This window comes from Bubalus kerabau, chromosome X (genome assembly GCF_029407905.1).
Source record: "Bubalus kerabau isolate K-KA32 ecotype Philippines breed swamp buffalo chromosome X, PCC_UOA_SB_1v2, whole genome shotgun sequence".
In the NCBI taxonomy this organism is placed as follows: domain Eukaryota; kingdom Metazoa; phylum Chordata; class Mammalia; order Artiodactyla; family Bovidae; genus Bubalus; species Bubalus kerabau.
In genome coordinates this window covers 117,005,785-117,077,873 of record NC_073647.1, presented here as the reverse complement: position 1 = coordinate 117,077,873, position 72,089 = coordinate 117,005,785, and positions in this window count along the sequence as shown.

Here is a 72,089-nt window from a genome sequence, read left to right as displayed (position 1 = left end):
TAACTGCCATTTGGTTTCCAATATATTCTAATACATAATATTTTCATTATTATTACATTTGAGAAATTCTACGATTTTTTAAACTGTATTTATTTATTTTAATTGGAGGCTAATTGCTTTACAATATTGTAGTGGTTTTTGCCAAACATCGACATGAATCAGCCACAGGCGCACATGTGTTCCCCATCCTGATTTATACTTCTCCTTTTACAAAAGAGTGCTTTATAGAGTTTGAAAATTCTCAAGTAAAAGGGCTTTTTTGTTATCTGATTTTGTTTTGCACTGTGAAAATTTTGTAATATTATTTCTACTTTATGAAGCATACTAAGAGTTTTGTGACATAATTTATGGTTTATTTTTATGAATTTTCATGTGTGTTTGAAAAAGAAGCATATTCTCTAGTATTTGAGTATAAAGTTAAAAATAAGTCAACATGACCTACCTTACTGATGTTTTCTGGTATTCTACATCATAACTGAATGTTTGTACACTTCACTTGTCTTGGCTGAAATTGATGTGTTAAATTTGTCTATCATTATTATATTGTTGTCTATTTCTCCTTGCATACTTTGTCTGGTATCAGCATTGCAACCCCTGTTTTCTGGCTTGTTTGTATATTTTTGTCATCTTTTATATTATTTTAGTTTTAATCTTTATGAATCACTTTGTTTTATTATGTGTGTATAGGCAAGACAAACAAAATATTTTTTGAGAGCCAATTTGAAAATTCTTTTTTTTAATATAAATTTATTTATTTTAATTGAAGGCTAATTACTTTACAATATTATATTGGTTTTGCCATACATCAACATGAATCCGCCACGGTGGAAAGTTGATTTCAGCTCAATTAAATATGATCTCAACTCTACTATTTTATATTCTTGTGGTATTACCTTATATTTACCATGTTTATCTTTGTGATTTGTTTCTTTTTGTTATTTTTTAAAGTTCTTTTGATATTTAGAAAATTTGTATTTTTTCTATTGGTTTTCATTATACTATTTTCTTTGATATTGCCGTTAGTCTTATTTTCCTTACTTAGACTTTACTATTTATTTTGTCAGGTTTGAATGATGTCCATTGACTACCACTTATGCTGCTGCTGCTGCTAAGTCACTTCAGTCGTGTCCGACTCTGTGCGACCCCATGGACTGCAGCCTACCAGGCTTCTCCGTCCATGGGATTCTCCAGGCAAGAACACTGGAGTGGGTTGCCATTTCCTTCTCCAATGCATGAAAGTGGAAAGTGAAAGTGAAGTCGCTCAGTCGTGTCTGACTCTCAGCGACCCCATGGACTGCAGCCTACCAGGCTCCTCCATCCATGGGATTTTCCAGGCAACAGTACTGGAGTGGGGTGCCATTGCCTTCTCCCACCACTTATGACATATATATATATATATATATATATATATATATATAGTCAGTCATTTTATCCTACTTCACCAGCTCTCTCTTGCTTCTTTACTCATTTAGCTGTGTTATTCCTATTTTGTCCAAATATGGGGTGAGTATATTTGGACTTGCAGAAGGGAAACAAGAATTTAGATTATAGGGACTTCCCTGGCAGTCCACTGATTAAGAATTTGCCTCCCAATGTAGGGGACATGAGTTCGATCCCTGGTTGGGGAACCAAGAACCCACATGCTACAAGGCAACTAAGTTTGAATGCCACAATGAAGACCCAGTGCAGCCAAAATATAAGAAGAATTTATATTATAAAATATTTCTCAGATGTTCCCAATGGAATGTTCAAACTTTAAAGAACTTGAAATATTGAATTTGGTGAGAACATAGAGTAACCAGAGATCTTATACATTGCTGATGTAAAATTATACACCCACTTTGAAAGCTGTCTGAAAGTTTCTACTAAACCTAAAAACATCCTGTATCTGTTAAGTGGATGATTTCACAACTGAGTATATACCCAAGAGACACTGGTGATTGTGTTCACCAAAAGACATGTTCAAGAAAGTTCCATGAAGGGTTATTCATAACAGGTAAACACTGGAAACAACTTAAACATCAAAAGTAGAATTAATAGTTACTTGCATATTCATATAATAACTACTACACAGCAATGAAAAAGATTAAACCTCTGTCACAAGCACAAACCTAGATCTCACAGTAAAATTATTAAACAAAAGAAGTTAGTCACAAAATAGTACATGCTGCATCAGTTCTCAGTTCAGTCACTCAGTCGTGTCTGACTCTTTGCGACCCCATGGACTGCAGCACACCAGACTTCCCTGTCCATCACCAACTCCCAGAGCTTGCTCAAACTCATGTCCATAGAGGCAGTGATACCATCCAACCATCTCATCCTCTGTCGTACCCTTCTCCTCCTGCCTTCAATCTTTCCCAACATCAGGGTCTTTTCTAATGAGCCAGTTCTTCACATCAGGTGGCCAAAGTATTGGAGCTTCAGCTTCAGCATCAGTCCTTCCAATGAATATTCAGGGTTGATTTCCTTTGCTATTGACTTGTTTGATCTCCTTGCAGTCCAAGGGATTCTCAAAAATCTCCTCCAACACCACCATTCAAAATCATCAATTCTTCGGTGCTCAGCTTTCTTTATGGTCCAACTCACATCCGTATATGACTACTGAAAGGACTATAGCTTTGACTAGATGGACCTTTGTCAACAAAGTAATGTCTCTGTTTTTTAACATGCTGTCTAGGTTTGTCATAGCTTTTCTTTCAAGGATCAAGTGTCTTTCAATTTCATGACTGCAGTCACCATCTGCAGTGATTTTGAAGCCCAAGAAAATAAAGTCTGTCACTGTTTCCATTGTTTCCCCATCTATTTGGCATGAAGTGATGGGACAGGATGCCATGATCTTAGTTTTTTTAATGTTGAGTTTTAAGCCTCTCCTCTTTTCACTTTCTGCTGCATAATTCCACTTATTAGAACTTCAGCAACAGTCAAAATAATCAACAATGATGGCAGTCAGAATAATAGTCACTTTTATGGGCTATTAGCTGGGAAAGGGCTTGAGAGAGCTTTCTGGGCAGTTACGTGCATGCGTGCTAAGTCGCTTCAGTTGTGTCTGACTCTTTGCGACCCTGTGAACCATAACCTGCCAGGTTCCTCTGTCTACGGGATTCTCCAGGCAAATATATGGTAGTGGGCTGCCATGCCCTCCTCCAGTGGATCTTCCTAACCCAGGGATCAAACCAGCACACCTCTGGTACCTCCCTCATTGGCAGGCAGGTTCTTTACCACTAGCACCACCTGGAAAGCCCTTCTGGGCGGTTGAGAATGTTCTGTATCTTAATATGGGGTGGTGGCTATATAGGTGTATACATATAAAATTTAATTGCGCATTTAAGATTATGAACTTTACCAGATGTAGTTATACTTTAATATACACACACACACACACACACACACAAACTTCTTCCCTGGAAGAAAATCACAAAGAGGACAGGAGGTTCATGAGCACAGTTCTGGAGGGGAAAGGAGATGTTGCAAGGTAGCCAGGGAGGAGAGGGGAGCACCAAGGGTTCATTTTGCTTGGGATCACTCTTGCCCAAACCAGAAGTATGTGTAATCCCAGGTGTTGCCTGGGCTTTGCCCACTATGACTGTCAGGCATGGTAGCAAATGTGTTGTTTCTTTACAGGTCACCCAGGGCTGTCACAAGAGTGTGATGATCAGGCTGCTGCTACACTTTTTCAGTTGTCCCTAGCACTGCCTAGAAGACAACACCTGTAACAGACAACCTACATTATACTTTCGGGTGAATTATGAGGATTAGAGCACTTTTACTTCTGGCAGGCCAGTCCTTCTACCTAGATGACGATCTAAGTTCACTGACCAACTTATGGAATTTATAACCCTTTAAAGTGGTCATTTGATCTCCTCTCTCTTTACTGCCATCACCTACACACACACTGGAAAGCACCTTGCAGTGCTTTCAAGTGCTTTCTGTGTGCTTTTCAAGCCAATTGAAATTCACTGCCAAGCCTGGTTGCAACTTTACTTAAATATCTCAGGATTTGGGATTTGCTAGATGAATTGAGACTATACGAGAAAGGTCCATATAGTCAAAGCTACAGCTTTTCCAGTAGTCACATATGGATGTAAGAGTTGGACCGTAAAGAAAGCTGAATGCCAAAGAATTAATGCTTTTGAACTGTGGTGTTGGAGAAGACTCTTAAGAGTTCCTGGACTGCAAGGAGATCAAACTAATCAATCCCAAAGGAAAGCAACCCTGAATATTCATTGGAGGGACTGATGCTGAAGCTGCAGTTCCAATACTTTGACCACCTGAGGGTGGCCAATACTTTGGCCACTGACTCACTGGAAAAGACTGATGCTGGGAAAGATTGAAGGCAGGAGGAGAAGGGGACAACAGAAGATTAGATGGTTGGATGGCATTACTGACTCAATGGACATGAGTTTTAGCAAGCTCTGGGGGTTGGTGATGGACAGGGAAGCCTGGCCTGCTGCAGTCCATGGGATCACAAAGAGTCAGACATGACTGAGTGACTGAACTGAACTGAACTGAGATGAGCTGAGGAGGAAGAGGTCACATATTCGGTGAAATAACTGCATTCTACTTCATTTAAGGGAAGGTAATGAAAGGCCCCTATGATGTAGATAGTTGACTTTTTGGTGGTGATATAAGTTTGATTTCATCCCTCAAAAGTCTGATGCTGTAGTAGCTCAAATAAGTATTCACTGTCTTAAGTCTTGTGCTGAACTTCTCAAAAGAAGACCAGTTTTCTTTCCTCTTCTGGTTTTGCAGCTCCTTTTGACAGTCCTTTGCTATTTCTCCTCCTTTGCATCACTGGGGCCACCACCAATACCCCAATACCATCCTGGTATTCACTCCCACCTTTTTCAATCATTTATTAATTTTCCAAATATTTGTTGAAGTTTCTGGGATGTATATGGGTACACACATGTGTGTAAGCACTATGTGTAAGAAGATAAGAAAGACTTTGTATCTATTGTAAGTTGTGGTCCCCCCAAAAGGAGGCTCTGAGATGAAGATTAGCATACAGGAATTTTATTAGGGGCTAATTTTGGGATTGTGTTAGTTGCTCAAGTTGTGTCCAACTCTTTGCGACCCCATGGACTGTAGCCCGCCAAACTCCTCTGTCCATGAAATTCTTCAGGCAAGAACACTACAGTGGGTAGCCATTCCCTTTCCCAGGGGATCTTCCCAACCTGGGAAGCTAACCTGGGTCTCCTGTATTGCAGGCAGATTCTTTACCGTCTGAGCCACCAGGGAAGCAATTTAGGGATTAGCGCCTGCTAAAGATAAGAAGGAAGCCAGATTGGGTAGCAGGCAATGTTAGGCTCTGACATGGTAACAAGAAAGGTTTCAGACAAAGGCTCAGAAGCTGGAATGGCCCTATAGAGTCATCCCCAGTTGGGGTGAGGGGGCTGAACCTCTATACCCTCAAATCAACCAGCCATCAGATGCAAGTGTTCCCCAGAAGGGAGGTGTAATCTTGGGTGAAGCATCTCTCTTCAGCCAGTGGCAATCCTGGGGAAGAGGACTGATGCCTGAGGGCTGTCGGCCAGCAGCACTCACAGCAGCTGGGAGAATAAGTACTTCAGTCCTGAAGGGGGTATCTGGGTAGCACGTCATAGTATTCACAACAGTCCTTTTCCTAAAGTACCCAATGTCTGGGCCAGGGTGGTGGTGGTGGTGATATAGACTCAGAAATGGATAATGTCTTTATTGTTGCTCCATTAGATCTGGCCAGTGTCTACCAAGCAGTTCTTTCTCACAACACTTCTGGAACAAAATGTGTGGAGTTTTGCCCCACATCAAAAACCAGTTGTAAAGTTTAAAAATAAAATAAAATTTAAAAAAAAAAAAAGAAAAAGAAAAAGAAAAAAAAAAAAACAGTTCTCCAACTCAGCACCCAAACTGTGCCTGTGTTGTACATATTAAGTCATTTCAGTCATGTCTGACTCTTGGCAACCCCATGGACTGTAGCCCACCAGGTTCCTCTGTCCATGGGGATTTTCCAGGCAAGAATACTGGAGTGGGTTGCCATTTCCTCCTCCAAGGGATCTTCCCAACCCCAGGATCAAACCCATGTTCTTACATCTCGTGCATTGGTGGGTGGGTTCTTTACCACTAGCGCCACCTGGGAAGCCCATACTGAGGATCCTCCAATTCAATTCAATTCAATTCAATTCAATTTCTATGCCAACACCAACTCCTCAGTGTCAGATTCTGCAGATTGAAGGGCACAGAGAAATAGTAGCTATCCCCATGCCAGGAAGAGGGCTCTCATGAGAAAATGACCATGCTGGCCCCATGGTCTTGCTCTTCCAGCCTCCAGAACTGAAAAAGATTTAAAAAATGTATTATTTAATCACCCAGTGTATGGGCTTTTGCTTTGACTGCCTGAGCAGACCAAGTCATGTCCATAGGTAATATGTAATTTAATTCAAAGAAGGAGCTCTGTTTCATCCCTGTGAATGAGTCACCCATCCCAAGTGGTTGGTTTTGTAGCTTTACTTCATCAGACCTGAGGTTAAACTGTTGATGAAATGATAATCAACATTACAATGTAAGCCTACATTTTAAAAATAAGATGTTTTTGACAGTATCTTGAATGACCTTTCCCTCCCTATTTATGGTTCCAGAAATGAAGCTGATATTAAGCTGCAACAGGCCCAGTATTTTGCTACATTTTATAGCAATTCCCCAGATTGCCTGGGTGCCCCAGAACTCTCTTTTCCTATAAGGCTTCCCTGGGACCAGGAGAGTCATTTTCTCTGCCCACGTTCATCCTTCATTTCCTTTAAACACAAAATGACTTCAAATGACTGAGTTTAAATCATTTCACTTTGCTCTAAAACACAAAACACAGAAAGTTTATTTCTTAGTTCCTCGGGCAAAGTGAGTTCTTTCTGTTTCTTGACTTTATATTAACTGGCAGTGCTACTCTCGCATATGAATATTAAGTTCAGTTCAGTTCAGTCCCTCAGTCGTGTCCGATTTTTTGCAACCCCATGAATCTCAGCACGCCAGGCCTCCCTGTCCATCACCAACTCCCGGAGTTTACCCAAACTCATGTCCATCGAGTCAGTGATGCCATCCAGCCATCTCATCCTCTGTTGTACCTTTCACTTCCTGCCCCCAATCCCTCCCAGCATCAGGGTCTTTTCCAATGAGCCAACTCTTTGCATAAGGTGGCCAAAGTACTGGAGTTTCAGCTTCAGCATCAGTCCTTCCAGTGAACACCCAGGACTGATCTCCTTTAGGATGGACTGGTTGGATCTCCTTGCAGTCCAAGGGACTCTCAAGAGTCTTCTCCAACACCACAGTTCAAAAGCATCAATTCTTCAGCACTCAGCTTTCTTCACAGTTCAACTCTCACATCCATACATGGCCACTGGAAAAACCATAGCCTTGACTAGACGGACCTTTGTTGGCAAAGTAATGTCTCTGCTTTTGAATATGCTATCTAGGTTGGTCATAACTTTCCTTTCAAGGAGTAAGCATCTTTTGATTTCATGGCTGCAGTCACCATCTGCAGTGATTTTGGAGCCCAAAAAAATAAAGTCTGACACTGTTTCCACTGTTTCCCCATCTATTCCCCATGAAGTGGTGGGACCAGATGCCATGATCTTCGTTTTCTGAATGTTGAGCTTTAAGCCAACTTTTTCACTCTCCTCTTTCACTTTCATCAAGAGGCTTTTTAGTTCCTCTTCACTTTCTGCCATAAGGGTGGTGTCATCTGCATATCTGAGGTTATTGAGATTTCTCCTGGCAATCTTGATTCCAGCTTGTGCTTCTTCCAGCCCAGCGTTTCTCATGATGTACTCTGCATATAAGTTAAATAAGCAGGGTGACAATACACAGCCTTGACCTACTCCTTTTCCTATTTAGAACCAGTCTGTTGTTCCATGTCCAGTTCTAACCGTTGCTTCCTGACCTGCATATAGGTTTCTCAAGAGGCAGATCAGGTGGTCTGGTATTCCCATCTCTTTCAGAATATTCCATAGTTTATTGTGATCCACACGGTCAAAGGCTTTGGCATAGTCAATAAAGCAGAAATAGATAAGGATGGACAAAAGGAACGGAGAGCCCTGGAAACCTAAAGGAAGCGCTCTCAGTGGACATCTTTAACTCTTAATCTTAGCAAACTTACTATCTTCTAAAACTGGGTGTTGCAATTGTGGATTTGGACCATTTCTCATCAGTTGGACTTTGCATTCCTAACGCCTTCCCTGGCCCCTTCTGGCTCGATTTCCTCCAACCTCATCATCTTCACAACTGAGCTAACCATGTGACACCCTACTAATGGTCCCTGTGTACCCATACTCTACCCCTCCTGCCTGAACATGCATGCCACACAATCATACTCACACATCAGTAAGGAAATGCCTTCATCCTTTCTCTCTTCTAAATGTAGCAAAGAAGGGCTTGACTCCCTTGCTAGAAACAGTTTGAAAGTATCTCCAACTCTTTACCCTCAGCTTCCCTCCCCACTAAGGACTTCCCTGGTGGCTCAGATGGTAAAGTGTCTTGCTTACAATGCGGGAGACCTGGGTTTGATCCCTGAGTCAGGAAGATCCTCTGGAGAAGGAAATGGCAACCCACTCCAGTACTCTTGCCTGGAAAATCCCATGGACAGAGGAGCATGGTGGGCTACAGTTCACGGGGTCGCAAAGAGTCAGACACAACTGAGCGACTTCACTTCACTTCACTTCCCTCCCCACTATCAGAATGGTTCATGAGTTGTGAAAATCATTTTCATAGAATTGCTTGTATTTTAATTATGTATGTGTCATAAATAAATGTAATAATAGAATTACATACTGTTAGAAAAAAATATCTTTTATAAAAACTAAAGTGTGCCCCAGTTGCCTAAAAGATTGCCTGGCATATAAAAGGTGCTCAAAGAGTATTAATTGAATGAATGAACTCATCATTTTTATCGCTGAGATCCACTGATATATCAAATTTCTTAATCTGGCAAGTTAGCATAGAACCATCGCTTGAACTCACAGAATTATTTGTAATGTTCAGTGAAGAGTCTAAAATCATTGGGAGAGAAACATAAAAGGTTTTTTTTTTTTGCCATTTCATTTTTTTTTTCAGAATTAATGAGGTATAATTGACAGAATCATAATATTCAAAATATACAACTAAAGTGAAGATTTGGTAAACATACACACTGTGAAAGGATTCCCTCCACTGAGTTATTTAACATATTCACAACCTCACATATTCCTTCTCTCTCTCTCTTTTTTTTTTTTTTTGGTGAGAACACTTCAGTTCAGTTCAGTTGCTCAGTCGTGTCCGACTCTTTGCGACCCCATGAATTGCAGCACGCCAGGCCTCCCTATCCATCACCATCTCCCGGAGTTCACTCAAACTCACATCCATCGAGTTGGTGATGCCATCCAGCCATCTCATTTTCTGTCGTCCCGTTTTCCTCCTGCCCCCAATCCCTCCCAGCATCAGTCTTTTCCAATGAGTCAACTCTTTGCATGAGGTGCCCAAAACTCAAGTTCTATTATTTTGGCAACTTTTAATCATAAAATACAATATTAGCTAATCATTATGGTATACATTAGATTCACAGACATTATTCATCTCATAGCTAAAAGTTTGTACCCTTTTACTAGCCTCTCCCTATTTCCCCCATGTCACCTTTCTGTCTGATTTATTTCAGTTAGCATAATAATGCCTCCAAGTTTAAACATATTGTTGCAAATTATCTTATTTCCTTCTTTTTCAAGGTTGAATAATAATCCATTATGTGTATATACATATGTATATACATATACACACATATATATGATCATATTTTCTTTATCCAGTCATCCATCAGTGGACACTTAACCTGTTTCCATATCTTGGCTACTGTCAATAATGCTGCAATGGACACAGAACTACACCTATCTCTTTGAGATAATGATTTCATTTCCTTTGGATATATATACCCCAAATTAGAATTACTGGATCACATGGCAGTTCTATTTTTAATTTCTTGAGGACCTTTCTTGAGAATTTCCATAGTGACTGCACCAATTTATACTTCCACCAATAGCGTAAAAGAGTTCTCTTTTCTCCATATCTTCACCAACACCTTTTAAACTGTATGCCAATTAAATGAACAACCTGAAAGAAATGAACAAATTCTTAGAAAAGTAAAATCTGCCAAGACTGAACCAGGAAGAAATAGAAAATATGAACAGGCACAAGCACTCAGATTGAAGCTATGATTTTAAAAATTCCAACAAACAGAAGTCCAGAACCTGATGGCTTCACCAGCAAATTCTATCAAACATTTAGAGAAGAGCTAACACCTATCCTTCTGATACCCTTCCAAAAAATTTCAGAGGAAGGAATACTTCCAAACGCATTTTATGAGACTACCATCACGCTGATCCAAACCAGACAAAGATACAAAGAAAAAAAGAAAGAAAGAAAATTACAGACCAATATCACTGATGAACATAGATGCAAAAATCAACAAAATACTTGCAATCTGGATCCAGCAATGCATTTAAAGGATCATACACCATGAACAAGTGGAATTTATCCCAAGGATGAAAGGATCATCCAATATCTCCAAATCAATCAGTGTGATACACCACATCAACAAATGGAAGAATAAAAATCATATTACCATCTCAATAGATGTAGAAAAATCTTTTGACAAAATTCAGCCCCTATTTATGATAAAAACTCCCCAGAAAGTGGATTTAGAGGGAACATACCTCAACATAATAAAGGCCATGCATGACAAACCTGGGGCTTCCTCAGTGGCTCAGTGATAAAGAATTTGCCTACAATGAAGGAGATGCAGGAGACGCAGGTTTGATCATCAGGTCAGGAAAATCCCCTGAAGGAGGGCATGACAACCCACTCCAGGATTCTTGTCTGGAGAATCCCATGGACAGAGGAATGCAGTGGGCTACAGTCCATAGGGTTGCAGAGAGTTGGACATGACTGAAGCAACTTAGCACAAATGCATGCATGACAAACCTACAGCTCACATCATACTCAATGGTGACGAGCTGAAAGCATTTTGCCTAAGATCTGGAACAAGACAAGGATGTCCACTCTCACCACTTTTGTTAAGCATAGTTTTGGGTTGCTACAGCAATCAGAGAATATTAAAAGAGAAAAATAAAGCAAAGAACCTGTGATGTAGAAGCAAGAGATAGTGAATGGGAAAAATAAACATAGACAGATCTGAGTAGTATGAATGAGCTAATAGAGAGAGGGGCTGGCTATACTAGGACAAATATTTATAAAACTTCTTTACTAGGTCCTAGAAACCATGGAGGACAGAGGAAAGTTGTTATTTAATTCCAATATTTTCTTATACCTAACAATAATGACAAAAATTAAGAATTTAACAAAACAAGTGGAGGGGATGTGGATCAAAAGGAACTTTCATACATAGCTGGCATGAGTATGAATTGATAAAACTTCTATGGAAAATAATCCAACATAATCTTACAAAATTGAACACATGCATATCTTACAGTTTAGCAACCACTCGTAAGTACATATAGCTGAGAGAAACCCTAATAATTATGTTACAGGATATGTGCGAGTTTCTCCATAGCTGCAATGCTTGTAATGGTAAAAAACCAACAACCCCACCCCAACTCAGAACAACCCAATTGTCCACTGACAGAAAAATGAATAAAATAGATTGTGGTAATATTCACAGAAAAGCTTTCATGCATCAGTAAAAATTAATGAGCTAAATTATGGCAGATACTGATCAGCTCATCACTGCACCTATTTCCTCTTATTCCTGGGAATACAACTAGCCTCTATTTTCCAGCCTCCCATGTATCCTCCCATGTGTTTACATGTGATCATATGTGTCATTTGGAATCCTCTAGGAAGCCACCACAAAGATGGAATTAGTAGTGTAAGAATTTCATTGACAGTGAGTCCTATGAATAACAAAGGGCAGACAGAAGAAGAGTAGACCGGATACCCTTCAAACCATGATGCAGGTCTCACCCATGTGAAAGGAGAGGGGAAGGAAGAATGAGTGGCTAAGGAAAATTTCAGACTGCAGTGTGGCTCTGATTAAGTTTTGGTTAGTCCAATGTGAAAGCCCAACACAAATCTTGCCAACAGATACATTCTGCATTGGGTAAAAATATTCAGGGCTTTGTAAATTTGCCGTGCTCAGTCACTGGTTGGAAACTGCCTGCCTGGCCTCACTTTGAATGTTGTGATAGATCTTACAGCTGTTGCAGCTGGAGGCTGTCAGCTCACTGAATTCCTTCAAACATCTTCTATGTTGAAGGGAGATCTGAGAAGCACACCTCCATGGGTGTAGCATGTGACTGAGTTTTCATAAATGGAATATGAGAAGTGATGTGTGCCACCTCAGAAACATCCTCCATGGATCCTCCATGTTTTTCCTCTCTCTTTAGCTTGAGGGAAGATAAATATGGCAATTTAGGAAACCATATGTTGAAGACAGCAGAGGATAGGATGGAGGAATTCTAAGTTCCTGATTCATCAATTGGATGAGAGCCATACACTATTAAAATTGTGTATTTTAGACTTTATGCAGGAAAATGAGTTGCAATACTTAGATTTGAGAGTTTGTCTATTATGACAGCTAATTATATCCTAAATCATGCTTTTAGTGACTCATTAAATCATAGATGATTCTTGGAAAACTAATTTTGAAACAGAAAAGGAGATCCCAGAAGACAAAATACAGTAAACTACAATTTTATAGACTCAAAACAAGCAGCTTTAATAATATATTGCTTAAGAATTATATTTTCAAAGCCATAAAGAATTTTTAAAGTAATGATAGTGGTTAATTCTGGGGAGAGTCAGAGACTGGGAGAAATATATTAGTAAATGAGAAATGTGTAGAGTAAGATTAATCACAACTTCTCAGGTAATAAATCTATGGTCCTCTATAATCCATTTTTGCATGGAAACACTTATTAAAGGCAAAGACTTCCTGTTAGATGGAGAATCACTGCTATGTTTTCTTAGGGACTATCAAGTGTTCTTATCAAAGATCTCTTATTCCTTAGAGTAATAGTTGACATTTTGAAATAAAGATTCTTCTCTAAGAGGTATCAAGAAATCATACAAAATTCTGTAAACCAATTATCCTTCAATACAAAAAATAAATTAAAAAAGAAAAAATCATGAAATTGAGAGGTAACAAGCCAAAAATTCAAAATATTTTTGTATGCTCAAATATCAGAAACAGAATATCAAATTACATTTGAAAATGTGTTTGAGTTAGGAACTGTATTTAGCTGCAAGTACACAAACTGCAAATTAGTGGCTTAAACACAAAAAAATTTAATATCTCACAGTAAAGAAGTCTGAAGTTTGGAAGGCCAGAGATGGAAGTCTACAGTGTCCTCTGGAAACCACAGTTTCTTCTTTCTGCTCCTAGGATACGATTTTCATCTTTAAAGATCAAGATGGCTGCTGGATAGTCACTAACTTCCATTTCAAGTAGCAGTAAGTACAAAAGGCAACCAAACTCCTAGCAGTCAGCTTTCTTTAAGCAGCCTTCCAAAAAGACCCAACTAATAGTCATGCTTTCTCTTTACCAAGGGAGATGAGAATAAAGTCTCTATTTTGAATGGTCATCTGGCCAAATGAAAATCAGAGTTCCACTAAAGAAAGAAGGGGGAAATGTCAACTAGAAACAAAAGGCACCTTGCGTAAAATTGACTGTACACAAAACCCATGACCCAGAAGTTCTACTACTATACACAAGCTTGCGAGCACACTCAGTCACTTTAGTCATATCTGACTCTTTGTGACCCTATGGACTATACCCCACCAGGCTCCTCTCTCCATGGAATTCTCCAGGCAAGAATACCGGAGTGGGTTGCCATGTTCTCCTCCAGGGAAACTCCCCCATCTGGGGATCGAACCTGCATCTCCTGTGTCTCCTGCATTGCAGGTGGATTCTTTAATGCAGAGCCACTGGGGAAGCCCATAAAAGCTTAGAGCAATTCTTACAAATAGACACCAGAAAGCATGTACAAGAACTTTCATAACAGCAATGTTAATAATGACAACAAACTAGAAATAAATGTATTAACAATATAATAGATAAATTGTGCAATAAATCCGTATTGCAGTGAAGATCAATAATGTATCTCAAAGAACTGATAGAAATAAGACCCAGTGGGATAGAGCACTGGTTCCACTGATATAAAGTTCAAAAACTGGCAAATCTAAGTAATGTTCAAATATATCCAACATAAGGTAATTTTATAGAATGAGTGTTTGTGTCCCCCAAAATTCATATGTTAAAACTCCTCAAAGTGATGGTATTAGGAAGTGGGGCCTTTGAGAGATGAGGTCATAAAGGTGGAGCCTCCATTAATGAATTGGATAAATAACGAGTCACAATAGAGTTTCCTTCCCTTGCTCTGCTTTCCACTATTGAGGATACAAGAAATTAGTAGTCTACCAGCCAGAAGAGTGTGGAAAATTCTTAAAGAGATGGGAATACCAGACCACCTGACCTGCCTCCTGAGAAATCTGTATGCAGGTCAAGAAGTAACAATTAGAACCTGACATGGAACAATGAACTGGTTCAAAATTGGAAAAAGAGTATGTCAAGGCTGTATATCATCACCCTGCTTATTTAACTTATATGCACACTACATCATGCAAAAGGTTAGGCTGGATGAAGCACAAGCGGAAATCAAGATTGCTGGGACAAACATCAATAACCTCAGATATGCAGATAGCACCACCCTTATGGCAGAAAGTGAAGAAGAACTAAAGAGCCTCTTGATGAAAGTGAAAGAGGAGAGTGAAAAAGTTGGCTTAAAACTTCAGAAAACTAAGATCATGGCATCCAGTCCCATCACTTCATGGCAAATAGATGGGGAAACAATGGAAACAGTGAGAGACTTTATTTTGGGGGTCTCCAAAATCACTGCAGATGGTGACTGCAGCCATGAAATTAAAAGACATTTGCTCCTTGGAAGAAAAACTATTACCAACCTAGACAGCATATTAAAAAGCAGAGACATTACTTTGCCAACAAAAGGTCCATCTAGTCAAAGCTATGATTTTTCCAGTAGTCATGTATGAATGTGAGAGTTGGACTATAATAACAGCTGAGTGCTGAAGAACTGATGCTTTTGAACTGTGATGTTGGAGAAGACTCCTGAGAGTCCCTTGGGCTGCGAGGAGATCAAACCAGTCAATCTTAAAGGAAATCAGTCCTGAATATTCATTGGAAGGACTGATGTTGAAGCTGAAACTCCAGTGCTTTGGCCACTTGATGCAAAGAACTGACTGATTGGAAAAGACCCTGATGCTGGGAAAGATTGAAGGCAGGAAGAGAAGGGGATGACAGAGGATGAGGTGGTTGAATGGCATCACCAACTCGATGGACATGAGTTTGAGCAAGCTCTGGGAGTTGGCGATAGACAGGGAAGCCTGGTGTGCTGCAGTCCATGGGGTCACAAGAGTTGGACATGACTGAGTGACTGAACTGAACTGAGCCAGAAAAGGGCTCTCGCCAGAATCCAACTGTGTTGGAACCCCGATCTCTGACTTACAGCCTCTGGAGCTGTGAGAAACAAATTTCTATTCTTTATAAGCCACCCAGTATGGTATTTTGTTACATCAACCTGAAATGACTAAAGCAAGGGTATGGTATTATTCAGGGTTCCCTGGTGGCTCAGATGGTAAAGAATCTACCTGCAATGTGGGAGACCCAGGTTCGATCCCTGGGTCGGGAAGATCCCCTGGAGAAGGGAATGAATACCCACTCCAGTATCCTTGCCTGGAGGATCCCATGGACAAAGGAGCCTGGCAGGCTATAGTCCATGGAGTCTCAATGAGTTGGACATGACTGAGAGATTAGCACTTTCACTTTCTCCAGAGAAACAGAATTAATAGGATATGTCACTATGTACAAGAGGGGATTTATTATAGAAATTGGTTTACAATGTTATTAAGGTTGTGAAGATCCACAAGCTGATGGTATGACTTAGTCTAAGTCCAAACACATTATGGTCTAAGTCCCATGTGAAGCCCAAATGTCTGAGAACCAGAAGTGCCTGTGTGTGAGGACAGGAGAAGATGGATGTATCAGCTCAATCAGAGAATGGTTCACCTTTCCTCTACCTCTTTGTTCTATTCTGGCCTTCTGTTCATTGGAAAATGCCCACTCACACTGGGAAAGGTAATCTGCTTTGCTTTGCTCAGTTCATCAACTCAAATGCTATTCTCTTCCAGAAACACCCTCATAGACTCACTTAGAAATTATGTTTTGTCAGCTATCTGTACATCCCTCAGCCCATTCAGGTTGACACATAAAATTGACTCTCACATTCCCACCTCTTGTCAATTTAACATCTATCTGCATCTCCTTAAACTATACTTGAAAAAGGGAAGCCCTGGTGGCTTAGACAGTAAAGAATCCACCTGCAATGCAGGAGACTGGGGTTCAATCCCTGGGTTGGGGAGATCCCCTGGAGAAGGGAATGGCTACCCACTCCAGCATTCTTGACTGGGAAATCCCTTGGACAGAGAAGCCTGGTGGGCTACAGTCCATGGGGTCACAAAAGAGTCAGACATAATTCAGCAAATAAACAACAACAATATGTATATATACACACAACATAGTCATAACAATATAAGGAGAAAATAGTCATGACAATTACAGTCCCTGTTTCTGTCACTGATCACATGGTCATAGCTGGTATTTTTAACTGCCTTCTTCCATTACTTATTACATATTTCCTTTTCCTTCCTCAGGCACCTCAACTGGTTGTGGTTCTTGATCTGATGGGATGACCCGAACCTTCATTCCTGAAAGGTCTGGGCCATTAGCAGTCCTACCTTGATCATGTTGTTATAATTTTCTATTGATTTAATCACAGGGTGCAATAATACTAAGAAATGCCCTAAGAAATCTTCTGTATTCCAGATATATTCTTTCTTACCTCCACTGTGGAATAGTAGTCAAATTTTCCCTGAGTAACTAATTAGGATTAATCTGTGCCTATTGACTCAAAGGACTGAAGACTCCAAGTGGCCCATCTGTATGGGCTGCTAAAATACCAAGTTGGGTGGTTTATAAACAACAGGAATTTACTTCACGGTGTTAAGAGGCTGGAAATTCAAATCATGGCATTGGAAGATTTTGTGTCTGGTGAACGCCTGCATCCAGATTTATAGACAAAACCTCTTCACTGTGTTCTTACATGGTGGAAGAGGGCAATTAGGCCACTTTTAAAAGGGCACTAATCCATTTTCCAGAGGGCCTGCCTCTAATCATCTCCCAGAGATCCCACCTCTTAATACCATGACCTTGGGGATTAAGTTTAAATATATGAATCTTGGAGGGACACAAACATTCAGACCATGGCAGATATGATTGACACAAAGGTCAGTGTTATGAGCTGAAATATGTCTCCTCAAAATTCATATGTTGAAACCCTAAGCCTCAGTATGTTAGAATATGACTGCATTTTGCGATAGGGTCATGAAAGAGGTAATTATATTAAAATAGGGTCATTACGTGGGACCTAATCCTTATAAGAAGGTCTTATGAGAAGAGGGGATTAGGACACAAACAGAGAGAGCCATCAGATATGTGTACAAGGAGAGATGACCATATGAACACACGGTGAGAAGGTGATAATCTACAAACCAAAGAGACAGGTCTATTAAAAAAAAAAAAAAAACCTGCTGCCACCTTGACCTTGAAATTCTAGTTAACAGAGCTATGAAAGAATAAATTTCTCTTGCTTAAGAAACCCAGTCATTGGTATTTTGTTATGGCAGCTGAAACTGACTAATACAGTCAGGATTGTAGATATAGCTGAGGGTGAGGCAAAAGGATGAAATCAAGGAGGGCCATAGATAATCTTCTGGGGTAATGATAATGTTCCATATTTTAATGTGGATGATAGTATGTGGGAGTTTTAGTATTATTATTACTATTTTAACTTTAAATATATTTATATGTTATCTTATATATGTCATCATTTAAATATTGGGAAAAAGAAAGAGAAGAGAAAAGATGTGAAGATAGGCATTTAGATACAGGGAAATAATCATAATTAGAAGTATTTGAACAAAGGTCTGTATTATGCAAATAAGAGATAGATATAGTTTAGATTCTGGACCACATCATTAAAACTAAACTTGAGGGCTCCAGTTCCTCTAAAGTTTAAAATGTATTTTATTCAAGGAGAAAGTTGAGTGTTTAAAGTGTCAGTTTAATTGGCTAGTGAAAATGAATTATCTATCATTTGTTAGCAGTTTATTATACTTACTGCTGCTACTATATTATTGAATAATAATCATCTTGGAAAGATAAATTTGGAATAGGTAGAGACAAAGATAATTATACTAGGTATAGATTATTGGCATACATGTACAGTACAGAAAAACTACTTTAAAAGCAAACTGTTATTTTAGTCAAACTAGTATCTGCTCATGACTGCAATATTATGATTTTTGAGCCACGTGACATAGTCTACCAGAAGGTAGACTAGACCAGAAGTCAGAAGGATATGTTCTAATTCTGATCTTAAACTCTCTGAGACTTAATTCCTTCATCTGTTCACATAGGGAATAGATAACTTGCTTGCCTACCTGATGATTCAATGTGAAACTCATAGTAAGTAAGAGCTGGAAGGCAAGTCAAACATTTCATAGTTCACCTTATTCATTTTCAATATGATGAATCTGAAACTTAGAGAGAGACCAAGATAATAATTGGAATATTAGGTCTAGAGCTCAAGTCTCTTGAGGTAATCACCCAGAAATCAGAAGGAAAAAAAAATGGAAATTACAAGTCAAAGAGAAAAAAGCTGAGCATAGTCTGGAATTTCAATAGCTAAATAATAAGACTTATGGGAAGATTGTAAAGAGAAAGTGCAGAGGAGGAAATTGTCTATGAAATAATTCAACAAAATGGATCAGAACTGAAGGAAACACATTTCAATATTAAAAGGGCACACCAAGTGTCGACCACAATAGGTGGAAATATACCTTGGTACAGATTCATTGTTGTGAAATTTAAGAAGGTTGGGAAAGGAAACATGATTCTTCAAGCTTCCAAGGGTGAGGGGAACAAATACTATCAGAGAATCATGAAAAATAATTAATATTAATAACAGATGTCCCATTAGTAGCATCAAAATCTAGATGTTTCATTAGCAATACCTGCTTCATTAGCAACACTGAAATCTAGAAGAAAATAATTTCAAAATGTTGAAAGAAAATAATTTCCAACCTAATATCCTATGTTTGGCCAAACTATCAATGAAATGTAGAGATACAATAAAGCCATAGGTAGGGGTAAAGTATAAAGAAAAGCAAAGTCATAACATGGTTACCTCTAGGGATGGGAAAGAAGATGCAATCAATCTATCAATAGGAAGAACAGAGGGTTTCTAAAGTTGTAATGATCATTTCTTAATCTGGGTAATCTCTTTATTTTATTTTCTATGCTCAGTTGCTCAGTCATGTCTGACTCTTTGCGGTCCCATGGACTGTAGCCCACTGGTCTCCTCTGCCCATGGAATTTTCCAGGCAAGAATACTGGAGTGAGCTGCCATTTCCTACTCCAGGGGATTTTCCCAACCCAGGAATCGAACCTGCATCTCCTGAGTCTCCTGCATTGGCAGGTGAGTTCTTTACCACGAGTGCCACCTGGGAAGCCCAGTTTATTCTCCAAGAAGATTAATAGTTTCATTATTCTTTCTTAATAAGAAAAAAAAGAATACATATGAAACACAAAAGTGAAGAATAAATACCAAAATGAAACTTGAAAAATGATTATCAATGGAGTTTGCATGGCAGTAAGGTTAATGTGACTCAATGAGGAGAGATGTTTCTCATGTGTAACTTTTTATATAATCTTAAATCAACTGAATATATTGTCAAAATTTTACAATTAAAAATTTTTAAAAGAAACAATGTCTTGTAAGGGTTAGGAGAAGATGTGAACAGCTAATCAAAGCTTCATTTTCATTAAAACATGTCTCTAAAATGGGAAAATAATATAAATAAACATTTCATTGAAGGGTCAATAAACATTTGGAAAAAAAACCAGCCTCACTAGTAATTAGAGAAATACTGACTAAAATAAATATTTTTGTTTTATACCTATTATTGATTCTACATTACCTAGTTTTGTCTAGGTTGCAGAGAAATGAGGACGCTCATATACTCATGATAGAATGCAAATTGGTGCAATTTGGCAATATCTAGAAAGCAGATAATATGCAAATCCTTTAATCTAAATATGTTTTGGGGATTATATCATAAAGAAATGCACACATTTGCACAGGGAGGCATACAGAAATATTTATGTCAACATTCACTTTCAATAGTAAAAGAATTGGAAACAACATTAATGTCCATCAGTGGAGGAGGGGATAAATAAACGGTAGTGTATTCACCATAGAATATTATACATCAGTAAGATGACTGAATTTGGGTTAATCCATGTACATCACTTGGATAAATTTAAAAAGCAATACTGACTGGAGAAAAAGCAATGTGAAGAATATATGCAAATCATGAATAAGCAATGTGAAATTACCTAGATATTTTTAAAGGGATGTAGATTAAAGTGTTTACCTCACTCATCCCAGCAAACAACTTTAAATACATTAAAGAGATTTTTGTTTCACAAAGTATCTTGAGATTTTTCTCTTTGTAGTTTCAACATTTAATGCTTTTCTTTGCTAGTACCATTCCCAGACCTGCGCAAGAGGGACATCTGCCCTAGGGATCATGCTTTAGAGGACCCAATGCCACAAATACACAAACATAAAATTGTGTGAAAGAACATAAGGGAACCTGTTGCACTCAGCTCTGGTGCTTAGGGCTAATATCACACAATCCACAACTCACTGTGCAAAATGTCCACCTGTACACCAGATGCCATTTGCATCCAACAAAAATGAAGTTCTAAAAACTAAGGGCAAACACAGATCAAGGCTGTGAAGATCTCTGTTATATGCCACTGGCAACTTGGAATAGATACTTCTTTTGAGTTCTAAGAGAATTTTGATGGCAGAAGAACTAAAGTAAGAGAAAAGGCTAATTTTTCAAATCTTTGCAGACATCAACAGCACAGGAAATTTTTGCATATTGAAATATTTCTCAGTAATGCTGAGACAACGAGGAGATAGCATTTTCTTGCTTTTCTTCGTGCTCCCATTCTAATTTGGAAATAATTACAAGTTAGCATGGTGTTTGCAACATGGCATCTGAAGGAAATTTTGCAATACTAAACTATTCATATTACTCTTAAATTTGATTACATATAGGTCTACAAATAACAGGAGTAAAGTGATGCCAGATCTGGCAACTAAATGAACATTGAATACCAAAATTGCTATTAATTTTAATTTTCATAAAAATATTTAGTAAGATTTCATTATATTTTTCAAAATTAAAATACTTTTAAGCTCCATTTTAATTTTTTTCCTAAAAATTTGTTATTTATTAATTATACTTTTGTTCTTGGCTTTTAATCTTACTAGATAATTTGGATTTTGATCAGCAGCATAAAGAGTATAAATAAATTTCACAAATTATGTGAAAATATTGACTATAATAATATTATTAAGAACTTCACTGAGATGAAAGCAAGAAAGGTTTTCATGATACAAACATGTAATAATTAATAAACTACATTTGCCTTATTTTATTACTTACCTAAACATCACTAACACATCAACAGAACAACCAGACATGAAAAATAATAATTAATTTTGGTAGCTTAACTTTTAAATATATAAGCTTTTTAAATTTTTAATTGGAGGATTTTTGCTTTATAATATTGTGTTGGTTTCTGCCATGCATCAACATGAATCAGCCATAGGTTTACACATGTCCCCTCTCTCTTGAGCCTCCCTCCCACCTCCCACCTCATTCCACCCCTCTAGGTTGTCACAGTTATATTTGCCAACATAAGAGGATAGTAAGTTTGAATGTATTTTAGGTTGACCAGTTTGTTAGCTTGATTTGTAACTTTTAACTATTTAGATATATGGTAAATGGAGCTCCATGATCCTCAGAGAAACAAATGAAGCCTCAGTTCACAAAAACTAGTCTACTTAGAACAGTCTATCATGGTTTCTAGGTCTTGTACTTATGAAAACTTTGTAGCAAGGAACACTCCTCTTCAGAGGGCCAATCAGGTATTGATTGCTATGCCTTATTCTTCTACCTTCTTGCTCACTCCCCAATTTTTACTCAGAGAATTGAGTATCTAATTCACATTCCCTAATATCTTTTCATGGCTGAGTTTGAGACCCCAACCAGCACTATTTGCATTTGTAAAGATATCCACAATCATAGAGCAAGTTTAAAATTAAAATTCTCTAAGTTTGGGTTATCAGACATCATCAACTGGAGAAGAGATGGGTGGCACTAGTGGTAAAGGACCCATGTGCCATTGCAGGAGATGTAAGAGACACTGGTTTGATCCCTGGGTCAGGAAGATCTCCTGGAGAAGGGCATGGCAACCAACTCCAGTATTCTTGCCTGGAGGATCCCTTGGCCAGAGAAGCCTGGAGGGCTATGGTCAATAGGGTCGCAAAGAGTTGAACATGACTGAAGCATGCATGCCTGCCTGATTTTTTAAACCTCTTTAAAATAGTACAAGTTGTGGATTTTGTTGCCATTACCAAAGGAGAAGAAGCAGGAAGCATACTTTTTTAATGGTGTATTTATTTCTTTTACCAAAAGAGATCCAAAAGGATTCCTAATCCTAAAGCCATTTTTGGTAAGCCTTTGAAGTGTATATTTACCTCTCTTCCATTTTCCAAGAGTCTCTGGGCTTTAGAGAAATGGCTGTTCTAAAGTTTCTTTAAAGTACTGGTTCAAATTTTCAACCACCAAACACCACTTATTTATTACTTCCTTCCCCCATGGACTTCATGTTTTGAAAGTCAGTGCCTAGAGAACAAACTGCATCTATTAAGTCACAATTTCCTTTTCTGTTATTAATTGATCAGAAACATCTATGATCACCAAACACAGCTTATGAACATCATTAAGTAACTGCGATCCACTCTGAAATGATGTGATTAGAACAGGAGTAAGGTAAGACATCTTTTTAATTATTCCAGACATCTTTATTGAAATGAATGCTATTTCAGTTAGGGCTTTAAAAAATATTGAAAATAGCCTGCAGATCTGACTGGCTTTTACTGATTATTACTTTCCTTTACTTCTTGAAAACCTTTAATTGTTGACATAAAAATGATTAAAATGCTGACCCAAGGCTGGATTTCTGGTATGTTCAAGTGAGAACATGAGTAAATCCTCTCCCCAAGTAGCTACAAAGCTATGCAATTCTTTATACTATAATGCTATACAAAATTGACAAAACAACTATTTCCCTGCTCTGTAAATTAACCAAAGACATAGTAATCTGAGTGGCATTTGTGCTTGAAAAACTCCTGAACTTCAGGTAAGCACCATAGGAGTCTTTGGTGATCTTGTTTCTGTCTGCTTCTATAGACATTCCCTTAGGCCAGTGGTAGCTCCTTCCCAGTTCAGTAAATGCAGGAATTCTGCCAGCTTCTCTGCTGCAGTTGAAGGGAATTCACTCAGTCTGGAATGTTGGGTGATGTCTACGCCGTGGATGGTGTCAAGGGAAGCGATGATGATCTCTGAGGCCCAACTCAGGGCTAAGACTAGAATAAGGCAAGTGAGACACTCACCTTGGGCACAAAATTTAAGGAAGCACCAAAAAATGCATTAATCATGATAAATGACATTTTAATGCAATATTTTTAAAAATGAAAATTAATGCAAAAATCCATGATGAACAAAATATCAAAATTTTAAGTAAGAACAAGCCCAGTCCTGGCAATGGAACTACTGTAGTTGCAGATGGGGCAAGCATATTTCTGGCTGAGATAGCTATCAGAGAAAAATGTATATTGGCTTTATTTGTATAAGTACTTAAAGATATAAAATTTCCTCTGATAAATGATGCTTTAGCTGTGCTATTCTATATACTTTTATGTATGCCTGAAATTTTTTATTATAGACTTTTAAAATATTTAATTCTCCACAGGAAAGTAAACAAAAGCACATTTTTCAGGACTTTGATTACAATATTAAATCAGAGAAGATTCAAAGTAGTCACAGAGGTCAAAGTTCCCTACTGTTTAAGTACCACTTATAAACCAGCTGACAGTTTAAGTAAAATTATATGAAACAGTTTTAGGAAAAACAGTAATTTGTAGAAGAAAAACATCCTTTCTTTAAAATTATTTCTGTTTTTTCACCCACATGTCTATTTGACTATTTACCTTTACACACTGAAATTTTGATGACTTTCTGACATTGGTTTAATATTAATTATGAAAATTTTTGAGTGTGGAATTTGGTGGTTTTTTAGTTTGTTCTCAAATTCTGTCTCATAACCACAATGCTAGAATCATTATTGCTTTTAGAACTGCTAGTTGTGAGCCACTAAGATGACTTTGTAATCCACTCATGAGACACAATCCATAACTTGAAAAGCACAGCCTTAAGGAACCTGAAAAGATATTAGACTCCTGAAATGATGAAGTAAATAATCTAATTGGAAAGATAAATATTGAGTTCGGGATGCACATTACAAAAGACATGTGGTTTAAGGTAAGTGAACATTCCAGGTTAGTGTCATAAGACATCAGAGAAGGACAAAAATCACTATAAATAAATGGTCAGAAATAGTCTAATGGTATAGAAGAATAAAGGAATTTGGGTTACATATACATGAGCAAAAAGAGATGGAGATTAACATTTCTGGTAAAGCTATGAAGGGTAACTGCATGACCAGATACATGGAGAAATATAAATATGTATATATGGATAATGTTGTAAACCTCTTTGGTTTGGAGTCATACAAAATATAATGGAGTACTAATCTTTATTTATTTATTTTAGCTATGCCTCATGGCATGTGGAATCTTAGTTCCCCAACCAGGGATCAAACTCATGCCCCCTGCATTAGAAGCACATAGTCTTAACCTCTGGACCACCAGGGAAGTCCCAGACTGACCTTTTAATCACCTCATATTTGGACCCATTATTCCTAGATTTGTTCAAATTCCTCCAGTATGCTTGAATGAGGATTTTATTTAGTTCCCAAACTCAAACACAAATGATAACCTTCTACTTACTTTTCTGGAATATATTTATGAAGAAAAGAAAAGATCATCTTTACATATAAGAAAGGCATTGGGACGTTTATGTTATTGACTTCCTGGGAAGTTCAGATACACTCTGCAGTCCCATATCCTTAACAGAAAGTTTAAAGGTGACTGTACATTTTTGCACACATAGTTCATCAACTGACTTGATTCACAGTGGTACTTATTAATAACCATTATCCTAGAAGGATGGCTCTGTGTCCCCAGTAGAAACACTAGAGGCCTCAAGATTTCTTTCTAATAATAATATCATGGTTGAAATTTCTATGATTAGAAATGTATCATGAATCTTAGAACAATGCTCATTTACCCTCATGGGCCTCCTGAAAGGAGACAATATCATTCTATCGTAAATAAAGCAAATTAAACCTTCTGTATTCCAAGGAAGTATTAACAAAGGTAATCGATGTTTTAAAAATCTGCTCTTTTTTCTTCCTTAATTGAATTAAATACTACTGCCTATGCAAATTTAGATCTTAGGAAGGATTTCAGGGACCCTAGAGTATTTTCTCTCTGGTTAAGTACATCTTCTATACATCCTTTAAACCTAAAAGAGGTTTGTCATCTTTTGCAACATATGGAAATGACAGAATGTTAGAGAAAACATACATAATACATGGGCTGAGCAACTATGCATATTTTAAAACAAATTCTCTACATAAAACTATGAAAATAAAATCCTTTCCTCCTATAGTATTTCACAAATGAAGTGACTAAAATATTCTAATAATGGAGGCAGATAAAAATTTTAATGTTGGAAAGAAATGATTAATCAAAGCTAACACTCTTACCTTGGGGATTTAAACAAAAATAATGAAAGAAAAAATAATCAATGCAAATAAAATATTGTGTGGAAGTACATCCATGAAGAAAAAGGTAATTTTTTCCTTCCTTGAATAAAATATGTTTTCTCAGGTTATATTCTCTTTCTAATTTACCATTGATCAGGTATTTCGTCTCACTTGCTGCTTCAGAGTAGAATATGCCAGATTTACTCTTATGTTTATTGTGAAAAATATCAGAAGAAAAGTATTAGGACATAGAAAAATCACACCCATTTATTTGTCAATAGTAATTTACTAACCACTAACCATCAAGGATCAAACAGCCTAGAGAAAGAGACCAATGAGGCATCAGGCCCACACAATCCCATGTACTATATGGCTATCAGAGTTTAAATTCAATTATTCTCCAACAAGTGAGCAAGATATCTATCTAGTATACAAGGAAAACCATCACTTAAAAAGATACTGGCACACCAATGTTCATTGAGGCACTATTTATAATAGCCAGGACATAGATGCAATCTAAATGTCCATCAGTGGCGGAATGGCTAAAGAAGATGCAGTACATATACACAATGGAATATTACTCAGCCATAATAAAGAACAAAATAATGCCATTTTCAACAACATGGATGGACCTAGAGACTATCATACTGAGTGAAGTAAGTCAGACACAGAGAGACAAGTGTTATATTATGTTACTTATATATATGTAATCTAAAAAAAAAGAGTACCAGTAAACTTATTTACAAAACACAAGTAGAGTCACAGATGTAGAAAACAAACTTATGATTACCAGGGGATAAAGCAGGGAGGGATAAATTGGGAGACTGGAACTGACATATGCATACAAACTACTCTGTATAAAATGGACAACTAAAAACCTACTGTGTAGCACAGGGAACTCTACTCAATACTCTGTGATGATCTACATGAGAAAAGAATCTAAAAAAGAGTAGATATATGTATATGTATAACTGATTCACCGTGCTGTATGGCAGAAAGTAACACAACATTGTAAATTAGCTATACTCCAATTAAAAAATCATGAAGAATTCATGTATTACATATGCATGCGTGCTCAGTCACTCAGTCATGCCCGACTCTGTGACCCCATGGACTGTAGTCCATCAGGCTCCTCTGTCCATGGGATTTTCCAGGCAAGATTACCAGAATGGTTTGCCATTTACTGCTCCAGAGGATCTTCCTGACTGAAGGATTGAACCAGAGTCTCTTGTGCTTCCTGCATTGGCAGGCAGATTCTTTACCACTGCACCACCTGGGAAGCCCTGTATTACATATATGGAGTCTCTAATTCACAAACATAGTGTATCTCTCTATTATTTGTTGTTTTTTTTTTCATTTCTCTCAGAAGAGTTTTCTAGATATCATAATACAAATGTTGAACATACTTTATTAAAATTATTCCTAAGTATTTATTTTTGATGTTATTATAAATTCATTGTAAAATGTCATTTTGTGATTGTCCATTCTTAGTATATAATTTGATTTTTGGAAATTGACATTGTATTCTTTGATCTTATTAAACTCACTAATTCTAGTGTGTTATTTTGTAGATTATTTGGCATTTTATTGTAGACGAGCGTGTCACATAAGAACAAAAAGAATTTTTTTCTTTCTTTCCAACCTGTGTGTATTTCATTTCTTTTTTCCTGTTCCTGTTTTATTACACTGGCTAGATTCTCCAGCACAATGTTGAATAATTACAGTGAAAGCAGATATTCTTGCCTCATTTCCAATCATTAAATGAAACTATTCAGTCAATCACCACTAGTTATTATGTTAGTTTTTTTTTTTTTTTGCAAATGCCCCCTTCTTTCCTGATTTTAGTCATTTGTGTAGTCTTTTCTTTACCTCAGTACATCTGTCTAAATGTTTATTGTGCTGAAATTTTCCAAAAAATAAAACCAAAAACTTTTGGTTTTGATGATTTCTCTATTGTCTTTTTTATTTAATGTTTTATTACTAAGGAATCAGTTCAGTTCAGTTCAGTCTCTCAGTCGTGTCCGACTCTTTGCAACCCCATGAATCGCAGCACGCCAGGCCTCCCTGTCCATCACCAACTCCCGGAGTTCACTCAGACTCACGTCCATCGAGTCAGTGATGCCATCCAGCCATCTCATCCTCTGTCATCCCCTTCTCCTCCTGCCCCCCATCCCTCCCAGCATCAGGGTCTTTTCCAATGAGTCAACTCTTCGCATGAGGTGGCCAAAGTACTGGAATTTCAGCTTCAGCATCATTCCCTCCAAAGAAATCCCAGGGCTGATCTCCTTCAGAATGGACTGGTTGGATCTCCTTGCAGTCCAAAGGACTCTCAAGAGTCTTCTCCAACACCACAGTTCAAAAGCATCAATTCTTCAGCATTCAGCCTTCTTCACAGTCCAACTCTCACATCCATTCATGACCACTTGAAAAACCATAGCCTTGACTAGATGAACCTTTGTTGGCAAAGTAATGTCTCTGCTTTTGAATATGCTATCTAGGTTGGTCATAACTTTCCTTCCAAGGAGTAAGCATCTTTTAATTTCATGGCTGCAGTCACCATCTGCAGTGATTTTGGAGCCCCCCAAAATAAAGTCTGACACTGTTTCCACTGTTTCCCCATCTATTTCCAATGAAGTGATGGGACCAGATGCCATGATTTTGGTTTTCTTTTGTTTTGTTTTTAATTTTTATTGAAATATAGTTGATTTACAGTGTTGTATTTGTTTCAGGTATACAGCAAAATAATTCCATTATACATATATATCTATACAGTTTCCTTTATAGGTTATTACAAGATATTGAGTATGGTTCCTTGTGCTATACAGTAAGTCCTTGTTGATTATCTATTTTATATATAGTAGTATGTGTATTTTGAACCCAAACTCCCAATTTATCCCCCCTTCGTTTTTTTTTTTTATTTTATTTTATTTTTAAACTTTACATAACTGTATTAGTTTTGCCAAATATCAAAATGAATCCGCCACAGGTATACATGTGTTCCCCATCCTGAACCCTCCTCCCTCCTCCCTCCCCATTCCATCCCTCTGGGTCATCCCAGTGCACCAGCCCCAAGCATCCAGTATCTCTCGTTTCATACATGATATTTTACATGTTTCAATGCCATTCTCCCAAATCTTCCCACCCTCTCCCTCTCTCACAGAGTCCATAAGACTATTCTATACATAAGTGTCTCTTTTGCTGTCTCGTACACTGGGTTATTGTTACCATCTTTCTAAATTCCATATATATGCGTTAGTATACTGTATTGGTGTTTTTCTTTCTGGCTTACTTCACTCTGTATAATAGGCTCCAGTTTCATCCACCTCATTAGAACTGATTCAAATGTATTCTTTTTAATGGCTGAATAATACTCCATTGTGTATATGTACCATAGCTTTCTTATCCATTCATCTGCTGATGGACATCTAGGTTGCTTCCATGTCCTGGCTATTATAAACAGTGCTGCGATGAACATTGGGGTACTCGTGTCTCTTTCCCTTCTGGTTTCCTCAGTGTGTATGCCCAGCAGTGGGATTGCTGTATCATAAGGCAGGTTTTCTGAATGTTGAGCTTTAAGCCAACTTTTTCACTCTCCACTTTCACTTTCATCAAGAGGCTTTTTAGTTCCTCTTCACTTTCTGCCATAAGGGTGGTGTCATCTGCATATCTGAGGTTATTGATATTTCTCCTGGAAATCTTGATTCCAGCTTGTGCTTCTTCCAGTCCATATGAAATATTGTATGTTACAGTTGAACAATATAGTGATTAACAATTTGTAAAGGTTATAATCTCTATTGTCTTTTTGTTTTCTATTTTATTAATTTCTACTCTTATAGTTATTTCCTTCCTTTTGCTTGCTTAACTTGCTCTTGCTTTTCTAGTTTCTTAAGATAGACAATTACATGGCCTTAGCCACAAACCGCAAATTTTGATATGTTGTTTTAAATTCTTTTAATTAAAATCTTCATTTATCTATGCATGTCATCCACCTTTTGCACTAGATATTTCAACTTATTAATGAAAGTTATTTAAAATTTCTTATAAATTCCAATATTGATATAATCTCTAGTTCTGATTTCTTTTACTGTTTTATTTCCTGTTCATAAGTCAATTTTGAATACCTTTCCTACTTTTTGTTTGAATACTAGACATTGTGTGGAGACTGAGGTAAATGATACTTATAACTAGAAATGAGCACACCTCTCTCCTAGCCTCTTTTCACAGGCTGCTACTGTGGAGGAGTTTGAATAAATCTAGTTAGAAATTAAACTGTGTTTAGATTTTTATCATGGTTATATCCAGTGCACTGCAGAATTTGAATTCCTCCAGGAGAGAACTATGATTATTTTTACTTAATGTGGGGTCTTGGATACAAAGATATTTCACCCTGCTCATCTGCTTCACTCTCACCTTTCAAAAGGCCCTGCACACATGTATCACTTGGGTTCTCTCTCCATGGTCTTGCCCCTTCTCCAGAGGGGCCATTACTTGTTATTTGATGTGAAGCTCATCATGGGAGCTAGGGGAGGGGACAATTCTTATTTTTCCTCATCCAGCCTCAGTGTTGGGCTGTGTATACCTGGAAAATTGGAGTGAGAATTTTTCAGCATTCCTGTTCTTGCTGCCTTTATGTGTGTGTGTCAAGCTGCTTCAGTCGCGTCTGACTCTTTGTGACCCTATGGACTGTAGCCCACCAGGGTTCTCTGTCCATGAGATTCTCCAGGCAAGAATACTGGAGTGGGTTGCCATGCCCTCCTCCAGGGGATCTTCCCTGACCTAGGGATGGAACCTGCATCTCCTGCATTGGTAGGTGGTTTTTTACCACAAGTGACCCCTGGAAAGCCCATCGTATACACTGTCTTCAAATATCCCCCCAAAAGTCTCTCTGAATGAGGAATAATCATCAAAGTTAAAACATGGAATGGAAACATCACTAAAATATCCATGTCTTGGGAAGTAAAATATATTGATAGGAGTTATATCTTTTCACCATGCAGAAAGCAAAAATCTGAGCAAATAGGACTTCAGTTCAGTTCAGTTCAGTCACTCAGTCATGTCCGACTCTTTACGACCCAATGGACTGCAACATGCCAGGTTTCCCTGTCCATCACCAACTCCTGGAGTTTACTCAAACTCATGTCCATCAAGTCAGTGATGCCATCCAATCGTCTTATCCTCTGTGATCCCCTTCTCCTCCAGCCTTCAATCTTTCCCAGCATCTTTTCCCAGGTCTTTTCCAAGGAGTCAGTTCTTCGCATCAGGTGGCCAAACTACTGAAGTTTCAGCTTCAGCATCAGTCCTTCCAATGAATATTCAGGACTGATTTCCTTTAGGATGGACTGGTTGGATCTGCTTGCAGTCCAAGGGACTCTCAAGAGTCTTCTCTAACACCACAGTTCAAAAGCATCAATTCTTAAGTGCTCAGCTTTCTCTTTTTTTTAATATAAATTTATTTATTTTAATTGGAGGCTAATTACTTTACAATATCGTATTGGTTTTGCCATACATTGACATGAATCCACCATAGGTCTTCATATGTTCCCCATCCTGAATCCCCCTCCCACCTCCCTCCCCATCCCATCCCTCTCAGGTAATCCCAGTGCACCAGCCCCGAGCACCCTGTATCATGCATCAAACCTGGACTGGCGATTCATTTCACATATGATAATATACATGTTTCAGTGCCATTCTCCCAAATCATTCCACCCTACCCCTCTCCCACAGAGTCCTAAAGACTGTTCTATACATCTGTGTATATATATGGAATTTAGAAATATGGTATCAATAACCCTGTATGCAAGACAGCAAAAGAGACGCAGATGTATAGAACAGTCAGCTTTCTTTATAATCCAACTCTCACATTAATACATGACTACTGGAAAAACCATAGTTTTGACTAGATGGAACTTGATGGCAAAGTAGTATCTCTGCTTTTTAATATGCTGCCTAGGTTGGTCATAACTTTTCTTCCAAGGAGCAAGTGTCTTTTAATTTCATGGCTGCAGTCACCATCTGCAGTGATTTTGGACTTAGGAGTATTAAATTTGTAAATGGTCAGAAAAGGTCAAATGGAAGCTCTTTGAGTAGTCCTTAATGCAGTGGTGATCCATGAAAGAATAGAATGTACTTTAAAAGAGAGTGATGGAATGGGGCATTTTTCATCCTTTCTCTGCTCCTCTTTGCTCCCTAAACTCCATAACTCCCCCAAGCACAAACACAACTTGAATAAACAGAGGAGGAGGGAATCACAAGTTCATTGAAGTCTTGCCCTCAGAACATTCTTATGGGCACCATGGAGCAAATCAGATTCTACTTTCAGAATCTATGCTCCCTGTGAACAGAATATTGTGCTTGAACCAATGAATGCATCACATAGGGGGCTTCTGCTCTATTCTAAGCTGTTGGATATTTATTCTTTTCTGACATCAATTTTCCTTACCAAACAGATGATTCTTTATATCCATTAAAAGTTGTCTATAAAATAGCCCTGTCTCAGCAGTTGAACTATTTGTCTAATGGTGCAATTGAGGAGGTAGCAACATCAAGAATAGCTCCAAGGTGTTATTGAGGGAGCAGTGAAAATAAAGATTTTGATTAAAAAGTTTTGATAAATTAGACCAAGCTTTTTACTGAAAAACACTAAAAATAAAGCAAAACAAAAAACTAGGCAAAATATAAACAAGTAAACAAACAATCAGACAACAAACAAAGAAGCAGCACACTAAGCATTGAAAAAAATCCTAACAAGATACGAAGAAGTTACTGAGCCAATACAAGAAAAGGACTAGAGATCTGAGAGCTAAGCCTGAACTGTGAGCCAACAATTCCACTCTTACATATGTATGTATATGTATGTACCTATATGTGTGCTTATTATGTATATCAGGACACATGTACAAGAAATGTAACAGGTGAGCAGTTCTTGATTGAAGAAAACTTAAAACAGCTCTGAAGTGAAAGTTGCTCAGTCATGTCTGACTCTTTGTGACCTCATGGACTATACAGTCCATGGAATTCTCCAGGCCCAAATACTGGAGTGAGTAGCCTTTCCCTTTTCCAGGGGATCTTCCCAACCCAGGGATCGAACCCAGGTCTCCTGCATTGCAGGTGGATTCTTTACCAGCTGAGCTACCAGGGAAGCCAAAACAGCTCTACTGTCCATCAACACAAGAATGGGTAAATAAACTGTAGTTCAGTTATGTGATGAAAGAAGGCACCACAATTGCAATGGTAGCTACAGCTAAATGCAATGCTGTGCTGGTTAATGCTGCACAACGGGCTTGCTGGGGAAAAAAAGAAAAAGAAAGCTCTGATTTGTTGCATTTTCTAATTTTTGTGGTGCAAATGCTCTTACCTCAGCTAAATTCACATTACCAATGTAATGTCATTGGGCATGGGACTGAGGAGAGACGCATACAGTCAGCTCCCTTGAGCTGCTAGGCATCAGCTCAAGTACACCACTGGCTAAATGCAACTATGTGAATGAACACATTTTAACATGAAGGATAAAACCAAGAAGGAAAAAGAAATACTACATGCAGTATAAATCTACTAATATAAAAGTAAAAAATAGGCAAAACTAAAGAATATTAAAGAAGGGAATGGTGACTCACTCCAGTATTCTTGCTGGGAAATCCCATGGACAGAGGAACCTGGCAGGCTACAGCCCATGGGGTTGCAAAAGAGTCAGACATAACAGCGACTAAACAACAACCACACACTCATAGCCACTCCAAATAAAAGTCCAGCACACAGAAAGTATCTTAAATCTCTTCTCTATCCTACACTTTTATGCTTACCTTTGGTTTTTTAAGGGAAGTTTTAGATTTACTGAAAAGTTAAGTGGAAAGTACAGAGGGTTTCTATATAATCCATAACACAAAGTTTCCCTGTTATTAACATCTTGCATTATCTTGATATATCTGGTGTAGCTGATGAGCCAATATTGATACATTATTAACTGTAGTTCACAGTTTGCATCTAGGCTCACTCTTTGTGTTATACATTCTGTGGGTTTGAGAAATGTAAAATGATGAAACAGGTATCCACCATTACAATATCAGAACAGCTTCACTCCTGAAATTATCCTGTTCTCCAGCTACTCATCCCTCCCTCTCTCCCTCCCACCCCTGAACCCCTAGCAACCACTGACCTTTTTAATGTCTCATAATTTTGCCTTTGCCAAAATGTTTTTATCATGGGAATCATACAGCATGTAGCCTTTTCAGATTGGCATATTTCACTTAATAATGCATTTAAATTTCCTCCATGTCTTAATGTGCATGATAGCTCATTTCCTTTTATCACTGAATAATATTCCATTGTATGGATGTACCACAGTTTGTTTATCCATTAACCTGTTGAGGCTTGTGTTGGTTGCTTCCAAGTTTTAGCAATTAAAAATAAAACTGCTTTAAATTAAAAAAAAAAAGATATATCTATTTTTTTTTCTATGTGTGTATCGGTAGTTCATTTCTTTTTATTGTTGAGTAGTATTCTGTGGTATAGATGGACAAAAATTTGTTTACCAGTCCACCTGCTGATGGATGTTTGAGTTGTCTCCAGGTTTTGACTACTACAAATAAGAAAGCTTCCACGAACGTTCATGTACAAATAGTATATAGATAGATAGATAGATGTGTGTGTGTGTGTGTGTGTGTGTGTGTGTGGATGATAAAACTCTAAAGGGAAGGAATAAAGAAACTCTAAAAGAGACAGGCTATTAGTTCACCTGTGTGCAAGGCTGGGGGGGGGGTATGGAAGAATAGATCATGATTTGGAAGCAGCACACAGGAAGCTTCTGCCAGATTTCTATTTCTTGACCAGTGGAGTGTTTACACAGTGTTTGTTTTACAGCAAGTTGTTCAGTCATATTTTTAGGTTTTATGCAATTTCTCTGTTATATTGTACAGTATTTTTAAGTGATGAAAGGCATTCTTTTTCAAAGGGGTGCTATAAAGATTCAAGGAGCTTTTCTAAACACTATCAGGAGGGCTAAGGACTGACTGTCATAATTTAAGTCACTTAAGGGATCCTCTCAACTACATTTCCTCAGATTCCCACAAGGTAAATGAAAACTGCCAAAGTTAATAACAAATTTCTTAGAAAAAAAAAGAAACAGAAAACAAGAGTTAAAATACCACATTTGTTTCCAGAGTTAGATGTTATAACCTAGACACAGTTTTACTTTGATTTTATCTCAACTCTAGGGGAGAAAACATCTATCATCATTCAAAACATATTTTTAGTCTTTTTTCATAAGTAAAAGGAAAATTTTCTAATGATAGCAAAAAAAGAAAAACAATTCAAATAATACAAAACATTCTAAAAATGAAAATTGAAATGTATCCCCTCCAGCCTTACCACATCACTATCTACTCAACTACTTTGTATTAAGTTTTTTAAGGAACTTAATACTGGGCTTCTCTGGTGGCTCAGATGGTAAAGAAGCTACCTATAGTGCCGGTGACCTGGGGTTGATCCCTGGGTTGGGAAGTTCCCATAGAGAAGAAAATAGGAACCCACTCCAGTATTCTTCCTGGAGAATTCCATGGACAGAGGAGCCTGGTGGGCTACAGTCCATGGGGTCTGAAAGAGTCGGACATGACTGAGAAACTAACACTTAATACTACCTCAAAAGATTTTACTGGTGGCACAGTGGAAAAGAATCCACCTGCAATGCAACAGATGCAGGAGATGTGGGTTTGATCTCTGGAGGAGATACAGGAGATGTTGGGAAGATTCCCTGGAGGAGGGCATGGCACTACACTCCAGTATTCTTGCCTGGAGAATCCCCATGGACAGAGGAGCCGGGTGGGCTACAGTCCATGGGGTCACAAAGAGTTGGACACGACCAAGGGTGCATGTGTGCGCATGGTCACGCACTCACACACACACACACACACACAATAATAACTCAAATGATTTTACTGGTGTTCCTGTTTATCTTTCTAACTAGATGTAAGGGGCATGAGGGCTGGGGTTAAGCCAGTTCATTTACCACTGTATGGTGAGTGTTAGAATAGATTACTGGTAGATTACACTTGATCTTGAATAAACTCTTCTGGAAAGAAAACAGGAATGAATGAAAAACCCATCATGAAAAGAGATCATTCCATATCAGTACATACACATTGACTTCATTCTCTAATGCTGTGAAATATTCCAACATGCGTTCGGTCATTAAGGTTATTTCCAGATTTTTTTCTTTTAGAACTGAAGCTGCGGTGAATGTGTTTAGAATATCTCTGAGATTTTATGTAAAGCAAATCTGGTGCTAGGGTGCTGGAATTGTTGAATCAAAGGATACATGCATCTTCAATATCGATAAGCATTGTTAAATTGCCCCACAAGAAGTTACACAAATGTAAGCTCCATGAGCAAATGATTAAGAATGAATATGTCCCAACATTTCAAAAGGTTGAGAAAAATCCAAAGTTGGCAAACTGACAAATGAAAAAATTGTTTTGTTTTCTTGTTCTTTAAGTTTTATGAATGAGATTAAATATCTTTCCACATGTTGGTCATTTGTATTTCTTTCACCATCATATGCTTCTTTATATTCTTTGCTCATTTCTCAATAGAACAATTCATAATTTTCTTATTGTTAGGACTTATTTGTTAATGAAGTAGATCCCTTAGCAAATATATATGTACTACAACTCTTCCCCAGTTTTTATTTGCCTTTATTTTATTCAATTTTAAGAATTTTTTGTGACAGGGAATTCCCTGGTGGTCTAGTGATTAGGACTCTGTACTCTCACTGCGGAAGACCCAAGGGGATTCAATCCCTGGTTAGGGAATTAAGATTACACAAGCTGCATGGCATGGCAAAAAAAAGAAGAAATTTATTGTGACAAAACAATCTGAAATGCTACTAAAGATTCATACAGAAAGATAATCTTGAAATAGATTAAAAATCAACCAATGATTGAGTGGTATATTTCTGGCATATCTGCACAGATAACTCTATGAAGCCACTGAAACATTTACATTACTGAAGATTCAATGACAATTACTTGCCTTTATTTTTATTTGATTTTTTAAACCAAAGTATTACTTTTTACGTGGTCAAGTTTATCAGTCTTTGACTTCGTCTTCTGTGTGTGTATGTGTGTGTGTGTGTATTGATCATGCTTAGAAAAATATTCTTCAGATTATTTGTATTTTCCCCTAGTGTTTTTCTTTTAATTTGATGCATACAAATTGTGATAGGTCAAAATTAATATTTTTCTGACATGACATAGGGATCTAATTTTATGGTTTGGGATATGGATAGCCAAATATACTGTCACTGTCATTTATCGAATAATATACTGTTTCTCCCACACATTTGAAGAGCCGTTATCAGCTATTAACACTCATATTTATTTAAGTCTATTTCTAGTTTTTTTAATCTGTTCTTCTGAGTTGAGAGTTTTAATTACATAGCCTTAATATTATGTTTTAACATCTAGTGCATCTTATTCTCTCTTTTTATTCCTTTTTATCCCTATTCTCTTAACTGTTATCTCAAGTTTATATTTCTAGACTATTATGAGTTACATTTTGTAATATTGAAGTTTTAATTAGAATCATGTTGTATTTATAGTTTAATTTTATTTCTAGTTGAAAATGCCTTTCCATTTGCACAAATGTTCATTTAAATCCTTCTGTAGAATTTCTAAATTTTCTTTATATAAATCACATGCATTTTTTTGTTTGGCTTTTTCTTGGGTAATATAATTGCTTTGTTGTTATACAATGAATCTTTCCTTATATATTTTGTTTATCTTTTGTAGGTAAGAATATTGCTAATTTTAATAATTAATTTTGAAACCATCTTCTGTTATGCAGAAGTAAGAAGTACAAAAAACTAATGATGCAATGTATGAAAATGGTCGGTAGAAACTAGATCATAGAGGTAATTACTAGATATTAATAAATCACTCTGTTTAAAAGAGTGAAGGAGCATTATCACATTGGATCATGAAGACTATTTCCACCAGCATTTATGCTGTTCAATATGAGAATGATGATGAGGTTAGAATGAAAAGAAACAAAAGGAAAATATTAAGTAGTAAAGATTTTCTAAAAATGATCCAATCCAACATCCCACCTATCAAAAGGTTTTTGTCTGAAAAACTTTTTAAAACAGATAAATAGCTATCCCTTTTCTACCTAAGACTTCTTGACTTGAAGAGCACACCATCTTTTTTTTTTTTATTGCAGTACATTAATAGTTGTTTTACAATATGTTAGTTTCTGCTGTATAGTGAAGTGAATCAGCTATATGGATATATGTATCCCTTCTTTTTTCGATTTCCTTCTCATGTAGGTCACCACAGAGCACTGAGTAGAATTCCCAGTGCTATATAGTAGGCCCTCATTAGTTATCTATTTTATACATAGTAGTGCATATATGTCAATCCCAGTCTCCCAAATCATCCCACCTCCCCTTCTCCCCTTGGTGTCCATATGTTTGTCCTCTATGTCTGGAGCACACACCAAAAGATGGAGCACATCTTTTGAAGGGCTCCTTAGTGCACAGCTCCTAGCTGACAAGGTTTGCAAGACCTAAAATACGGTCCCCCATTGCTCCTGTTTTCTGAGAGTACACAGAGAAAGTCTGCTTCCTCTTCAACACTAGTCTTTCATCATCTGAAGATGGTATCATATTTGACTTCAGTCTTTCCAGGTAAACCTACCCAGCTTCTTCATTTATGCCTGATATGACAACATTTTCAGACCAGTCAATTTTTTTTTTTTTTTTTTGCATTTCCATGGAATCCCAAATTTACTCCATCTGGTAGAGAAATTTCCCCAACATTACCTTTGTAGACACTAAAACATAGCTTTTTTAGTATCCAGGGACTGCAAAAGAACTTCCATTTCCATATTTATTCAAATCTTAAGGCTCCAATAACCTCTAATTTGTAGTGAATATTCATAAACATTTGCACAGTGTTCGGTGTAATGCAATGAGATTTTTAAATTCATTTTTATTCTCCAGTAAGAAGAGTATTCAGAAATGTAGGAACTAGTCCACCAGAGTGGACACAACTTATGAGTAGCAGTATTAAATTGCTTGGATGTTTGTCATACCTGAGTTGAAATGCAAATGAACGTGTTGCTAGTTCCATAAATCTGGTACACGAATATTTCATATTTGCACTGAGAAAAGCATATGTTACTTTTGAAAAAAAGTAAGCACAGAATAAAATTAGATGCCTGCTCCAGGAGAAAACAAAGAAACAACAATAGCCAAAAAAAAAAAAAATCCCTCAGTTTACTACTGTTCATATATTCTTATTGGTGGTCAGATATTGCAAGTGAATAGATGTGACTGCTAATCTTCAGAAAGATAAAAAAAAATAGTTATTCTTTTTGTGTAAATACCCATCTTTAGATAAAATCTATAAGTCACTAAAATACCATTCCCAGCCTTTCAGTATTTGCTGCACAGTGATTATGCAACAAACCTTAAAATATGACAAATCTTACATTCATTCCAAAGGAAACATAAAGTGATATATTTGAATTGTTCCCTTTAAAAATGTGTTAGTCAAAATATACAAATTAACGTAGTATCATCTATACTAGGAGGAAAACAAAATCTAAATCAAAATTGGTAAGGAATGATGTTCAAGCTAGTTTATAGGTAATGAACACATGACAAAGAAAAGAGTAAATGCCCAAGTGCTCATTATTTTTATACTTTCAGATAGTTTTCATCAGTAGTAGAGTATAAACTGATCCACATCTAAAAATGACTCATTTCTCGAATGGCAAAAATAGGTCCAATCTTTTCCATGTCATCATTAAATTAATCTGCATAATCACCTTTCTTCAGCTTGCTTCCTTGTGTAACCCCCAGCTGACTGAACCACTAATTACAGACTCTGTGAACATTCCTGCTAAAATATTTGCCATTCTCACCTAAGACAGGATGTTAGAGCAACATATTTTAACTATGTTGTTATGTCTGCTAGTACAGATAATTACATTTTGGGGTTTTTTAAACAGTTTTATACAATTTACCAATTATTTTCATTCATATTAAGAAGGAAGCATGGCACAAAAAATCTCCTATAAAGCATGAACATCACCAGTGTCAATTAGGTGAGGAAGACTGCAAGAATAGCCTTAGAAAGAGAGCAAAAGTGCTGCTTATCCTAAAGGAAATCAATCCTGAATATTCATTGGAAGGATTTGATGCTGAAGTTGAAGCTCCAATACTTTGGCCACCTTATGCAAAAAAACTGACTCATTAGAAAAGACCCTGATGCTGGGAAAGATTGAAGGCAAGAGGAGAAGGGGACGACAGAGGATGAGATGGTAGGATGGCATCACTAACTCAATGGACATGAGTTTGGGTAAACTCCAGGAGTTGGTGATGGACAGGGAGGCCTGGCATGCTGCATTCCATGGGGTCCCAAAGAGTCGGACATGACTGAGAAACTGAACTGAACTGACTGATTGCTTTTTCAGACTTTTTTGGGGGAGGGCCTTAAGAGAATGTGCCAAAGCAGAGGAGAAAGATAGCACCTGACACGTCAAGTAACTTGTTCAAATAGGGGAAACAATGATTAAGATAAATAAGCCTCACTGTATAAGCAATTTGTCCATTGTATGTTTCTCCCAGGGATTACCCTGCTCTCTATAGATCTGAATAAAGTCTTGGATCAGGATGAAGTAGTACTTACAAAGACAGATCCCCAAGTGACACTGCCTGGGCTGAGATCCTGGCTTGGCACTTCACAGTTGTGTAAACTTTGTGCAAGTTACTTCACCATTCTGTGCCTCAGTTCCTTGAAAATTATAGTACTACAGGTTTTTGTGAGGATTCAATAAGTTAATCTGCATCAAGTGCTGATGTAGTATTTACCTTGTGCCAGGCTTTGTTCTAAGTGCAATTAAATGTTTCCTCTTAAACTCAAGTGCGATTTGCACCATTTAGGGAAGAGGCATGAGTTCATGGGAAAATAACACCTCCTTATGTCAGCATATTTTCATGGGAAGGTGAATATTAGAGGGAAATGTGATAATGAACTCATCTTTTCCTTTTTGAATGGAGGGTTTTTATTGCTAAAGTTAGATGTACAGGACTTGAATTATATGAGGGAGACATTGGATTTCCCTACAAGCTCTTAATTTAATAAATATGTATCCATCATCTGTTCTGTGCTGGACAGCAATGTGCTAGAGATACATATACTATGCTAGTTGTGCACATCTAATAATGTTATAAGTTTCTACAAGGCACGATCTATGTTTTGTTCTTTTTCTGTATGCTGCACAATACTTTATAAAAGGAGAATAATAAATATCTAGAAAATTTAATACATCATTTAAGTAGAAATTGACAAATGTATGAGTGTTTTGTTTATAGGCATTAATTATTCATCCTGACATTCTAGAAATATATGTGCTGGTGACTTCATTGGAGAAACAAGATGACTGAATAAATCCAATTCTTCAAAGACATCAAGAGTCTGTTCAACTGGCAAATATGAGACTCTGCTAGACCTCTATATTTTGACAAACCTCCACTCCTACCCCCCCACCCCTCCCCAACCACTCTCAACCCCCGCCCCCCACCCCCGCACTACTAGCTGAGACTCACCTGCCCGCTTAGATCAGTTTGGAACTGGTCAAGTTGCTTCAGTCCTACATCAAATGGAGTTCGCTATCAGGCAAAATTATTCAACAACCACAGAATCCTTCATTGTCCCCTTGGTTCATGAGCTATCATTCTTTGCTCTGGTTTCCAGTTTAGAGAATGGGGTTCTTCACTGGGTTCATTCCAGCAATCTTTTTAGCTTGAGACCCTGCTTTATGCTTTCAGTTCCCCTTTTCTAGGCAGAGGAAAATTGAATCTTAACACAGACATTTCTGGCCTCCCAATTTATTTCCTTTTTAAAAAATATTTATTTATTTATTTTTGATAGTGCTGGGTCTTCGCTGCTGTGTGATCCATTTCTCTAGTTGTGGTGTGTGGGCTTCTCATGTTGTGGCTTCTCTCATCATGCAGCATGGACATGAAGCACACAGGCTTCATTAGTTGCAGCTCACATGCTCCAGAGTGCAGGCTCAGTAGTTGTGGCACATGGGCTTGGTTGCCTTGCAGCATGTGGGATCTTCCCAGACCAGAGATCGAACTGGTATGCCCTGCACTGCAGTGTGGATTCCTAACCACAGGACCACCAGGGAATCCCTGGCTCCCAGTTTGAAGGGTCAGTTTGTCTCTCTGCCTGATAATACAAGAACTGCCAAGACTCTTTGACATGCTGTTCTCCCTACTTGTTGAACCACTCATTCTCACCTCAGCCTTCTATGCAGGTTCCAACACCTTATACCCACAGCAACCAACCATGTGTTGAAAACAGAGATTGCCATTGCCCTTAATCATCATACTTGCCACCAGCTCTGATCCTGTGCTGTCAATTCCAGCCCCTGCCTAGAGTAACAGTTTTGATGAATAACTCATAATGCCTCCAGGGAATACCAACATATGACAACATACATGATTTTTCCTTTGTAAATGTATAGCATTGTGTTTTGTAAGAAGTTTTAACTTCTTTAGGTGAAAAAAATGTAAAGCAAATATTTACTGATGAACAATCAAAAACAATGGATAAAGGATGAAGGACACAGTGGCCTGCCCATCTTCTGGGAGCATCAACTCTGAAACCTGTTCCATATAGTTTCTCAGAGGGCTTCCCCACCAGTCTGAAGCTCTAAGTATATGATTCCCTCAACAATGTGTTCTGATTTTGTACTTCTAGGGATCAACTCCTAAATCAATTGCCTGCATCCAAGTCTTTGTCTCAGAATCTATTTCAAGGAACCACTAAGACACATCTCAAATTATGTCAAACCAAATTATCTTGTTTCCTTTCATTTAAGATAACCTATCTGAAGACACTTTCCTAACAACAAAGCTTGTTGGCATAGCACAAATGAATCCTCTTTTAGGATGACTGGTATGCTCAAATTTCAATACATGTCACACCAGCCATGTTCTTTATTAAAAATAGTAAAAATGGATTGCTTTTTTCCATTTTTAACAGAAAATGAATTATTGAATGAATACCAAGAGATTTTAATAACGTAGACAGCATATTAAAAAACAGAAACATACTTTGCCGACAAAAGTCTGTATAGTCAAATCTATGGTTTTTCCAGTAGTCATGTATGAATGTGAGAGTCAGACTGTAAAGAAGGCTGAACGCTGAAGAATTGATGCTTTTGGACTGTGGTGCTGGAGAAGACTCTTGAGAGTCCCTTGGACAGCAAGGAGATCAAACCAGTGAATCCAAAAGGAAATCAACCCTGAATATTCATTGGAAGGACTGATACTGAAGCTCCAATACCTTGGCCACCTGATGTGAATAGTCAACTCATTGGAAAAGACCCTGATGATGGGAAAGATTGAAGGCAGGAGGAGAAGGGGGCGACAGAGAATGAAATGTTTGGATGACATTACTGACTCAATGGACATGATTTTAAGCAAACTCCAGGAAATGGTGAAGGACAGGAAAGCCTGGCTTGCTGTAGTCCATGGGGTCGCAAAGAATTGGACATGACTTACCAGCTGAACAACAATACCAAGAGATTATATAACTGATAAGAATGTTGGAGAATTGGGTTCAACCAATACACAGGCACTAGGAGAAGGTAAGGAGAAGGTAGTGGCACCCCAGTCCAGTACTGTTGCCCGGAGATTCCCATGGATGGAGTAGCCTGGTAGGCTGCAGTCCATGGGGTCGCAAAGAGTCGGACACGACTGAGCGACTTTGCTTTCACTTTTCAGTTTCATGCATTAGAGAAGGAAATGGCAACCCACTCCAGTGTTCTTGCCTGGAGAATCCCAGGGACAGGGGAGCCTGGTGAGCTGCCGTCTATGGGGTCGCACAGAGTCGGACACGACTGAAGTGACTTAGCAGCAGCAGCAGCAGCAAGATGCTGCCATAGACATGTTCTACAGTACTCAAGAGTTTCACTATCGGTGCCTGTGGTACTGGACAGGCATCATTATAGTGGTGCAACGTCACCAGTCAGGTTCACCAGAGGAATTCACTGAGATGGAGTTTTGGATAAAAGATATTTTTTAGGAGTTAAAAACTGTGAAGAGAAGGGAAAGAAAGCAGGACTGGACAGGGCAGGAATTGTGATATAGGAGCCAGCAAAGCCTCTGCCAACCAGTCATGGAGCTCAGGGTCAGATTATGTCCAGAAGATGATCCTGCATTAGGCTGAAATGGCTGTCTTTATATAATTTCAGTGCTCAGTCACCAGACACAGACTACCCAGGAAAGGGTATGACCCTCGCTGAGGTGGTTCTCTGTGGCTGCAATAGATCCTAACATTGCCTATCACTGAAAGCTAGCTGTTGATCACACTCCCTACAGCTGGGCAACAAGCCTTTCCTTGAATGAGGACTCCAAGTGGCTTATTTCTGCATATATCACATGGATTCTTATTTGGCTAACCCTCCAGTAGCATTTATAAATGACCTGCACCAGTGTATCACCCTTCAAGATTCACAGACTTAGGAAAGAACAGTTGATTGGCTATGCTTCTGCAATGGGCCCAGAGGAGACAGGGAAGTGAATGACTTTCCCTTTCTAGGTTTCAACAGTGGGAGTTGGGTGCCTATCAACTTCTCTCCTTTGGATTCATCCTCAATAGGAAAGGAGTTCAGAACTGGGGCCATCAAAATTACAATGGCCTGCTTTAGTCCTCTCTTTTGACTATCCAATATCTCCATCCTTATACACATTTTCCATTCTCTTTCCCTCCCTTCTATCCTTCCTCCCTTCTTCCCTTCCTCCCTTTCTTCCCCATATTTTGTACTACCAAGGAAAAAAAGTCCTCACCTAACACAACACCTCCCTCTCTTTTCCAGCTAAACAGGCATCCACTTCAGTTATTACTTCCAACTCTTCATCCAGATCTCTAGTGATGTGTATGTTTTGGTATTCTTCAACTGTAACCTAAATTCTAAAGTGAACCACCAACAAACACTCTGCAACAGAGAAGATGAGTAAATAAGGCAAATTTAGCTAAAACATTTGAATTTATACAAGGAAAGAAAGATGAGTAAATGCTACAATCCCTACTTTGGTAAGTCAGCATGAGATCATGGTTGATATTTATGACTTATTTGCTCCCCTAACTATTTTTGTTGTCCTTTTTCTTCAGCCACTCAAGCTACTCTTTCACAATTGGAAATCTTATTCAAGCCCATGGTTTCAAATAGCACTAAGTATCAATACTGCTACATTTCACTCTCCAACCTTAGCCTCCTTCTTTTTCTCTTGGTTCATATTTATATTCCCTTGCTAGATAACTTCACTGGAAGGCTCTACACCAGATGTCAAAGACTCAGCTTACCTTAAATTAGCCATCCCCTTCTCCAAGCCACAACCAAATAAATATTCTTCCTGTCTTCCTTGATCAAGACATTTGACTTAGAAGTCTTCCTGGAATTCTCTTTCTATTTTCCACCTAAACTTCCTACTGGTGACAGATTTGTAAATTCTCCTTTTTAGGGATTTTCTCAGCATCCACTACCATTTACCATTCCCACCACCACTCTTAGATCAGCTCTCTTCCTTTCTCAGTAGAGCAGTTATAATAGCTTTGGAAGGAATGATACTTTCTGCCTAGTAATCAATCACTTTTAGTACATTCTCAACTCCTCTGTCAGAATAACTTTGTAAAATGGAAACTAGCAAGCCTCCAGTGGCCCTCTGTTGCCCTCAGGATTAGATCTAAGGTCTCCTTCTCTTCCAATTCCTACTACATGCTTAAGAATCCCACAGAATGTTGACACCCCTGTTCTCCTTTCCTATAAGGTGTTAGGGACTTCTTGGTGTTGTACAACTAGGGCAGGAGGGGATGTGGGACAGGGGGTGGGGGTTTGGGGGAAAATTGGTACATGTATATGTATGGCCGAATCCCTTTGCTGCTCACCGGAAACTACCACAACATTGTTAATCAGCTATACCCCAATACAAAATAAAAAGTTTAATGTTTTGGGGGAAGAAAAGAATATCATGTGAATTGTGCCCCTTGGAGTATATATAACATTGTACTCTATGGCAATAGTGCCCCTGAGTTTATGCAAGGGCAAGAAAATGGTTTTTACCTCCATGGTTACCAATGCTTTGAATTCCTTAAGTCATTTTCATTCTATACTCCCATTTTAGGCAGAGTCTCCCTTCTCTTGAAGTTGTCTATCCTTATTCTGCTTTCCCTAGTCTAATTAGCCTGGTTCAAGCTAATATTTTCTATCCTCAAAATATTTATGTCTACATTTTTCATAATTTATGACACTGTTTAGCAAATATCTTAAAACTCTCAAAGCCACAACTTCTCTAGTAACTTTTTAATTTGTCAGAATCATGGTAATTCTGGGTGCTTTTTTCTCAAATCTGCAATGCCTTCATTTTATTGACATCTAGCTAGTACTGGAGTTTCCATCAGCAAATGAAATGTTTTTTCAACACAAAATAGAGCATGTAATGTATCCTATGAATTATTTATAGGATATACAATATACATCCAGGAACAGCTTATATTATCCAGTTTCAGTAAATGTAGTAACCAAAAGATAGAGGATAAAAAAGGGGCTAAATTCAAAATACCAGAGACTTGCTTTTATACTTGATGAGCTAGAAGTCAATGTGGGTCAGGACCAAACCACAGTTTTGGGCTCCTTAGCCATCTTTGAAGTGGATTTGTCAGTTGCACTCTAAGCATAATGCTACAACAGAAATAAACACACGAACACGCACACATAGCACACCTGAATGCACACACAAGTGTCTGCAAATGTATGTAACTTTTTCAAAGGAGAACTTTGGTTTGCCGCCTAAGTAAAAGTGCAAGACTCAGAGATTTCTTCTCCCAATGTGACTCCATTTTCATATGGTTTCTACTGGCATTTCCTATTTATACATTTTTGTGGCCTTACCAAACTTTCTATTGACCTAAAAGAAGCTTCAAGGTGGCTCAGAGAGAAATGAGAACAAATGGATCCTCAGAGTTGAGAATGACCACTGGCCTTTCTCTCCAGTCTTGTTAGCTCCTGGCACCAATTGTTTTCTGCTTTTCTTCTCCCCCAGTTCTCTCAGAATCCTGGCCTTTCCAACTTCTCTTTCTCAGAGAGTGTTTGTGCTTCAGATTACTTTACCTGGACATAGCAGCTTCTCTTTTCCCCTGGTTGAATTTAATTTTATTTCCTGCCCTGACTTTAACCTTCCCAAGTCCAACAGAATGATTTCTCAGTCCTTGTTGGTCAAGGCAACACCTCTCAATTTAGTATCTTCTGTGCATTTAATTATCTCTCTGTTTACACGGCAAGATATCTCTTCAATAAGCTGCTGTTTGTCATTCCCTTTATGTTAGCTTTTTCTCCCTGCCCTTTACATTCATTTTAGTCTGTATAACAGGATTTAATTAATTTTCCAAGGACTATTTCTTGATGCAATATCCATAACTATGATTAGCAGGGAGTTGGACTGCGGTGGCATTTGTCAAAGTAACAGACTCGCAGCTAATTCTGCTTCCCTTTGACAGTTTTGCACACCACTGATGGATAATAAGATTGCTTATGCAAAATCTTGGCATTCTAGAAAAATAACTGAAAAATCTTGATGAAAGAAAGTAAGAACACAGTGCAAGTTAAACCACAAGATCTAATTGGTGCCATAACCACAAAATGCTGCTGCTGCTGCTAAGTCACTTCAGTCGTGTCCAACTCTGCGCGACCCCATGGATGGCAGCCCACCAGGCTCCCCCGTTCCTGGGATTCTCCAGGCAAGAACACTGGAGTGGGTTGCCATTTCCTTCTCTAATACATGAAAGTGAAAAGTGAAAGTGAAAGCGAAGTCTAGTCTGGCTCCTAGCAACCCCATGGACTGCAGCCCACCAGGCTCCTCCGTCCATGGGATTTTCCAGGCAAGAGTACTGGAGTGGGTTGCCATTGCCTTCTCTGAACCACAAAATGAATGTAGTGCAAAATATCATCCCCACCTTGTTTTAGAAAGAAATTAACCAACAATAAACAAAGCAAAAATAATAACAGTAATGATAATAAAAAGTAGGGCAAATTAAGTGAACATTGATCTCAGTATAGCCTGCTGGTGATTATTTCAGTGTCTTAACATTTTAGCAAAGTATTTTAGTGTCTTAACATTTTAGCAAAGTACAGTTTGCATATAGAAAAGCACACAGAAATACACTGCTCAATGAATTTCCCAAACTACCTTTTCCATGTAATTAGCACCCAGATCAAGAAGCAGAGCTTACCAGTACACCAGAAGTTCCTCACTCATGATCTCTTCCATTCACTCTCCTACCTAAGGAAACCACTACGCTGATTTCTAATAATATTAGTTATATATGTCTGGGAATCTTATACAAATACAATCATACAGCATATATTTTACGTCTGGTTTCTTTCGTGTAACATCATGCTTGTGAAACACATCCATGTGGTTACATGAAGTTGTAAAATTTTCATTCTCATAACTGCATGGGATTCAATTCAATTGACTGACTATGCTACACTTTATTTATTCATTACACTACTGATGGGCATATGTGCAATTTCCATTGTTTGGCCATTCTTAATAGCATTGAATCCTGAAATGGATCTTTGGTAAACATAGGTGTGCATCTCTGTTGGCCACCTGGGTGGCACTCTGGGCTTCTGGGTGGCACTAGCGGTAAAGAATCTGCCTGCCAATGCAGAAGACCTAAGAGATGCTGGTTTGATCCCTGGATTGGGAAGATTCCCCTGGAGGAGGAAATGACAACCCATCCAGTATTCTTGCCTGAAAAATTCCATGGAGAGAGGAGCCTGGTGGGCTACACTCCATGGGGTGGCAGAGTGTCAGATATGATTGAGTGACTAAGCATGCATGCATGCTAAATCCTTCTCCTCACCTGTTGGGTATAAAGCTAGGAGTTGAATTGCTGGCTTATACGATATATGTATATTTAGATTTACTAGATACAGCCAAACAATATTTCAGTGATGGTACCAATTTATTTTCCCACTAACAATGTAGTGTCTTATTTGTGTATCTTTTAAATAGCCTCCTCATCCTGCCAAAGTTTTTTGAAAAAGAAAGCATGACATTCAATCCTATTTTTTAGCCAGTGAGTATAATGACAGTTATAAAATATCAGCTGGAAAGTTCCTCTCTGTTTATGTAATTCTCTTCTGATGCTCAAGGGAATATGAGTCTGTTCTTTAGATCACAAAGTGACATGTGACAGCACCTCTCATGCAGTAGGTGCTTAGAAATATTTGTTCAATCAATAAAGTCAGAAGAGAAGAATCAGGAAGCTTACTCACTTTATGATTCAACTGTTAAAATTTATTTAAACATACAGATAAATCTAATAAAAAATGAACATAGTAAGAAATAATTCAATACTCATTTTTGTGTGCTTTTTTAAGAGCCAATCAATCATTTGTGGGGAAGGAGGTTGTAATGCTAGAACGAACTTGTGAACACAGAAGAGAAAAAGATCCAAACTAAAAATGACTCATTTGATGTCAATATCATTATAGACCATAAGATAATTTTACAAATAATTTTTAAAAGATGACCAGTGGATGAATGTGAATCTCTGCAAGACAGGTCTGTGCCATACTCAATTTTTTAGTCCTTCTAGTGTTTACCATAAGCAGTAGATGCAATATGATGATTTTTAAAATAAATGACTGAAAAATAAAACAAAACAAGCAGGAAACTCTCAGCAGTCTATTGCATCTAATTAGTTCCTTTATTTAAACCACCAAAAGTGACTGTCATGGGAATAAATAGCATGTTTAGAGAAAAAACAGGAGATGAGGAGAAAAGAGCTGGTTATATGATGAGAAGAAAAACTGTTTGTGGGCAGTGCTTAGAGTCATATTTTACTTTTAACCCTTCCGGCACTGCCATTCTCAAAATAGTTCCCTGGGCATTGACAATAAAACTAAATAGAATGTTGTGATTTCTAATCATTTCTCTGGGCTTCCCAGTGGCTCAGTGGTAAAGAATCTGCCTGCCAATGTGGGAGATGTAGGAGATGTGGGTTTGATCCCTGGGTTGTGAAGACCCCCTGGAGGAGGAAATGGCAACCCACTCCAGTATTCTTGCTGGAAAATCCCACACGTGTAGAGGGCTACAGTCCATAGTATGGTCGCAAAAGAGTTGGACACGACTGAGCACGCATGCACAATCATTTCTCCTGTGAGAAATTGTGAACTTTTACACATGCAGGCACATTTTATTTTAAAGTGTTTTCCAAGAGCTTTTACTGTTTCTTCTTCTTTTTGTTCTTAAGGTCTAGATTAAGCTAATTTATGCCTTTTGAAATAGTTCAATAACTAGGACATTTTGTAAAAATCTAATCTCAGAGAATAGATCCATACTGCATATTTTCTGGTGATAACCGACATCCAGTTCCTTTAAAAGAATAAACAGACAGTTGTCCTAATGTTTTAAAGTGAATCCCCCAGGTAATCTAAGAGTTGTACAACATTTAGACTCTATGCACAGGCTATGAAAATAAGCAAGAACAAAGATGAAATGCTAAGATTCACTCCCTGATTTATCTTTAAAGCCTCTAAAGCAGGAAACAGACTTTTTTTAAATAACTGAGGATGTCCTATGGACTGCTTTAGAATCTATGCTCTTTCTCTACTTGACTGTCAAGAAGATGTGGGTGTTGGGTTTTCTTTATTTGATGTTTTTCTTTTCCTTCCTAAATTCAGAATGCACCTAAAATTTTCTGGATATCAGATATACTGATGAATCATGAAAACAGCAGGACTGAGAGATGCAATTTAAAGAGGGGATTCCGAATTGAACCTCTGTGCCAAGAAATCACATTTCAAGGGGAATTGTATAGCCAACTCCTAATGATGCAAGAACTCACTGACTAGTCAGTAGATTGACCAGACCACTTGATTTTCCTTTACCCTCCTGCTTTCTGAGCCCAGAATGTTTCCTATTCATTATCAGCTTCAGAGGGTGTGAAAGAAAGAAGGAAGTTGTGACTCTAATAAATCTTTTTTTAATTGAAATATAATTGCTTTACAATGTTCTGTTAATTTCTGCTGTACAACATGAATCAACTGTATGTTTACATACATTCCATCCCTCTTGGACCTCCCTCCCACCTCACCTGTTATCCTACCTGTCTAGCCATCACAGAGCACAGAGCTGAGCTCCCTGTGCTATACAGTAGGTTCCCAGTAGCTATCCATTTTACACACGATAGTGTATGTATGTGGGCTTTCCTGGTAGCTCAGCTGGTAAAGAATTCACCTGCAATGCAGGAAACCCCGGTTCAATTTCTGGATAGGGAAGATCCCCTGGAGAAGGGATAGGCTACTCACTCCAGTATTCTTGGGGTTCCCTGGTGGCTCAGACGGTAAAGAATCTGCCTGCAATGTGGGAGACCTGAGTTCGATCCCTGGGTTGGAAAGATCCCTTGCAGGAGGGCATGGCAACCACTCCAGTATTCTTGCCTGGAAAATCCCAATGAACAGAGGATCCTGGCAGAACACCATCCATGGGGTCGCAAGAGTCAGACACAATTGAGCGACTCAGCACAGCACAGTGTATATATGTAAATCCTAATTTCCTAATTCATCCCACCTTCCCTATCCCCCACTGTATCCACATATCCATTCTCTATGTCTGCATCTCTCTATTCCTGCCCTGCAAGTAGGTTCATCTGTATCATTTTTCTAGATTTCACATATATGTGTTAATATACAATATTTGTTTTTCTCTTCACTCTATGACAGACTCTAGGTCCATCCATGTCTCTACAAATGACCCAATTTCATTCATTTTTATGGTTTAGTAAAGCTTTACTGAAATTAAGGTTAAGAAACAAAGGAGAAGAAAAATGTTATTCATTTTAATAATAATTTTCCATATTGTCTATAGATTTTAAACATTCTTAGCTTACAATGGTAACCAAGGATATGAGAAAATAATTTTTGGAAATGTTCCAAAGTTGAATTATTCTGCAACTGCATTATTAGAGCCTTGAGGCAAGAGAACAAACCAGTGGATAGGGGCTTGGGGTTTACAGGGAGGAACTGGATGTTTCCATCTACAATCATTTTCAAAAAAGATTAATTCAGCTGTGCTGGGAAAGAGCTATCTTCAAGGTTCAGTGGTGGGGATATATTGATTTGGCCAAGTAGGGATTAAATTGTCAGCCAGGGGTAGAATGCATTAACAATACTGAGGAGGAAAATTAGAAAGAGGAAAGTGAGGAGGAAACCTGCCAAATGTGATATAGAGCTTAAGGTTCCATGGCTTCTGTTTCAGTAGTCTTAGTCTCAGCTCCCTGTTTACTGTGAAACCCTGAGAAAGTCACTGATTTCTTTAAGTCACAATTTCCTCATCTTTCAAATGAGGATAATTTCTTCCATAGGCAACATATGTCCTTTGTTACAAAGAACAGGTGGAATTTGTATGAAAATTTATTGAAAATTGCTTTTAAAGCATATACTCTGAACAAAGGTCCTTTTGGAGGATGAGTTTAAAGGGTGATGGAAACAGTTGAATTGTTCCAACTTGAGACTTCTGGGAAGCCAGAAGAGACCTCCAGGTGAATCTGCATTTCTGGAGCACATTGAAGGAGAATGGTGATGGGAAAGTGGGGAGAGAAGAAGGGAAAAATCTAACATGTACTGAATACTAGCTATGCACTGGGAATGTCACATTTATTATATCATTTAATCCCTCACCAATCCCATGAGATGATTATTATTTTCCCCTATATTACAGCAGAGACTCAGAGTGGTTAAGAAATTTTTCCAAATTCACACAGCTGGTAAGAGTATGAGAAAAGACTTAATCAATGTTTACTTGGTCTTACACTCAGCCTTCAGTAACCCACCAGAGCATTCAGCTTGTGTCAACTGCAAGTCCCAAATTTCATGGGTGTCTCAAGATTGTGTCTTGTTTTCTTTTCTTTAAAATTTGAGGAAATGTTGCCAACTACTTCATAACCTATTTGTTTTAATATCAAATAATTTCTTTAGTTAGTCTCCATTCAATAAAATTAGGACTCCAAAGCGATGAGCTCCTTTTATTTTATAGCTTTAGGTGCTCCTTGCTATATCATCAGCTATCCATTAAAGATAGTCTGTGTGCATGTGTACTCAGTTGCTTCAGTCCTGTCCAACTCTTTGTGACCCCATGGACTGTAGCCCACCAGGCTCCTCTGCCCATGGAATTTTCCAGGCAAGAATGCTGGAGTGGGTTGCCTTGCCCTCCTCCAGGGGATCTTCCTGACCCAGAAATCAAACCTGCGTCTCTTATGTCTCCTGCATTGGCAGGCGAGTTCTTTACCATTAGTGCCACCTGGGAAGCTCTAAAGATGGTCTAACCAAGGATTAATATTCCCAAAGAAGGGAGACAAGGACATTTTCACTGTTATAGGTTGCTAATTTTCAACTTAATGCCTAGATTTTGCTTTAAGAGAGTGGTTTTTCACTATCATCACTTATCAGGAGAGGTTTGTATGAGTCACTGAATTATGTTTTGGCAGCTCCTGGAATTTGTCTCATGTTCTTCAAAGAAGGAACTTGGGAAGCCCAAATACCCAGAATGCAATATGGAAGCCAAATAAAAGCTTCAGACATTAGAGGGCCATTATTTTCCTAACTCCCCTTCTCTGAGATGGTGGGAATATCAGTGAAAATGATAATAAAACTATACATTCTAAATTGCATAAATGAGTGAATATATTGGCCAGAATAAGAGCCAGGATTCTCATAGTAGAGAAGGGAGATTCAAAAATGGGAATGGGAAGTCTTCAGAAAAAGTGTGGTGTTGAATGGGAAGTAGAAGTGATCTACCCATGGTTGTGTATATTTGTGTGCATGCACATGTACAAGTATACCAAGAGATGTATATGGAGGTGTATACATGTATGTGTTCATGCTAAGTCATTTTGGTTGTGACTGACTCTTTGTGACCCTGTGGACTGTAGCCCACCAGTTCCTCTGTCCATGGGATTCTGAAGGCAAGAATACTGGAGTGGGTTGCCGTGCTCTCCTCCAGGGGATCTTCCCAACTCAGGGATCAAACCTGTATCTTCTGCAGCTCCTGCATTACAGGCAGATTCTTTATCACTGAGCCACCAGAGAAGCCCTATATGTATGTGTACTTGCATACAAACACATGTATCCTACCTCTGTTCACTGAAAAGGCCTAGAAGCAATGACAGTCCAATATCAAAGAGCATACTTATCACTCAGATCTTGGTTTCTAATTACTATTCTCCACTGAAAGAACCAGGGCCCCATGGCAAAATGGCTGATTTCAGAACGTGACAAAACTTGAAAGAGTTCCCACTGTCCAATTCTGGGGGAATTTAAACATATAAGTAATTTAAACAAATTTAAATTTAAACAAATAAGTAATGATATTTACTTATTGTAACAGTGAATAAAATAGTAATCCACCATAAATATGTAAATAATAAAGGAGAAGAAAAGAAAGGCATTTATTACATTATAATGTCAACCAGTAATGTCAAAAGCAATGGAGTTGGAAAATCACCATTGAACAATTATCATAGTAATAATCAATCCAGTATAGAATCATCAATAGTTGCTAAGACTAGTGGGTAAAAAAGTGGGTGAAAGCTTGATATAGAACAAGATATTTACATAGTCCCAAAGTATCTTCCCACAAATTATCAATTACAAATGGAAATTTTTATAGTGAAAAACCTAGTCAACACTACCTTAACTAAGTGATAAAAGTTACCATAACTAATAATGATTTAAAAGGTATCATGTGTTCTTTATTTGATGCAGTGAGAAGACATAACCTGGTTCCTATAGTACTTAATGGCAAAATTGCATAACCTAAATTTAATCTCAATGAAGCATCAGGGAGCCCTAATTGAAGGGCATTCTAAGAAATAATAGATTTTTCTCTTCAATAACATTGAAGTTATGAAGAAAATAAAAGAACTATTCCAGAGTAGAGACTGAAGACATTAAATTCTATAGATGATGCGTGATTGGACCTTAGACTAGGATTAAAAAAAATACATATCCCAGAAAGAATATTTTTGGAAAATCTGACCAAATTTTAATGCAAACTTTGGACTAAATAATTGCAAATTGCTTATGTAAATTTACTGATTTTGTTCACTGTATTATTGTCATATAAGAAAAAGTCTTTATCTTTAGTATCAAAAAACCAAACTATTTACATACTGAAGTATTTAGGCATAGAGAGGAATAATGTCTGCAACTTACTCTCAAATCTTTCAGGAAAAATGTCAGAGAGAGAGTGTGTGTGAGGGAATAGGTCAGAATGTAAATATTTAGTAAATCTAGGTAAAGGACATATAGGAGGAGTTCTTTGTACTATTTTTTTAAATTTACATTTGAAATTACAGCACAATTTAAAAGTTACAAAATCATAATAAATTCCAGTCTTATCCTTAATTTCTCCAAAGTAATACCCTATAGCAATTGGGAAGAGATATCATTTGTGATATAAAACTTCTTTCTACATTTGCTGTAGGTAGTTCATACTAGTAATTATTCTTTGTTTTGACATGGACTTCATTTAAATACTTCTCCAATATGTTTGTGAGTGTGTATGTGTAGTTTAATTTCATGAGTGTGTCCCCTCTTTTCTCTCTTTCTTCACTTGGGTATTTTCAGTGTCACATGGAAGACTGTGCAGCCTGAAACTGTACCCACTAGAGGCACATTCTCCTCATTCTCTGGTATGTGTAAAGCCTAAATACCTCAGGGTCTGTTTATATTTTAAGGTCAAGAAGCAGTCTATGTGAGAGAGAATGCTCTGGATTTTGTAGGCAAATTAATCTATTTCAAAGCCCCTCCCTGCCATTAACTAATTTAAATCTGTTTCTAAATCTTAACTAACATGCCTAAGTGTTGTGATAAAGTTACCAATTATGCAAAATGCTTAGAACTCAGTAATCAACAAATGGAGAATATTTTTATTTTAATTCAATTCTGTTTGCAGAATTATACCTAATATTAATGTTCTTGATATTCCTGTAGTTGATATGAAACAGGATATTTACATAGTCCCAAAATAACTTCCCACAAATTATCAATTAAAAACAGATTTTTTTTAATTGAAGGCTAATTACTTTACAATATTGTGGTGGTTTTTGTCATACATTCACATGAATCAGCCATGGGTGTACATGTGTTCCCCATCCTGACCCTCCCTCCCACCTCCCTCCCCATCCCATCCCTCAGGGTCACCCCAGTGCACCAGCCTTGAGCACCCTGCCTCATGCATCTAACCTGGATTGGCGATCTATTTCACATATGATAATATACATGTTTCGATGCTATTCTCTCAAATCATCCCACCCTCACCTTCTCCCACAGAGTCCAAAAGTCTGTTCTCTTTTGCTGTCTCACAAATAGGGTCATCGTTACCATCTTTCTAAATTCCATATATATGCGTTAATATATGATATTGGTGTTTTTCCTTCCTACTTACTTCGCTCTGTATAATAGGCTCCAGTTTCATCCACCTCATTAGAATTAATTCAAATGCATTCTTTTTAATAGCTGAGTAATATTCCATTGTGTATATGTACCACAGCTTTCTTATCCATTCATCTGCTGATGGACATCTAGGTTGTTTCCATGTCCTGGCTATTATAAACAGTGCTGCGATGGACACTGGGGTACACGTGCCTCTTTCAATTCTGGTTTCCTCGGTGTGTATGCCCAGCAGTGGGACTGTTGGCTCATAAGGTAGTTCTACTTCCAGTTTTTTAAGGAATCTCCACACAGTTCTCCATAGTGGCTGTACTAGTTTGCATTCCCACCAACAGTGTAAGAAGGTTCCTTTTTCTCCACACCCTCTCCAGCATTTATTGTTTATAGACTTTAGGATAGCAGCCATTCTGACTGGCATGAGATGATACCTCATTGTGGTTCTGATTTGCATTTCTCTGATAATGAGTGATGTTGAGCACCTTTTCATGTGTTTGTTAGCCATCTGTATGTCTTCTTTGGAGAAATGTCTGTTTAGTTCTTTGGCCCATTTTTTTTATTTGGTCATTTATTTTTCTGGAATTGAGCTGCAGGAGTTGCTTGTATATTTTTGAGATTAATTCTTTGTCAGTTGCTTCACTTGCTATTATTTTCTCTCATTCTGAAGGCTGTCTTTTCACCTTGCTTATAGTTTCCTTTGTTGTGCAGAAGCTTTTAATTTTAGTTAGGTCCCATTTGTTTATTTTTGCTTTTATTTCCAATATTCTGGGAGGTGGGTCATAGAGGATCCTGCTGTGATTTATGTCGGAGAGGGTTTTGCCTGTGTTCTCCTCTAGAAGTTTTATAGTTTCTGGTCTTACGTTTAGATCTTTAATCCATTTTGAGTTTATTTTTGTGTATGGTGTTAGAAAGTGTTCTAGTTTCATTCTTTTACAAGTAGTTGACCAGTTTTCCCAGCACCACTTGTTAAGAGATTATCTTTTCTCCATTGTACATTCTTGTCAAAGATAAGGTGTCCATAGGTGCGTGGATTTATCTCTGGGCTTTCTGTTTTGTTCCATTGATCTATGTTTCTGTCTTTGTGCCAGTACCATACTGCCTTGATGACTGTGGCTTTGTAGTAGAGCCTGAAGTCAGGCAGGTTGATTCCTCCAGTTCCGTTCTTCTTTCTCAAGATTGCTTTAGATATTCGAGGCTTTTTGTAATTCCATACAAATTGTGAAATTATTTGTTCTAGGTCTGTGAAAAATACCATTGGTAGCTTGATAGGGATTGCATTGAATCTATAGATTGCTTTGGGTAGTATACTCATTTTCACTATAGTCATTCTTCCAATCCATGAACATGGTATATTTCTCCATCTATTTCTGTCCTCTTTGATGTCTTTCATCAGTGTTTTATAGTTTTTTATATACAGGTCTTTTGTTTCTTTACATAAATTCCTAAGTATTTTATTCTTTTCATTGCAATGGTGAATGGAATTGTTTCCTTAATTTCTCTTTCTGTTTTCTCATTGTTAGTGTATAGGAATGCAAGGGATTTCTGTGTGTTAATTTTATATCCTGCAACTTTACTATATTCATTGATTAGCTCTAGTAATTTTCTGGTGGAGTCTTTAGGGTTTTTTATGTAGAGGATCATGTCATCTGCAAACAGTGAGAGTTTTACTTCTTTTCCAATCTGGATTTCTTTTATTTCTTTTTCTGCTCTGATTGCTGTAGCCAAAACTTCCAAATCTGCGTTGAATAGTAGTGGTGAGAGTGGGCATCCTTGTCTTGTTCCTGACTTTAGGGGAAATGCTTTCAATTTTTCACCATTGAGGATAATGTTTGCTGTGGGTTAATCATATATGGCTTTTCTTATGTTGAGGTATGTTTCTTTTAGTCCTGCTTTCTGGTGGGTTTTTATCATAAATGGATGCTGAATTTTGTCAAAGGCTTTCTCTGCATCTACTGAGATAATCATGTGGTTTTTATCTTTTAATTTATTAATGTGGTGTATCACATTGATCGATTTGCAAATATTGAAGAATCCTTGCATCCCTGGGATAAAGCCCACTTGGTCATGATGTATGATATTTTTAATATGTTATTGGATTCTGTTTGCTAGAATTTTGTTAAGGATTTTTGCATCTGTGTTCATCAGTGATATTGGCCTGTAGTGTTCTTTTTTTGTGGCATCTTTGTCTGGTTTTGGTATTAGGGTGATGGTGGCCTCATAGAATGAGTTTGGAAGTTTATCTTTCTCTGCAATTTTCTGGAAGAGTTTGAGTAGGATAGATGTTAGCTCTTCTCTAAATTTTTGGTAGAATTCAGCTGTGAAGCCATCTGGTCCTGGGCTCTTGTTTGTTGGAAGATTTCTGATTACACTGTTGATTTCTGTGGTTGTGATGGGTCTGTTAAGATTTTCTATTTCTTCCTGGTTCAGTTTTGGAAAGTTATACTTTTCTAAGAATTTGTCTATTTCTTCCAAGTTGTCCATTTTATTGGCATATAATTGCTGATAGTAGTCTCTTATGATCCTTTGTATTTCTGTGTTATCTGTTGTGATTTCTCCATTTCTAATTTCGTTGATTTGATTTTTCTCCCTTTGTTTCTTGATGAGTCTGGCTAATGCTTTGTCTATTTTATTTATCTTCTCTAAGAACCAGCTTTTAGCTTTGTTGATTTTTGCTACGGTCTCTTTTGTTTCTTTTACATTTATTTCTGCCCTAATTTTTAAGATTTCTTTCCTTCTACTAACCCTGGGGATCTTCATTTCTTCCTTTTCTAGTTGCTTTAGGTGTAGAGTTAGGTTATTTATTTGATTTCTCTCCTGGTTCTTGAGGTAGGCTTGTGTTGCTATAAACCTTCCCTTTAGCACTGCTTTTACTGAATCCCACAGGTTTTGGGTTGTTGTGTTTTCATTTTCATTTGTTTCTATGCATATTTTGATTTCTTTTTTGATTTCTTCTGTGATTTGTTGGTTATTCAGAAGTGTGTTGTTTAGCCTCCGTATGTTTGTATTTTTCATAGTTTTTTTTTTTTTCCTGTAGTTAACATCTAATCTTACTGCATTGTGATCAGAAAAGATGCTTGAGATGATTTCAATTTTTTTGAATTTACCAAGGTTAGATTTATGGCCCAGGATGTGATCTATCCTGGAGAAGGTTCCACGTGCCTTTGAGAAAAAGGTGAAATTCATTGTTTTAGGGTGAAATGTCCTATGGATATCAATTAAGTCCAACTGTTCCATTGTATCATTTCAAGTTTGTGTTTGCTTGCTAATTTTCTGTTTAGTTGATCTATCCATAGGTGTGAGTGGGGTAATAAAGTATCCCACTATTATTGAACACTGCAAACAAATATCACTGGCATGTGTGGGGAGTGCTCGCAGTGTCTGGGCCACATTGGGTTTGCCCCCACTCACAGTGTGTTTGCCCCCGTTCACAGTGTGCTTTCTCAGTCTACACTGCTCAGGCTCCCAGTTGTTCTGCGGGGGAACTGTCTGAGGTGGGCCCTGGGTTGCATGTACTTCCCAGGTCTACGCTGCTCAGGTTCAGGTTCTTGGGTATTCCACAAAGGCACAGACTTTGTTGGGCCTACGTTTTGTGCCCTTCCCAGGTCCGAGCAGCTCAGGCAACCAGGTACTTGGTGAGCACACTTTCCCCGATAAGGTGCAGTGCGTCTTATCACCTCCCTTGTCCCAGCCGCTTGGTTTCCTGGGTTCGTAGTGGGAGTGCTGTCTCAGGTGTGCCATGTATCTCCTCTGGAGAGCTGATCTCTGGCTGCGACCCTCCTGGCGTATGTCAACCATCCAGGATCCCAGGAAGACTTGGTTAGCAACTGGAAGCCTGCTTGCCGTTTGATAGGGGATGCCGTCTCTAGGCGGAGAAGGCAATGGCACCCCACTCCAGTACTCTTGCCTGGAAAATCCCATGGAAGGAGGAGCCCGGTGGGCTACAGTCCATGGGGTCGCTAAGAGTCAGACACGACTGAGCAACTTCACTTTCACTTTTCACTTTCATGCATTGGAGAAGGAAATGGCAACCCACTCCAGTGTTCTTGCCTGGAGAATCCCAGGGATGGGGGAGCCTGGTGAGCTGCTGTCTATGGGGTCGCACAGAGTCGGACATGACTGAAGTGACTTAGCAGCAGCAGCAGCAGCAGCAGCAGCCGTCTCTAAGGCCGTGTTTGCCCCTTTCCAGCTCTGGCTGCTGCCCGCCTGCCTCTCTGCTTGCGGCAGGGGATGGGCCTGTCTGCAGCCGGCTAACTCTCCTCTGGTATTAGCTCAGTCCTTTGTTCTTTGAGCGGCCCGGCAGTGCCTTAGGAAAGTTCTCTCTCTCTCTCTCTCTCTCTTTCCTCTTTATTTTTTTTCCTCTCTGGCTATCCCATGGTTTGGGTTGCTATCTCATGTTAGCTCCCTCAGACTGCGCTCAGGGCATTCAGGCCTGGTCCTTACCTTAAGCAATGCAGCCCACGCCTCCCTGTTCAGCCCCCACTTGCTGGTGGTGGACGCGAGCCTCTGGGCTACTTCTCTGTTGGGAGTTGCCGTTAGGCACGTAATCTGTGGGTTTTATTTATTTATTTTTTCCTCCCGGTTATGTTGCCCTCTGAGAGTCCAAAACTCTGCACAGACCTGCCAGTGAGAGGGTTTCCCGGTGTTTGGAAACTTCTCCTCTCTTAAAACTCCCTCCCCAGGATGGGTATCCATCCCTAACTCTTTCGTCTCTCTTTTTATCTTTTATATTTTGTCCGACCTCCTTTCAAAGACAATGGGCTGCCTTTCTGGGTGCCTGGTGTCCTCCGCCAGCGCCCAGTTGTTTTGTGGTATTTGCTCAGCATTCAAATGATCTTTTGATGAATTTGTGGGGGAGAAAGTGGTCTCCCCGTCCTATTCCTCTGCCATCTTAGGACCTCACCCCTCACAAACAGAAATTTTTATAGAGACAAACACTACCTTAACCAAGTGATAAAAGTTAGCATAACTAATAATGATTTAAAGAGTATCACGTAGTTCTTTATTTGATGCACTGAAAAGGCACAGCCTGGTTTCTGTAGTACTTAATGCCAAAATTGCATAAACCCTATGCAAAGGGACATGTTGTACTATGCCAATGGAAAGACGGAAAGACAGCTAACAAACTCAAACTCTTTGAAAAGTAAATTGGCAGTAATCTCAAAGATTACCCAAATCAACCTCCATTTCTGAATTTTTTTTTTTTAATTGAAGTAGAGTTGACTTACCAGTAAACATTCAGAAAACGAAGATCATGGCATCTGGTCCCATCAATTCATGGCAAATAGATGGGGAAACAGTGGAAACAGTGTCAGACTTGATTTTTGGGGGCTCCAAGATCACTGCAGATGGTGACTGAAGCCATGAAATTAAAAGACGCTTACTCCTTGGAAGGGAAGTTACGACCAACCTAGATAGCATATTCAAAAGCTTTGAATTACTTTGCCAGCAAAGGTCCATCTAGTCAAGGCTATGGTTTTTCCAGTAGTCATGTATGGATGTGAGAGTTGGACTGTGAAGAAAGCTGAGCACCGAAGAATTGATGCTTTTGGAGGTTAATTACTTTACAATGTTGTATTGGTTTTGCCATACATCAACATGAATCCGCCACAGGTACACACGTGTTCCCCATCCTCAATCCCCTTCCCTCCACCCTCTCCGTACCATCCCTCTGGGTCGTCCCAGTGCACCAGCCCCAAGCATCCAGTATCATGCATGATGCTTTTGAACTCTGGTGTTGGAGAAGACTCTTGAGAGTCCCTTGGACTGCAAGGAGATCCAACCAGTCCATTCTAAAGGAGATCAGTCCTGGGTGTTCTTTGGAAGGACTGATGCTAAAGCTGAAACTCCAGTACTTGGCCACCTCATGCGAAGAGTTGACTTATTGGAAAAGACTCTGATGCTGGGAGGGATTGGGGGCAGGAGGAGAAGGGGACGACAGAGGATGAGATGGCCGGATGGCATCACCAACTCGATGGACATGAGTCTGAGTGAACTCCGGGAGTTGGTGATGGACAGGGAAGCCTGGAGTGCTGCGATTCATGGGGTCGCAAAGAGTCGGACACGACTGAGTGACTGAACTGAACTGACTGACTGTATTAGCTTCAGGTCTACACCATAGTGATTTGTTGTGTGTTTTGGTTTTTGTTTTTTTTTTCAGATCGTATTCCGTGATAGGTTATTACAAGATATTGGGTATAATTTCCTGTGCTATCAGATCAGATCAGATTAGTTGCTCAGTCGTGTCCGACTCTTTGTGACCCCATGAATCGCAGCACGCCAGGCCTCCCTGTCCATCACCAACTCCCGGAGTTCACTGAGACTCACGTCCATCGAGTCAGTGATGCCATCCAGCCATCTTATCCTCTGTCGTCCCCTTCTCCTCCTGCCCCCAATCCCTCCCAGCATCAGAGTCTTTTCCAATGAGTTAACTCTTCGCATGAGGTGGTATCACTTATATTTGAAATCTTAAAAAATCGTACAAGTAAATCTATACACAAATCTGATATTTTAAAATGATTGTTATTCATTCCAATAGTTTAAAATATTAAATAGATATACTAGGCTTATAAGAAAAACAAATAAACAGAAGTCACCTAATCTCTCTACTCTATACCCCAGAGGTCTTTTAGCTACTTATTCTGATGTTAACATCCATATATATTTTTGCATGTGTTACATGTTATATATGTACATATGTTTATATATACATACATGTATTTTAAATATATGTGTATATGTTATGTATACATATGCTTAAATTGCTTGTTTTTGATATGTCTGTTTTAGATATAGTTCCATTGTTTTCCAACTCTAATGTTGCAACTGGTACTCTTATTTCATATAGCTTGTAAGTGATTTAATCATTTGTTCTGGAATAACAGAGCTGGATCCTCTCTTTATCTTTGGGGTTCTGAGTTTCCAAATAAAATACATTGGGATAGACTTTTTTCATTAATTTATTCTTGTAAGGGCCTTGCAGTTTGGAGACTCAAGTCCATCAATTCTGGACAATGTTCTCACATTATTTCTTTTAGAACACAAAAAATAATTCTGGGAAGAAAGTTACTTTCTGAAACTTTTACTTGCCTGTTGTACAAAAAAACCTTTTGTCCTTATTGTAAATCATTTTGCCTTTTGGTTCCAATTTCTTGGATATTTCCATGACTGAACATTCTAATGCTCAGTCATGTCCGACTCTTTGCCACCCCATGGACTGTAGCCCATCAAGCTCCTCTGTCCATGGAATTTTCCAGGCAAAAATAACTGGAGCAGGTTGCCATTTCCTTCTCCAGGGGTATTTTAATCAGATTTCTTTTTTTTTTAATATCATATGACTTTACTTTTACAACATAAAAACAAGATAGAGGATGAGTTCAAGTACAGCTTTAGTTTAAACTCTAATTTATATTTTTGACTACATAGAGAGGAATATAATCATGTGAAATGAAAATTATGCATTTTATGAATATAAACATGTTCAACTGAAAAAAACACAAGTGAAACTATGAAAGTCTGTAAGAATCAATGGCAGAATATAAGGTGTGCTTAAGCTGGTAACAGATACTAACAATAATTCTACGATATTTGCATTTTTTTTAATTTTTTATTTTGTATTGGAGTATAGCCTGTTAACAGTGTTGTAATAGTTTCAGGTGAAGAGCAAAGGGACTCAGCCATACATATACATGTATCCATTCTCCCCCAAATTCCACTCCCATCCAGGCTGCCATATAACATTGAGCAGAGTTCCCTGTACTATACAATAGGTCCTCATTGGTTATGCATTTTAAATATAGCAGTGTATGCAGTCCATGCCAAACTCCCTAACTATCCCTTCCCCCATCCTTCCCTCTGACAACCCTAAGTGTGTTCTCTAAGTCTGAGAGTCTGTTTCTGTTTTGTAAGTTCATTTGTATCATTTTTTTTATTCCACATATAGGGGAAGTCATAGGAGATTGCCCCTTCTCTGACTTATTTCACTCAGTATGACAGTCTCTAAGTCTAAGTCCATCAAATTTCTGATTTTTAATTGTATTTTTAATTTCCAAAAACTCATTCTTAATCTCTGATGATACAAGTTTAGTTTTTCTGTTATCTACATTATCTCAGTGTTGATCTCTTTTTTTGTGTGTTGAAATCTTTCCCCAAATATTTGGTGATTGTTGGTGGCCCATTTATATTTAAAGATGAGATAACAAAAAGTTGATCAGTAGTTTTGTCCCTGGGAGTGCCTTTTTGACCAGTGGACTTCATAATTAAATAATTAAATGGTCAAGCCTATTTTTCATTGAAAACTCCACAAATGTCAGTATCTATGGACCTTCTCTCTCATCAGCAAAGAAAGCTTAGTCTCATCAGCAAAGAATCTTCCATCACTTGCCAGGAGAGTCTGGGGCTGACCGCCTTTGTTCTGGTATTGAGTGAAAGTAGAGGACTAGAGTTTTACCTTTACTATGCAAACTTTCATTCAATTCCCTTTTATGATCTGTCTAAAGCATAAGAATGTCTTCTAGTTCACATAGATTTCACAGGCATCACCAGGCATTCTTTCACCAAGAAGCAGTGGCTTTATGCAGAGTGCAGTAGACTACTGAAACTTCAGTTACAAGGCCAGCTGGGGGAAAAAAATCACCTTGCAACTGTCAATATGTGATGCTTTCTTCTTTATAATATCAACACAGGAGTCCTGAAACCAACAGATACAAGTAGAAGTGTCTCCTCTAACTACTGTATCTAATAACCCATTGGAAATATTTTTATTCCAGTTACTACAAACTTTGGTTCAGTGTGTGTGTATGTCTTAGGAGCCATTGTGTGTATGTCTTAGGAGCCAAGAGATAAATCCTTGCACCAGAAAACCTAAGTATGGTTCCAATAGTGGAAGCTGAAACTGCTGTCAGGCCATTTTAGGCTCCTCATGTCACTGAACCAATAGCTGTATTGTTACTGTACTAAGTAATTTATTTGGGTTATCAGGGGAAAATTTGGTTACTGCTACCCAATATGGGCTTCCCTGTTGGCTCAGTGGTAAAGAATCTTCCTATCAATGAAGGAGGCATGGGTTTAATCCCTGAGTTGGGAAAATGCCCTGGAGAAGGAAATGGCAACCCACTGTAGTATTCTTGCTTGGGAAAATCCATGGAAAGAGGAGCCTGATGGGCTACAGTCCATGGGGTCACAAAGACTCAGACATGACTTAGTGACTAAACAATGACAACACAATATGGACCGGGACTGTGTGCAAACCTAGGGCATTCCCCAGGGCACAGTTTGCTTTACTCAGTGTCCTTATCCTGAAAGACTGAATCATTGCAATAAAACCAGACATCACAGAAAAGTCTACAAGTCATTAAAAAGTCTACATCATTAAAAAGTCTACAAGTAACAAATGCTGGAAAGGGTGTAGGGGAAAGGGAACCCTCCTTTATAAATTGGTTATAAATTGGTGCAGCCACTATGGAAAACAGAATGAAAGTTCCTTAAAAAACTAAAAATAGAGCTACCATATGATCCAACAATCCCACACCTAAGCATATATCTAGAGAAAATTCTAACTTGAAAGTATACATGCACCCCTATGTTCACATCAGCACTATTTACAATGGCGAAGACATGGAAGAAACCTAAATGCTCATCAACAGATGAATGGATAAAGAAGATGTACAAGATATATATTCCATCATATATCATAATCATATGCATACATGTATATGTAGATGATGAAATATTACTCAGCAATTAAAAAGAATGAAATATTGCCATTTGCAGCAACTTGAGTGTACCTAGAGACTATCATTATAAGTGAATTAAGTCAGACTGAGAAAGGTGATATCACTTATATGTGAACTCTAAAAAATTATACAACTGAACTTATTTACAAAACAGAAACATACTCACAGACACAGAAAACAAACTTATGCTTACCAAAAGGGAAAGTAGTGGGGACAAATTAGTATTTGGGGATTAACAGCTGTGTGCTACTATATAGAAAATAGATAAACAAGAACCTACTATATAGCACAGGGAACCATATTTGTTATCTTGTAAAAAAAAATCATAGTTCAAAAGAAAAAAAAAACAGACTTCAAAGATTCAAATCCTTTAGAGGTTCAAATTTGGACTACCCCACAATAAAGATTATCATGCAGCTTACATGCCAGCAAAGGATAAGGCATATGTAATGCAAGGTAGAAGAAAAATCAACATAACCCTCATACGATTCTACAGAACAGGGGTCCAACACAGCTACAACTGTGTAACTGATTCCCTTTCCCACACTGTATTATATGAACTCTGATGTTAGCTAATGTTTTATATTTTAGATAAGAATATGATGAGATTTTTATCATCTTTCCATGATATAGTAGTTAATGGGACTTCATGGACTCTGTTGGGTAAATGAAGGTTTCATCCTAATGAAATACAGAAGTGGATACTGCAAATCAAAAGGAGTAGACTGTATGAGATGACATCTGTTGAACGCCCCTGCTCCTGATTCATTTTCTACTATTCTTCAACGTTTCTGTCATTCTCAACCCCATCACCACCACCAGAAAACTCTCTTCTCCCCCAGAAACTGGCTTATGTGGATCACACCAACAGGTTCTTGTTGGGTTTGGTCAGTGGGAATACCTGGCAAATAGTCTACAGGGAACTGAGGAGTGTGAGACAGGGTATTTACTCCTTTAGTTCTTTCCTTGAAAGGTTGTGTTGGGCTGGCTATTTTCCTCAACCAAAGACCACTCACTGCATCACTTAAGATGACCAACTTCTATACAACATTTTTTCCACTTTTTCATATGCTTTCAAGGAATCCACCTGCAATGCAGGAGACCTGGGTTCGATCCCTGGGTTGGGAAGATCCCCTGGAGAAGGGAAAGGTTACCCAAGCCAGTGTTCTGGCCTGAAGAATTCCATGGACTGTATAGTTCATGGGCTCACAAAGAGTCAGACACTACTGAGCAACTTTCGCTTTCACTTTTCACTTTCACTTTCAAGTCTAGAATCAGGATGTTTTGGCTGCCATGAGCCCTGTGTTCCTACATGAAAATAAGCCCTTCTTGAATTGTCCTATTTTAAATGTACCATCTCTATTTCCTAAGGGGACCAGCTCTGATTCCATATACATACCATGATAGATTTTAGATAAGTAGATTTTTTAAAAGTTTCTATTGGGGCTTATTTAGTTCCACCCCTATACACACACACACACACACACACAGTTTAAAATTTTTGCTATCAATAACACTGTAAATATTACACTTTGGCTAAACCCTAGGGGACATTTTTCTTCATTTCCCTAAGATTCATTTTTAGAAGTGAAATTGTGGCTCAAAGATATTTTTAAGTATCTTAATACAGATTTCTATATTGCCCTCCAGTAAACTTGTCACAGCTTATGCTGATTTATATCAGCCATATATGAGGCAACTTAATTCATTCAACTTTAATTAAAGTTGGGTATTAATATTTTATAATTTGCAAATTTATGGATGAAACTATTTCATTGTTGGTATGATTTGCATTTCTCTTATTATTTCTCCAGTTGAACATTTTCATATGCTCATTTTCCATTTATGTATCTTTTTTTTGGTAAATTGAATGTTATATCCTTTGTCCTTTTGCATATTTCAGGTTTCACCTTTTTTCTTCAGTTAAAATACTTACCCATTGTCAGTATTCATTTTTGATGACAGAAAAAGCAAAAAAAAGAAATAAGGGGCACAATGATTTTTTTTTTCACTGTAGGATTTCTGAAGGATTGATCAGAGATATTTTCTAGAGTTATTTTTAGGGAAAATTGTATTCTCTTCCTGAAAAGTACACAATGATTATCATTAACATCACCAGGATCTGCATGAATAAGTTATCAACAGAATAAAAAAAATCTCTTCAAATGGATATCAAAGTTTACAAAATAGTGTTATTTAAAATTCTAGGCTTTTAAATGCAGTACTTTTTCACAGGAAGTATCATTGCTTTCAATTTCTTTTCTCCAGGCTACATTAACTCTTTGTTTTTACGAAGAGAAAAAAAAAAAGTTACCAGTAACAAGAAAAGGCTATTCCTTGGTAGAGACAAATTTGCAATCACACATGATGGAAAGTGGAAATAGGCAAAGTCACAAAGTAACAGCCTATTTACATGTCATTTCAATGGAGTTTCTGTCCCCGTAGGATAGCCTTAAAAAAAAAAAAAAAAAAGGTTTCACTACATGACTACACAGGAGGTTTGAAGCAGAGATAACTCATTCTTCCCATTTTAAGACAATAATAAACACTAACACGTCACTGTTCAATCTCCATTAGGGCAGAGTATTTCAGTTCAGTTCAGTTCAGTCACTCAGTCGTGTCTGACTCTTTGAGACCATACTATTACAGACAATTGAAAATCAGCTTATACTGCTCATGATATTCAAATGCCATTCAGAAATTAGAGTTCCTTCCTGAACTAACACCTTCCGGCTTCCCTGATGACTCAACTGACATGGTCAAATTGTCAAATCAGTCTCCATCTCTCTCTCTCTCTGGTTATTATTATTACTATTACTATTCCCTGTTATTTTACCTCAGGGTATCCTCTCAGCTCACCTGAGCTATGGTAATAGCTGCTAAAACTGACCTCACTGTGAGTCTCACTTTTCTCTAATTCACTCTCCTGGATACCATGAGACCAACTTTCTAAAATGTACATCTAACCATTCTTATTCCCCTTCAATAGCTCCCAGTTGTCTACAGAATAACTTATGAGATCCTTAGCATGGAAAGTTGTACCTTTTAATGCCTAGCTTCTGCAGGCTGTCTCAGGTTTGTTTGTTTGTTTTTTAATATTTGTTTATTTGACTGTGATGGGTCTTGGTTGAGGCACACAAGATTTGCATTGCATCACACAGGATCTTTCTTTGTGGTGCACAGACTCTCTAGTTGTGGTGCTCGAGCTTCAATAGTTGCATAAACAAGCATTCAGAAGAGAAACTATGTTGGATAAAAGATGTTTGTTTTTAAGAATCCAGGGTAAGCTTCTGCCTCAAGTTGCTTATATCAAACTAATTAGTTAGAAGTGGCATATGCATATAAAAAGAAAAAGCAAGTGCATGAGTCAAGGTCCCAACTGAAAACAGATGGCACATTCCAATTAAGATAATTTGAGGAGGTATGATTTACAAAGGGTAGGAAAACAAAGGTTTGGACAGGATGGAGGAACCTCTTTGCCCTGTTACAGATAGTTTTAGCTATTTATACCCCTAGGCCTGAAGGGATGAAGAGGTAAAGAAAAAGAGAGTTTATTGGAACCTGGAAGCAGAGAAAATTGCACAGAAGAATCTTAAGAAGAACAGTGACTTTGGGGCAAGGGACACAGCCAACTCAAGATGACCTTAAAAAAAAGACTCCAGGGAGAAAGCATCCTTCTAATTTTTCTCCTTTAATCTGTCACTGAGTTTCTCCATTTGTCAGATCCAATTGGAAACCAGAGGGCAATGAACTCCTGTGGTACCTTCCATACAGGCTCTAAGAGCAAAGAACAAGGTAGAGAAGGTTGAGCATGAATCTGGAGAGGAAGACAAAAGATAATCAACACAGCAAGCATCTTACACTTTCTTGAATCATCAGAGACTTCCTTGAATCATTGGAAAGCCTGGCAGATCAATGTATACATAGTAGGAACTCACAAGAGCTTGTGGATAGTATAAAAATTAGTGCTTAATCATGCAGTTGTGTCCAACTCTTTGTGACCCCATGGACTGTAGCCCATCAGGCTCCTCTGTCCATGGGGATTCTCTAAGCATGAACACTGGAGTGGGTTGCTGTTCCCTTCTCCAGGGGATCTTCCCAACCCAGGGATCGACCCCAGGTCTCCTGCATTGCAGGTGGATTCTTTGCCATTTGTGGTAGTCTTTGCAGGTAGTCTGAGCCACCAGGGAAGCCCAATAAGACTGATATTTAAAAGTAAAGAGAGAAAAATACATTATGCTAACACTTATTAAAAAAAAAAGCTGGGGTAGCTATGTTAATTTGAGATAAAATAGACTTCAGAGCAAGGAAATTTATCAGGGGTAAAGAGAGGCACTGCAAAATAACAAAGGAATCAATACTTCAAAAGACATAACAATCTTAAACATGTGTGATCTTAACAACAGAGCACCAAAATAACATAAGGCCAAAACTGATTAAAGTGAAAGAAGAAATAAAGAAGTTCAGTATAATAGTTGGAGACTTCAATATATCTGTCAGTAATTGATAGGTGAAATAGGAAGAAAATCAATTAGGATATAGTAGAACTGAACAACAATATCAGAACACTCCATCCAACATCAGTATATTCATACATTCTTCTCAAACTTTTCAAACATATACTCAAACTTCCATGGAATATTCCTCAAGAGAGGTCACATTCTGGATCATAAGATATACCTTAACAAAGTTAAAAACACAACAGAATTTAAAAAAGAAATCAACAACAGAAGACAGCTGAAAATTACCAAATATTTGGAGATTAAGCAACACATATGTAATAACAGAGTGGTCAAAGAAGAAGTCTCAAGAACTTAATGTAAAAATTATTTCTAATTAAATAAAAATATAACCTCAAAATTTGTGAGATGCAGTCAAAACAGGGAAAAATTCAGCATTCAATATATGTATTAGGTAAAGAAGAAAGATCTAATATCAATAAGGTAAGCTTGCTGCTGCTGCTGCTGCTGCTAAGTCGCTTCAGTCATGTCCCACTCTGTGCGACCCCATGGACGGCAGCCCACCAGGTTCCCCTGTCCCTGGGATTCTCCAGGCAAGAACACTGGAGTGGGTTGCCATTTCCTTCTCCAATGCATGAAAGTGAAAAGTGAAAGTGAAGTCGCTCAGTCATGTCCGACCCTTAGCAACCCCATGGACTGCAGCCTACCAGGCTCCTCCGTCCAAGGGATTTTCCAGGCAAGAGTACTGGAGTGGAGTGCCATCACCTCCTCCAAGGTAAGCTTAACCCCTATGAAACACAAGAAAGAAGAGCAATTTAAGCCTAAAGCAAGTAGTAAGAAAAACGTTAAAAATTAGAATAGATCAGTCATAGAAAAATGAAATATTGCCATTTGCAGCAACATGGATGAACCTAGAGATTTTCATACTAAGTGAAGTCAGACAAAGATTATGTGGTATCACTTATACATGTAATGTAAAAAATAATACAAATGGATCTATCTACAAAGCAGAAACATATTCACAGACATAGAAAACAAGCTTATGGTTACCAAAGGGGAAAGGGAGGTGGGGGTATAATTTACGAGTATGGGATTAACAGATACACAGTATGATATCTAAAATAGATAATCATCAAGGATTTACTATATAACATAGGGAACAATATTCAATATCTTGTAATAACCTATGATGGCAAATAATATGAAATATATATATATAAAGTGGAATCACTTCACTATGTACCTGAAACTAATACAATAATGTAAATCAACTATATTTCAACAACAAAAAAGTGAGAGTAGAAATCTGTGAAATTGAAAACAGGAAAACAACAGAGAAAAATCAGAAAATCAATAAAATTGATAAACCCATAGACAAATTCAGTTCAGTTCAGTTCAGTCATTCAGTCATGT